Below are 72,089 nucleotides of genomic sequence, written 5' to 3'. Positions count from 1 at the left end.
ACTCCCGGGATCACTTCATTAGCCATGCTGGACAGAGGCTCATGAATCTAGCCTAAAAGGGTGGTGAAAGCCAATACATTCTGGCTAGGCTTGTAAATGCCCTAGGGCAGATAGCCTAGTACATACCTATGAACCTATGAACCTAAAAGGAGGAGTTACATTTTATTTTGGTTCAGCAGGAGCTGTCTGTTGTTTAGCCAGGTCTCTGTGGAAGTGAAGGTGGTTTGGGTTAGATGCTGGAAATGTTTTATGTCATTGGGTGAGGAGATGATGGTAGAATTGTTGGTATATTGTATCAGGGAGCTTTGGTGGGAGGCAGAGTGAAGATTGTTAACAAAGATGTTAAAGAGTAATGGTCCGAGAATGGACCCCTGAGGGACACCAGTGTTGTTGGGTATAAACTTAGAGAGGTTTCCCTGTCATTTTTGCACATTGTTGTCTGCCTCTTACGTAACTGTTGAACCATAGTTAAGTAAAAGAGGAAAGATCAAGGGTAGAGAGTTGTAGTAGTTTTGGGTGGGAAACAGTGTCGAAGGCTGTGGATAGATCAAGAAATTTCATGGATGTTAGTAGTCCAGCTTCCCTGGCTTTGTTGACTGTATCTGTAAAGGAGTATAATGCAGTGGTTGTACTGTGTAAAGGTCTAAAGCCATGTTGGGTGGGGGTGAGTACATTTTTTGTAGGGTGTGATTAAGCAGCTGTCTATATATGCATTTTTCTAACAGTTTGGATAGGGGAGACAATATAGTGACGGATGATAATTGGAAATGTGGTAGCACTTATTGCCTTTGTGTCAGGGGTTATTATGGATATTTTCCAGAGGGAGGGGATGTATGATTCTGAAATGGATCAGTTGATGAGTATACTGAAAGGATAAGCTATAGCATTGGTAGCTATTTTAAGTAATCTGGTAGGAGGTTGTCAGCAGATGTAAAACAAGGTTTTAGCTTGTGGAGTAACCTACGTAAATCTTGCGTGGATACAGGTTGAAGAGTAAGGAGTGGAAGATCTTGGTGAGCTGTGGATGTGACCTGTGGGTGATGGGAAGATGAGGAGGTGTGCAGTGTGTTAGTTTGGGAAGGGCTGGGGATGTGCAGAGAGTGAGAGTTTGAGGTCTGGTTGGAAGGACTGAGTAGATTCAGTATGCTGTCTTTGAAATGTGGATTGAAAGCTTCTGGTTTTTAGGATGGAGTATTATCGGAGGGAGGGGATGGGTTTTCTCTGGTCCCAGGGGTGGGGAGCTGAGAAGTGGTATGCCAAAAATGTTTTGGGTTGTTTTTGTAGGAAGTTAGCAGTTGGGAGTAATAATAGAGCTTCTTATCTTTTTTTTTTTTTTTGGTTGGTTGTGTAGCTGTCTATATTTTTGAAAGTTTTGGTCATTTTTTGCCATTCTTGTCAGGCTTTATCTCTTGTTACTAGAAGATTTTTGGTGTTTTTGGGAGCATGATTAGTTTTTACTCTTTTAGAGTGGAGGGGGGCTAGGTTGTTAAGAGTATCTAGGAATATGTTGTTGAAGTGGCTGGCAGCTTCATCTAAGGGTAGGAATTTTAGAATGGACCAGTCTATAGCTTTTAGTATCGAGTTAAATTGGTGTTGGTCAGTATCTCAGACATCAATGGTTATAAAATTTCCTTTTACTCTGAAAGCCTTGATTGGAGATAGAGTATGTAAAATGTTTTTTTCCATACCTCTCAACTGTCCAGAATTTCATAGAATGTCTAGATTTCTTGCCTCATATTTTTGGTCTGTTCTTCATAAAAGTTGTAGTTTTTTGGCAAATCACTGGGATGATCTGAGGACTGAAGTCATTAAATCATGATATTCATTTCAGTTTCAGTCCTCAAATCTTTCAGAAAAATGAATGCTAAGACAAATCCTGTTATTCTAGCATCTTTCTAAGATTATAAGAGCAATAATTACAATCTGCCCTTATTTTGGGGTCTTTCTCCCTTCTTTATGTCAGTCTTTGTCCAGACTTCTTATGATAAGAGTTTGAAAGATATGCTTTCTCTGTAGCATCTGTAGAAAGGATGTCACTTACATGTTGCTATTTTAATCTGATTTTTTGTGTTGTGTCTCTAAACATATTGTGAGATGAAGTGGGTTTGGGCACCAGTTGCAAAAAAAGTGAATAGCAGTTGCTAGCTGACTCTACAGGCATCCCTATTGGCTTTGCATTATATAGTTGTGATACAAATAGCCTATGTAGGATGCTATAAATGCCATACTTTTTGTATATCCCATTTGGCATGCACAAGAAGTGCACAGCGACTGAGACAGAGAGGTAGAACAAATACAGATTTCAGGAGAACCTAACTGCATAATAACCACATGACTTTCATGTCCTGACTGCAATATTGACTAAAACGGATTTCTCACTTTCAAACTTTGTACTATGCATGTCATGGAGAGTATAGTTTAGGTTCTTCTTCAGCAACATAACTAAATCCAAAAGGATATTTTTGTGTTTTGTACTAGCAAAATGCACAGTATTCATTAAGGCTAGCTTCAGTTCTTTCAAATTTGACTTTAGCAAAGTTCTCTATTGACAATGATATTCATCTGACTAAAGTTAGTAAATCAGTGGTATAATTTGACCCATTTGACTATATCACAATTATATAGATGAATTACTATAGTTATTTGGCTTCACACCAAGGACATGATACTTTTCTTTATAAACAAGATGTTTTATTTGTTGGATGTTAAAAGCATTCTCAGATATTAGTAAGCTAGCTAAAACAAGAGTTATTACATATTTTAATTTAAATTATTGGAAGTCATTACCCCTCTGGTACATGTTCTCTCTCCTAATACTTTTATTTTTGCTTGAGGAATAATACTACCAACTCACATTCATCACACTCAGGATTTAATCCTCTCAGAGTAAAAAAAAATTGACTTGGAAGATATTGCATTTGTAGTTATTTTTTCCATCAAATACAGGAAGGGTATTTGGTGTCACATAGTGGGAGAGAAATCCAGAGGCATAGAAGAATGTACAGGCAGAATGGTTCCATTAGTTGTAATTAGTTTCGTATTCTTGCCTTGATGACCAAACAGAATTGATCTGTGGTAGAAAACACAAGCAGGAATATGGTTAATATTTAATAAAAAAAACAACTCACTGTGGTTTTAGTTGTGTGTCACAAGAAAATAATGCTTAAGACTGAAAGAAATCATCGATGATTTGCATATATGTGTGTGGCAAGGCTCATAATTCACTAGATGTACTTAGGCAGCAAAAAATTCTACATATTTAAGAATGGCTCCAAGTAAGAGTTCTACAATTAATGTAGTGAGACCTCTGCAGTCATAACTAAAAGCAATTGATGTATACAAGGCTTGAGAAGCCATTGTTTAATAACCACAACACTGTATCCACCACAGTTCTGTCATTCTTAAAGGGAGGTTGCAAACACTATGCATTATTGCTTGACACTATATAAAATACATTTCTGTTGACCATACTTCTTGCATTGATCAATTACATAACTGCTGTACTGAGTACCAGCATGGTTATTGGGGATTAGGGAATTTCTCTCATTGTGTACAGCCTTTAAGATGAAATGCATTACCCTGGGAAGTGCGATTGTTGTTATTGCCATTTGCAATTGGAAACAAGATGATGTATATTACACTAGCCAGTATTTTTTTGTAATTGTTGTGTCAAAATTTCCTGTATATCTAGTGGAATTTCTGATATAGAAGCAAGCTGCTATACCATATCTACCAACTGTATCAAATGCTCAAAAACAAAGTAAAGTTCATAGCAAACAAATTTAATAACTCAAAAGAATGCATACAAGCTTTTAAGTAAAATTTTCCAAGTATTATTGAGAATGCTGGAGGTGAGTGTTATTTCTGGAAAGTAATACTGTCAGTACTTCTTGTATTTCATCACATATTTATGTTGTTCCCATTTCAGTTATTGTAACTGGGGGGCAAAGGATTCAATTTCTTTGTATGTAATTGCTGGTAGTGCATTAAGTACTATGTACAATGATATATGACCAAGTGTTTATTTAACAATATAACCGTGCTCAATATAACCGTGCTCACAGTTCACTCGGTGTAGTATAACCCCACCCACTTCAGTTAATGTAACCATTAAGTGTCTCTCTGGTGCTCCGCTTTGTTTTCAAGTTATCAGCCACCCCCAAAGAGACCATAATGTGGCCTATGACTTCACAAAGGTAAAGTAGCAGGAACTGTACCTCCAGTGCCTAAGTTGATCAAGTTATTTCAACCTGAGCGAGGTTTAGTACTTTTAAAGCAAATTAAGAATATGTGAAATAAGAGTTCTACTTAAACATTTGTTAAGGACTTGAATCCGTTTTTTTTTTATAAATTTTAAGTCCACATAACTTTCTTTCTTTCTACAGGTTATTGTCTTCTTTATAAACAAGACATGTTATATGATTTGTTATATGTTAAAAAACATGTTTTGGTTATTTACAAACTAGCTAAAACTGAGTTACTACATGTTAATTTATATTATTAGAAGTCATTACCCATCTGGAACATGCTCTTATGCCTAAGACTTTTGTTTCCACTAAGGAATAAATACTTTTAATCTTCTCAATTATTTTATGAATTTTAATCAATTATTTTATGAAATTTAAGTTCTTCCTCTATTACTTAAATAAATGCTGCATTCATATTAAAATGGTTAGTGTTGTCTGATGAAGAATAGTTTTTAATATCTTTATTTACAGTTTAAAACATTTTATAACAACAGCCAAGCACCTTCAAAGAAAATAAGGTTAATGACAAAGAATTTCATAGCTAGAATTAATTGTATGTGATAAATTTAACTGCTCACAATATGCTAAGATTTTACACCAATAGTTAATATAATATGATTATTTCTGTTGGTTACTAATTACTATTGTGGGCTTTAGTATGTTTAACTGATAATTTTGATATATCAACTAACTTAGTAAGAAAATAGTAATTAACATATGGACATTCTGTTTTGTTAAATCAGAAAGTGACATATATAAAAGTACAAATTCCCAAGATAAAGCAGAGTTCTTGTAGCTAATTTTCTCTAGCTTGACTAATAATGAACACCATAATTTACAAGAATATTTACAGCCCCAAAGAATATGTAAGAGATCAGCTTTTTGGTATTTACAAAAAGAGTAGTTTAGTGAAGTAAGTAGACAATATTTATTGAGTGCAACTGGGGTCACATGAGCATTGTTCACAATCATTAGGTGGGTATAAAAAGTTTTTGGAGAGGTAGCAGTTTTGTAATTAGTTGGATTTAATTCTTTGATTTTGTGTGATTAGTGGATTCATTTTGGTCTAATACTTTACTTAGAGTCATATTTAAAAAAATTTAATTAGTTTATAGCTATTAGAGATCATTTTCCTTGATATGAAAGCAGGCTATTATTGGTTATAAAAATTAAGATCATATCCATTTAGTTAAATGTATCTAATTTAGATAAGCTTAGCGCTCTAATTTGTCTTAGTATAGTGGTATAACCTCATGGGAGATTAAGGGTATTTCTAAAACCATTCAATGAAAGATTTCTGTAAGTAAAAGGGGCAATAACAAGTTTATTTTGAGTAGTAGTAGTTAGGTTTAGCATTAACTTATTCAAGATGAAATTAGGGTTTAAGTGAATTGGTTAAAATAGTATAAAGGAGTTTTTCAAATTCAACATGTCAAATAATTTTTGAAAGGTTATAAGTATATGTGTTAGAGAATTGTGTATTTTAAGAGTTTAAGACCTTCTTTGTTTAAAAAAAGGGTTGAGAATTTGGGTTACACTAATATTTTACGTTTAATTCAAATAGGACTCTATCTCATTTGGTTAGGACTATAATCAAATATTCTTAAAAGTCTACCAGAATGAATTATATTGTAATGTAATTTCAAATCAGGAAGGCACAGACCACCATGGTTCTTTGGTTGGGTCAACTTCTGATAACTAATTCTAATACATTTTGTAAACCATGAAAAGTTACTTAAATTTGCAGTAACAGTTTTAAGAATGTTTTACATATTATTAAGAAGGATGAGTTAAACTGAAATAAATATCTGAGTAAAATGATCATCTTAATAACAGCAGCTTTAGAACTCAAAGAAAGAACTTTGCTAGGGCCAATTACCTCAAACTAAGTGACAGCTTATTAAACTTCCATGCCCCTCCGAAACTGGATGACACTGAGGACTACTCTGTGATGTGCACAAAAGCATTGTACAAGTACATGTATAGCTTCATAGAGGAGGCAATATCTGTCTGAGTCAAACCTATGACTACTGGTAAAAATAAATCACCTTGGTGAACCCTAGCATAAATAGGCTATTCATCAACAAAAAAAAATCCTCTCCAAAGCCAAGAAGGAACAGACAGAACAGTGCAAAAAGACACTCACCAGTCTAAACAAACAAATTAGACAGCTGGCCAAATCTGCCAAAGCAAACCACAAGGCAAAAATAGTTTCCCAGGTGAAAGATAACCATAATGCTTTTCTTTGATTATGTTTTTTACTTCAGGAGAAATGCTCAGCACTGTGCCAAGTTAATCATGAATGGCAACATTTACACCTAGTCTGAAACTATAGCAAATCTTCTGACAGATAAGTTCAGTTCAAATATCCACCCCCTATCACCTTGTACTACACCCAAAAACATACCAGCAACCATCCTCTTACTGGTCACTGCAAGGGAACAAGTCCATACTGCACTCGCTAAAGTCAAAACACAGCCTCCATGGGTCTTGACAACATTCCAGGATGCTTCTTAAATATCTTAAAAGAGAATTTATCAAGGCCAGAATATAACCATAGCCTCCAGATGGACTTTGTCCCAGAGAAATGGCGGACTGCAACAGTTGTACATCTGCACAATTTGAAACTGTGTATTTTAATGGTGTTCTATTGTATATACTTTCAGATCTGAAGAAGTGCCTGGATAGGATGTGGAAGTGCTAATCTTGTCTTATTCTTCCATTTATTGTTTTTATCTATTAAGGTGTGGTTTAGCCACTTTGACTGCTTACATATTTTTTAGTTTATCATTATGATAGTGTTCAACAAGGGGGAAAAAAATCAAAGATGTTAGAAAAAAGTCTGTTTTGCTTCTCTCAATCACCTGTTCATATATTTAACTCCTTTATATTGATAAAGTAATGATGGAGAGTTTCACGTCTGAAATATAACTTTTTTTGTAACAAGGAAAAACAAGGAAAAAACAAAACAGTGAAGGTTTTGGCTGTCTTGCTTAATTTGTAGGGGAGGATCCTAGTCAAAAATTCTAAATCAGCACTGTTCTCTTCCTGTGACAGTAAGGATTTTATAAGCATCCTGGTAGTTCAGTAGTTTAACATAAACTTGCCTCAGTTTATCTGACACAGATGATGGTCTAAGTGCTCTGTGGGCTCTCTCGATAATATTCTGATTAGCTGAAGATTAATTTTCCAAAAGACTGATGAAGATTTAATGTAAAGTTTCTAGTAGTAGTATTGTTTGGTCAGATTTTTCAGGTAAACCTACAGTAAAATATTGCATTTACTTCTGACTTCCAAGGCCAAAAGTCTTTCTGTCTATTTGCAAATCAGCTAATAGTAATAAAATACCTTTTTAGTTTCATAGCATGATACTTCACTGTTGTTGAACGCTTCACCTCTTTGATTTTAATTGGATTGAAGAATAGTGCATTTAGCATAACTGAACATGGTGTGATACTTCTACATATTGCTATGAAAGTATGCTTCAGACAAGAGAACAAGGATTGCTATATGAAACAGTAAATTGGACTAGAGATGGGTTATAGATAGGTGATAGCAAACCATGACAAATTAAGCCACTGGTACAAGAGTTGGTGACAGCTCAGGCAGATGTAAAATATCTCATTACTTACCAAAAAGAGAAATCGAGTTTTCCAGTCCTCTGCCCAACATTTTTCCTAGTCAGTATAATTACCTCAGTGGGTTTCATCTAAATATAGGTGATTAGCCTAGAAGGATTAATCAGGTCAATATATGATAGATAAATAAATACAATAAAGAAGGAAACTTCTTTTAATAATTAAAATAGATCAGGCCTTCAAAGCATTTGAAGCATTTGCTTCTGTGACCCATAAATAGTAATCCACAAGTAATATATAATTTTATTCTGATTTAGTAGACTGTCATGTGATGTGTCAAAGCATACATCTTTCTTCCATCTACTTTTTAAATATTACTTCAGCACAGTAAAGAAAAAAAACACAGATAAAGAAGGCAAAATGAGGGCAATGTTAAGCAGGAAAGGAAAAAAGTAAGCAGCACCTACTTCCTTGCCAGAACAACACAAACATGCAAATGAATTATAATATAATAACCCTCTCACAACACTTATTTTCCACATAATTTAAATCTGTGCAAGTCCTGTATTTAATGCAATTTTCGGAAAGCTTTCTTATTTTTTTTTAAGACAGTCATAATTTAGGAATCCTTTGTTTTGCTTATTATTCACCAGTAATAAGAGTTAATATCTTCAGGCATCATTTTTAAGTACATTCTTTAGCAATCTATTATATAACTTCATTTAGTGCTTCAACTTGTGCGTTTCAAAAGTATGACTATTTCCTAATGCATTCTGAATTTATAATCTGTTCTGAGTACCTCCAATAGATCATGATTAATGAAAAGACTTAGTTATCATTACATCTTACAACATCTACGGAATGTAAAGAGTTAAAAACATACCCTTAATTTATCAGCATTTTCTTTTTCATGTCCAAGTTCTCAATGTTCCTAATGTTTATGCTAGCAAAACAGAGATAAGGCATGTGGTAGAGAACTGAAAAGTGGGCACAAGGGAGAATAATTGCAATAAATTTATGAAGCAATATTATCAGCACAGGAAGGCAAAATGAAAAACAAAGTAATTTCTCTAGACTCAGAAAATGAAGATACAGCAGAGTGTAAGACATTACATTTCAGAGCTCCAAAAAGAGCAATATATAAAACAAAACTGTACCTCAACAACTCCTACTAAAAGATTACTACAGAAAATATCATCACACAGGAGTCTTGTTTATTTTATATTTTACCCAAGAGCACAGCATAGAAAAAGAAAACAGTACATCTAGAAAAATGCAAACTGAGAGATTCAGAATTGCCTTGTTTTCCCCTTACAATATGAATATATTAAAGTTTCTATGTACAGTCCAGCACGCCTAAACAGAAATACATACTGTACTATATTTAACACAATACTTTCAGCTAAACAATCATCAAATAATGTACTATATGGTGTTAAACATCTTTTGACAGTACATGTAATGCTGACTGCTCTAATCAAAGGCAAATTGCTCACACCAATCAAAAGGAGCAATTTGCCTCACTTTATTTTTTGAAAGTGGCCCTATGACACACATCGTCTTTTAAATACAGTTGTCTGATTAATGTCTTCATGAACAATAATCAGCAGTTTGATGACCGTAATGTCAGTTAAAATACATTCACTAGAAAAGAGGGCCAAGGGTATAAGCTGATATTAAATGCTTTTGTGATTCGTTTGGTCTTTTTTTACCTACTAGTAAGTATGAGATTCAAGAAAAAAACTCAATAAATAATTAAAAAATATATTTATTTGAAGATATGTTTAAAAAGGCCTAGCAAAAACAAATAGATTTATTATCCAGTCACTTACAAGTTTTTGGAGTCATGCTCTCTTATATGCTAAGCAGTCTAAAGTGTTACATCAATAAAAAGAGAGTTGATTAATAGACTGGTCAGAAGAAGTTCATTAATATTGTGAAAAAGGTTTGTGCTCCTCAAAGATCAAATAATCTAAACACAGGAATCACAGAACTTACAAACTTAACCATGCAGTGCTTTATGTTTTTTATATATATATATATATATATATATATATATATATATATATATATATATATATATATAAATATGTATACAACTACACATCCTGGAAGGAGGTAATGGGTAAAGAGGAGTGCACTATCTATGCTCTGCAGTGTTATATAGCCTTGGAGAAATCCTCTATTCATGCTCTCAGATAATACAGGAAAAAAAACATTCAACAGTACAGTAGTGAGGCAAAATAGGCATTCTGATTCTCTGCCTGGGTTCTGAGATCTACTAGAGAAAAAATGATTATTTTAAAGTGCATCTCTAGAAGTCTAAAGCATTAGTTTGGTGAGACATTCTTAAGAGTGAAAGCACAGGAGGATATTAATAGGAGTTTTGGCTCTCTGCTGCTGTGTCAGAAAGACTGTAGGCTATCTATGGTGATAAGATCGATTTTTCTAACACAAAGTATAGAATACTAGGTATGATAGCAAACTCTCTTTAACCAAGGTGATGACTAACATAGCATTGTGTACATTTCTATAAAAGGTAGTGTATTCGTCCTGTATCAGAACACAAACATAAATATCATTGTATCATTAGACACTTCAGCTTGGAATCCTCATTATAGGTGCACAGAACTAAACCATAATGACTTATAAGACAAAATAGCCCTAAAATGTCTCAGAGGCTGTTGTGTGAGGGACACAATTATTTTTATTTCTAAAGGCATTTTACAAGGAAATAAAAAAAAAAAATCACCGTACACCATACCATACTGCTTTGATCTTGGAGTTATTTATTCTTGGTTGAAGGAGGTTCAGCAGGGGCACTTTCCCTAGTGGAGATTTTTGAACCAACTACTTTAGAGAGCTTTAAGTAATAAAAGGATTCAATGAAGAGCATTCTCTAAATCCTGTCTTAACTGATTTTATGTTGAAGAGTAATAATGGTCTGTTTAGGTATAATACCCCAGATATAACATTTCCCTCATAATAAAAATGTTCAAGAGAAACTGTTTAATTCAACAGGTTCTGGCATTTTCCCTTTGATGGAGCCTTATGGTTTCCATTTCTTTTTATAGTTCCTGAGTACTTCTCCTGAAAGGAGCAGTTCTGGAGATATCTTGACTTGTGACAGCCGCTTTGACAGCCACTGTATTTCAGTAGTCATGCAGACACAGCATACATTTTCCTGTATGCTAGTCTTGTTAGATGTGAAGCATATTGCGTACACATTAATTAAATGCTGGGCAGTGTGCTTGCTACCTTTACATTGTTGTCTACAGTCTATCATGTATGTTATGATATTTAATAATGGATTATCTTCTAATAAATAGTTAAGTCTATTTGGATTATCCACGAGCCTCACTTGCTTCAGAGACTGTAGCAAGAAGTGTGCCATAAGCATAGCATTTTTCATCCTTTTTAATGGAAATCAGGTTAACTTTAATCTAGGTATGGTATGCATTGCTCTGTAGTTTATTTTGCATGTGTTCTTTTTATCCCATTGATTGTTGACATTCAACTCACTCAAAAAAATGATTGACCAATTAAATACCCTTTAGGATAAGAGCAAATCATATGAAGCAATCATCCAGACAGCCATATCTTTTATTTTTTCCACTTTGGTCTACATCTCTGACTTCTGGCAGAGGATTTGTTTTATATATATATATATATATATATATATATATATATATATATATATATATATATATAAAAAATATATATATATATATATATATATATATATATATATATATATATCTTCTTCTTCTTCTTTCGGCTGCTCCCGTCAGGGGTTGCCACAGCAGATCAACTGTTTCCATTTCTTCCTGTCCTCTGTATCTTGCTCTGTCACACCAACCACCTGCATGTCCTCTCTCACCACATCCATAAACCTTATCTTAGGCCTTCCTCTTTTCCTGTTATCTGGCAGCTTCATCCTTAGCATCTTTTTCCCAATATACTCTGCATCCCTCCTCAGCACATTTCCAAACCAACGTAATTTTGCATCTCTGGCTTTGTCTCCAAAGCTTCCAACCTGGGCTGACCCTCTAATATACTTATTCCTAATCCTGTCCATCCTCGTCACACCCAGTGCAAATCTTAACATCTTCAACTCTGCCACGTCAAGCTCTGACTCCTGCCTTTTTGTCAATGCCACTGTCTCCAACCCGTATAACATAGCTGGTCTCATTACCCTCTTGTAGACCTTCCCTTTCACTCTTACTGGTACTCGTCTGTCACAAATCACTCCTGACACTCTTCTCCACCCACACCATCCTGCCTGTACTCTCTTCTTCACCTCTCTTCCACACTCACCATTACTCTGAACTGTTGATCCCAAGTACTTAAACTCATTCACCTTCGCCACCTCTACTCCCTGCATTCTCACCATTCCTCTGTCCTCCCTCTCATTCACACACATATATTCTGTCTTAGTCCTGCTGACCTTCATTCCTCTTCTCTCTAGAGCATATCTCCACCTATCCAGGGTCTCCTCCACCTGTTACCTACTCTCACTACAGATCACAATGCCCTCTGCAAACATCTTAGTCCACGGGGACTCCTGTCTCATCTCGTCTGTCAAACTGTTCATCACCATGCAAAAAACTATATATATATATATATATATATATATATATATATATATATATATATATATATATTTATTATTATACAGCACAGCAGAGTTATTACATATATCCATCCATTAACTGCCTGTTGTGCTATAGCTTACTCCTGGAATCAGATTTACAACTGACAAAAGGCATTTCTTCCCATAGTGGGTGGTCAAGTCTCAGCTGTTCACTACCAGACTCCCAGATCAGTTCCTTTCGCTTTCAGATTACTACCTGCACATTGGCCATTGGGGCTATATAAGTCAACTTTGTAAATTATGAAAACAATATGATTGATCTACAATTTGATTGTTAGTGAGCCTTTTGAATTTTATATCTGAATGATGTACTGACATTGGCATACTGACTTGAGAATATTTGAAGTTCCATTTCATATTTTTTTCCCATTTGCCTCTTTGGCTTATATGAATATTGAACTGGTCATTCCGTCTGGACTATACTGCAAGATTGCCAGTGGAAAAGATCCACTAGATAAGGCCACTTACAATGTCGATAAACGCATGAATGAATATGGGAATAGATATGTGTATATATATATATATATATATATATATATATATATATATATATATATATATATACACAGAGAGAGAGAGAGAGAGAGAAAGATGGATGAAATGAAAAATAATTGCAAGAAGATCTAAGTTTTCAGTCTTCTGAGCAACCCTGGTCCCCTCACTGCCAACTTCTCCAGAATAAATGATTCTTGATTCATGACAGATATGTATGATGGGGTGTGTTAATTCAAAAATTAGGTAAAGCAGGCTGATATGAAATACAGTAATGAATGATCATAGAGAGGTCATGAAATGCCCATACTTAAAATTCTAAATACAGGCAAAAGAAAGGCATGAAAGTATAGTCAAAACCCCTCTTCCTAACACAAAGGCTAAATGTATTGATAATTTACAAGCATAAATCATAAAATGCCAAGAATGTTGGTCAGTAGATCCCCCAGGAACTACCAAGACTATATTCTAATAGTCATCAAGGCATGAAATCAATACTCAAATACTTTTTTCATCACCCTGATATGGAAATATTTAGGAAAAGATTTATAAGCTATCTTCCATTAAATACAAATGTAAGTGATTCACAAATACAAGCTAATTACATTGTTAAACCTTTAGCATCTATGTAGTCCCTTTTACCAGCTCCAGATTTATTTAATTATTTACTGTTTGATGACTGGGTAGGTGCAATTGTCTACTGACCCTTTTCAGCCATAACCCAAGCTCCAATAATAGAAATATAATAGTTTTTCCTTGTGTACATCAACAAACATTGATTATATAAGAACAGAAATATAATACTATGTCCCTATGTACAACACTAGCAAATATCTAATAAACAATGTGTCATTTATACGTGAACATATTTATGTAAAAGTTCTGAAAATCTAAATGCACATATAAGGCTGGTAAGCATATAGTTTCTTTGGATCATCAAGTAGCATGGTATGTGAGGTTAGTGATAGTCATGATAGCAATTTCATAGAGATTCTGCCTGCAGATGCTCTTTAAGAGTCACTTTGAAGTCTACAATTGTTTATTGATTTCTTTTTTAACTTCACTAGGCTAGTGGTTCAAGATAGCAGGTACAAGTTGAGAGAAGTTACTTTCCATTCTTTCATAATTTACATGATGTCCATATGAAGAAAAAATATATTAAGAGCTTCTAAGTCCGTGTATGGTTTCTAGTACTGGGAGGTTTACTTTTAAAGGGGGACAATAGACTTGATTTAATATCTTGAAGATTAATGTGCTAAGAAGTGTTGCCTTTTCAGTTACAGATAGCTTGTTAGTATTCTTGAGTAGTTTAAAAAATCGACAACAAACACATTGACACATCATTGTACATGCATCAAGGTATAACCTCAGAGCATGAAATGATAACACAGTGCTACCTCCACACCCACTGCTAATTATGTATACTAACTTTGAAATTGCACAATTTCTGGCAAAGGATATGTTTCCCAACTCCAGGGATAATTATGCAGTGTTAGCAAAATTATAGAAGTAGATGAGTAAGTAGAATTTAGCATGCAGTTTTGGTATTCAGTGATTATAACTATATTGTAAATGACCCTGCTCAACCTTTCTGTAACACTACTTCTACACAGAACTACACAAGACAGGCTCAGACACACATATACACACATATACACACACACACACACACACACACACACACACACACACACACACACACACACACACACATGCACCAATCCATATGCACAACACTACATCCATCCCTTCGTTAACCTTTATGGTAACCCTAATCTGAACCAGTTGTATCCCCTTATATAATGTCTACTATAACCCTAACCTATAAACACACACACACACACACACACACACACACACACACACACACACACACACACACACACACACACACACACAGATTTGCAAATGATGCAAATTAGGAGCAGTCATAGAATCACCAACCAACTCTTATGTTCTTCAAGAAGGGCTGACACAGACAAATAAATGATGTCAGAGGTATGAAGTAAAACCGAACATCAAGAAATGCATAATAGTACTCTTCAAGCAATCAGCCACTCCTGGTAACTAACATAGGTTCATAGGTTCATAGGTGTGTACTAGGCTAATGGCCCTGGAGTTTTTACAAGCCTAGCCCAGAGAAGTGCCCTGGCATCATGCCGCCCAACGTTAGTTCCCAGTGCCTCTATCAAGTAGAGTCACTGGAGTGATCCACAGGGTGAATTTTCCATTACCCATCCACTCATCAAGATTTCTGTTGAAGAGGGACAGTGAGGTGCTCTGCTTGACATGCATGGGAAGTCTATTCCAGACCATGGCCAGTCTCTAGGTGAGGAACCTGTCCCTCCAGCATGTTCTGTTGATTGTGGTAATGAGGTTGAGGTCTCTGGAGAGTGTGGTGTACAGGGATTGGGATTTCTTTAGATGTAGTATTTCTAACAGAGCTGTGTCAGACATGGCTTTGTAAGTCAAGCAGAGATCGTCTCTAAGTAGGCGACATGAGAGAGAGAATAGCTGTAGTCTTTTGAGTCTCTGTATGTAGGACATCTGTTTAATGCCTAGGATCATCTTCGTGAGGTACTTATGTGGCCTCTCCAGCTGCTTCAGGTGTCTAGTGAAGTACATGCTAAATGGGGTATTATACTCGATGATAATGAGGGAAGAGTAGAGAGAGACGGTGACGATGACTTGTTTCTTCCTGGATACAAAATCCTTGGTAATGAGATGTGCCACATAGAAGGACTTTCTGACCACAGTGGTAATGTGGTGATCAAAGGACAGGTTGGTGTCAACCTGTATCCCCAGATCTCTTATAACGCCTTCAGTGTTCAGTGGGCTCCCATCGATGTGGTAATTAATGGGAACTGAGATTTTACCAAAGGGGATAACGATGCATTTTTTGGTGTTAAGCTTAAGGCCATGGTTTTGACACCAGTCATTGGTCTCAGTGAGGCCTTCTGTGGGATGTCTGCATCACTTGGGGAGATAACAATGGCTCCCAGTTTGCAGTCATCTGTGAACTTAGTCAGCCAGAGTCCCTTTGTGCTGACCTAGACTAGTGAGAAATAGATGACAAACAGGAGAGGACCCAGGACCAATCTCTGTGGGACTCCACTCATGACTGGTTGGCAGTCTGACTTGGAGTCCTCTACTTTCACACTTTGTGTTCTATCTGTGAGCCAGTTTGCAACCCACCTAGTGATATAGGGGTTGATGCCTAGTTTGATGAGTTTATCAATAATTCTTGAGTGAGGAATGGTATCAAAGGCCTTGACCAGACTGAGGTAGGTTGTATGCACTGCCTTATCTTCATCCACAGCCATGGTGACTGACTCAAAAAAGTCAACCAGGTTGAGCAGGCATGATCTCCCTTTCACAAAGCCAAATTGCATGGGGTCTAGAGTTTGGAGATTTCCTATATCTTTGTTAATCAGGTCTATGATGATGCGCTCCATAGCTTTACATATCAGACTTGTCAGGCTAATGGGGCAATAATTCCTAGGGTCTGTAGTCACTCCCCTTTTATGGAGAGGGATGACTGTAGGAGTAAGCCATTTGGTAGGGACAAAGCCTGAGGTGAGTCTGTGACTGAACAGGGCACACAGATGTGGTGCCAGTTCACTTTGTAGTTCATATAGAACACAGCCAGGGATATTATTGGGTCCCATGGAAGCTGTATTTTTGGCCTTGGACAATGAGGCTTTAACCTGTGCTGCAGTAATGCTGGGTAACTAGCATTCTTCCGGTATTGTAATTGGTCCTTTGGGGTGGGGGTGGGGGTAAAGTTGGTACTGAATCTGTTGGCCAGTATATTGGCAATATCTGTTGGCTCAGTATAGGTGGTACCATTGTGCAGTAACTCAGAGCAAATCTGGGTATTGCCGTGGAGGTTTTGATATAGCTATAGAAGACTTTGTGATTGTTTTTAGTGTCTGCCACAATTCTGCCTTCATAGCTGGCTTTAGAGGATATTATGAGGGATCTCAACTTTTTGTTGAGGCTAATAAGGGAGTTTTTCCAGTCTTGGGACTTCACCTTTTTCTGCAACAGTTTTCTCCTTCTGTTCTAGAGTTTATTAAAGGCAGGGGACCACCAGATTAGCTTCCTTTTTTGGAGGAGAGCATCTTGGTTCTGTTGGGTATGGCTAGTTCCATGCATTTATGTACATGTTCATACACTGCATTGGTGTATGATTCGGCAGTCATGCAACTATTTTCCATTGACATGGGTGTCGTGAAGTTAGCCACCTCTGATTTTAGGAGTCCAAAGTCAGTTCTGGAGAAGTTTTTCAAGGTGGTTACCTTTGTGGGGGGTGTGGGTGAGATGTGGATTTCCATAGTGATTAGTTTATGGTCAGTTCTGACCAGGAAGGGATTGACTATTAGTGTAGAGCAATGGCCACCCATGATAATAATAACCAGGTCAAGGATGTTGCTTCCTCTAGTGGGGGTCAGAATGAGCTGGTCCTGGACATTGGAATTGATGAATTCCAGGAAGTGTTGGGCCAGCATATTGGTGCTTGAGTTGTTTTCCCAGTTGATGAAGTGGTAGTTGAAGTCTCCTTGTAAAAGAGTGTTGGGTTGGACCTTGATAGATCCAGGGTACTTAGGAACGTGGAGTGAAAGTCTGGGGACATGGTTTGGGACCTATAGCAGGCTATGACCTGGATCGCCATATTAATAACACTCCTGTAAGAATCGACCCAGTAGTCAGGAACTTGGGAACACACACAGGCAGTAAGTTAGCTTTTGATCATGTTCCTGGGATAGTCAGGAAATCATTCTATGCTGTGCAGCTTATAAACAAAGCTATGGCATCTATGTCTAAGAAGGTAATTGTTCCACTGTATTTGGCACTCATCAGATTTATCAATGAGTGCATTGCCCTATTTGGTATGTAGCTATGCAGGCACATGCAACAACTGGAACATCCACAAAGTTTCCTCTCTTAAAGAATACAGGGTGTATATAATATGTCCTATGCAGACTGTCTTCGAGATCCATCCTGCATTCTGTCTCCTTCAGGCTGTTGAGGTAAGATCTATCCCTGACATGCATGTCATCTTTGAACCTTACCCTGATGGTCCTTCTTCATATCCACAAAACAAACATCACCAAAATTACACATTCTTAAGACTTAAACCTTCCCTATAATATAAATAGGACATGCTGGAGAGATGGGTATGTATCCCAAAGACTGCCATTCTCTGGAACATGCTCCACATTCATGTGAAGCAGAGTTCTTCATTAACCCAATCCAAGTATAACTTGGACAACTGGATGGGGATCTGGAAATTCACCCCTGGTTTGGCACCTATGTGCCAGCGAAAGCTGGACATAAAACCAATCAACCTGCTAACAAGAACTGAGAATTGCTACACTTAATGTAGGTTCACTGACAGGATGGAGCTTGGAAGTGGATGGCATGATGATACAGAGGAGGCTGGACATCCTATGTATCCAAGAGACAAGATGGAAGGGCACTGCAGCAAAGCCACTTGGCTTTGTATCCAGATTCTACTACTCAGGAGGGGGACAGGCTAGAAATGGTGTGGGAATTGTGGTGAGAGAGAGTCTTCAGCAGGCAATGAGGGATATCATCAGAATTAGTGACAGACTCATGACAATCAGACTCCAGTGTGATGACAGGGCAGTATTCATAATCTCGGCCTATGCCCTACAGCAGGGTTGTGATAGTGAAGAAGAGTGCTTTCAGACAGCAGTTGCAGGACCTATTAGATAAAGCAGGACAACATGAATTGGTGTTGATAATGGGTGACTTGAATGCACATATTGGAACAGACAGAACAGGATACAAGGACTGCCTGGGTCCACTTGGGTGGGGTAACAGGAATAAAGAAGGAGACGCCATTCTAGACTTTTGTTTGGCAAATGGCTTGATAGTAGTCAACACATGTTCCAGAAAGAGACAGTCACAAGATCTAATGCAAAATTGATCAACATGCAACTCAGGTAGACATTCTCCTAGTAAGGAATAGGCACTGGGGGTAGAATCAGTGATTGCAAAGTCATCCCCAGTGAAACAGTCAGCCCTCAGCATAAACCACTGGTTGCCACAATCAGTTGCAAGCAGTGATCAGAGAAGACTCTAAGGTCAACAGAGACCAGGCTGAAGACCTGGAAGTTGACTGGAGAGAAAATACAACAGTTCAAAAAATTACTCAGGGCTCTAGCACCCCAAAACTAGGAGGAAATATGTGGAGTTGAAGAAGAATGGCAGTGCCTCAAAACAGCATGTGTGAGGACTACAGAACAGATATGTGGTCAAGCCAGGTATGGTAATAAGGTACATAAGGAAAGCTGGTGGTGGAATACAGAAGTCTAGAAAATCATCAAAAGGAAGGAGTGCAGGAAAAATGAGAGATAGAAAACATCAACCAGGCCAGGAAGAAATACTGGTTGGGTAACAAAAAAAGCTAAGAAAGGAGTTGCAATAGCAAAGAATAGGACATCAGAGGCACTCTACTAACTTCTAGAAAGTGACTCAGTAGGTGGCACAAAGAAACTATATCAGGTGGCAAGGCAAAGTCTGAAAGGTAAGATAGTCAGATACCATTCATAAGGGATGCCAGCAGCAACCTGCTCACCAGTCCACAGGACATCAAAGGCAGATGAAAGGAGTACTTTGAGCAGCTTCTAAATGAAGAAAACCCCACAGAAGCTGCACTGCCCCAGACACAGCCTACAATGAGCGAGGAAGAAGAGCCCACCCTAGAAGATGTAAGAATAGCACTAAGGAAAATGAAGTCAGGGAAAGCAGTAGGTTCAGATGCAGTCACAGCAGATATGATTAAGATGCTGGGTGAGACAGGGGAGAAATGGCTCCTGCGGGTGCTCATAGCAGTGTGAAGAGAAAGGTGTATCCCAGATGACTGGAGAATAAGCATACTTGTGCCAGTGTACAAGACCAAAGGGGAAATCCACAACTGTGGGAAGTATAGAGGCATCAAACACCTATCACATTGAATAAAAATTCTGGAGAGGGTGATTGATAAACGGATACACAGTGTAGTAGAATGTAAGATGGGAGATGAGCAGTTCGGATTCAGATCAGGATGCAGCACAACTAACTCGATATCTAAAATGAGTCAAATAGTTGAGAAGAAGCTAGAGATGAGGAGGAGTCCAACTGGACATTCCTAGACTTGGGGAAAGCATATGACAGGGTCCCAAGAAAGCTGGTCTGAGCAGTAATGTGGTGGTTCAAAGTTCCAGAAACATTGGTAGAATTAGTGCAGACTATGTACAAGAACCAATGACTCAAGTATGAACAGTGGTTAGCCTCACAGAGGGATTTCCAGTGGGAGTGGGTGTACACCAGGGTTCAGCTCTGAGCCCACTGCTATTCATACTGGTGATCGACTACATTAGCAAACAGGTTGGAGGAGAGAGATCAACAAAGTTGCTCTATGCAGATGATGTGGCATTACAGGCAGACTTTGAGCAAGAACATCAGCAAAGAATAGGGTAATGGAATGCAAAACTGAAGTCACATGGGATGGAACTAAGGAAAGAAAAGACAGCGGTAATGTCAGCAAACTTGGGAAATCAGAAGAAGCTGAGAATTGAGATAGAAGGGAAAATAGTGGAACAGGTAAACAGCTTCAAGTATCTAGGAGGGGTGGTTGAAGAGAAGAGAAGTCTGAATAAAGAGGTCAAGGCTAGAATCAGAGGGGCTGCAGCCAACTGGCATAGAGTGTCAGGTGTAGTCTATGACAGAAGAATGCCACAGAAGCTGAAAATTAAAGTGTACAAAAGAGTGGTGTGACCAGACCTACTGTATGGTACAGAAACCTGGGCAGTAAGGGCAGAGCAGATGAAGAAGCTAGATGTGATGGAAATAAAGTGCCTGAGAAGGGTGGTAGGATGCAATCTGTGGGACAGACAAAGAAATAAGACATAATAGCAGAAGCCAAACTAGTTCCAATTGCAGAAAAGATCAAAGAAAACAGATTATGGTGATTTGGACACATGCTTAAAATCAGAAGACAATCTGGTGAAGAAGATTTGGGACATACAGGAAGAAGATAAGAGGGAATGAGGATGTCTAGCAAAGAGGTGGATGGATTGTGTGAAAGAAGATGCATGACAGTTAGGCATGAATGTCGAAAAGGACAGTAGTGTGGCATTGAATTAAGAGATGGCGACAGTTAACATGATTCCTGACCCCATGTAGAAAATGGAAAAAAGAGGGCTGTCGCTGCTGCTGCTGCTGCTGATGATGATGACGATGTTTGGCACACATGTCTCTAATGACACAGGCAGCCTGTAAATGGCTCATCTCTCAGGCCTTCTTACAAATGTTTCATCTCCCAGGTCCATGCTTATACTTATCAATGGCACCAGAACTTATCAGAGATTTGGGATGCATGGCTACTCTTAAAAAGGTCCGACTGGTCCTTTGCCTGGTACACACCTATGAACCCATGAATCTATGAATTATCAGACAAAATGTTTATGCAATTGTAAGGTACACCATATCAATATCAAACATTCCCATATAAACCACACATAAACCTAGTCTACACACACACACACACACACACACACACACACACACACACACACACACACACACACACACACACACACACACACACACACACACACACACACACACACACACACACACACACACACACACACACACACAGACACACACACACACACACATGCACACACACACACACACACACACACACACACACACACACACACACACACACACACACACACACACACACACACACACACACACACACACACAATTGTAAGGTACACCATATCAATATCAAACATTCCCATATAAACCACACATAAACCTAGTCTACACACACACACACACACACACACACACACACACACACACACACACACACACACACACACACACACACACACACACGGATGCATCCACACATACATAAACAATATTGTTACCTAACTTACTTATAGCCGCCCATTTCAATCTACCTATGCGAACATATTTTAGAAATGTTTCCAATATTCTATTAATTCTCTCTAATGGCTGTCTAGACCTGACTGCCTCTAATAACTTCCTAACAATTGCCATGTTTTTCTTTAAAACATCAGCGTTATTCATTTGCCTCTCTGGTTCAAGTTCTAACAATTTGCATTACCTTGAAAAAGGACAAATCATGAAATACCCCAAATCCATCAGTCAGGCATTCCAAATCAATGTCGTCTGTCCATATGCATAGCTCTCATGAAGCTATCAGCTTACACCCTGACACACCACTTCATTCTTTTCCCGTTGAATTGCAGAATGTTTTTAACTTCTACATTTTCCCTGACATATATATATGTATTAGCTGCATCTTCTTCTATGAATTTCTAACAAGTATCATCCTCCAATAGTTCTTTTTTTTTTGCTTTCCATTAGACCAGCTCAGTAGCCACTCTACCTGTTCTCAGATGATTCATTTCATAGTGAGTTAGAGCTGAACATCCCTCGTCTAGGTGAGAGTCCTATGGCCCATGCGTTCCTTCCCAGGTAGCTCATTTAGCACATTTGTTTCTACCAACTGATGAGAGTTAGGTAATACAGAATGGACCACCTTGCTGATCCTGTGTTGTAGCCTATGTTTCCTCTATCAGAGCACTCTCACCCCTGTTCACAATTGGTCTTGGAGCTCTGTTGCAGGCTGCTGATCACATAGAGCATGACTTCAGAAGCTTATTCATCTATGTACCGTTTAGTGCCAAAGCATGCACACAAGCTTGTGCCTCATGGGTGCAACAGATAGTGCTCCTGCTAGGGTATCATTTTAGTGGTTAACCAGAGCTCCCACCCTCTTCCCGAAGTGAATAGGCTAGCAGTGGTTACTCATTGTCATCCCCCTCTATCACCACTGTCAAGTGCATTAGACTGTATTCAAACTCAGATTACTACAGCAGTAATCTGGGCTTTATCCCTCTAAGCCATCTGAGTGGGCTATTCATCCTTCCCTTCACAGCTCGACTGCATATTCTGCTATCTGCATAATATTCTCATTTTCATTATCCCATACTGATACCACCTGTTATGTCTCTAACATGTGTCTGACACATCTCTCCAAATATCATCCTTTAATAATCTCCTGCCCTCAGTAATCCATCTGGCCTGCAAGCATATCTAGTTTGCCTTGGTATATCCTACACAATCATCCTTTGCATTTTTGTGTCCAGTTGAACCAATAATCCCATCAGATAAAATTGTATTGTGAAAAAAGTGACTTCTGTGTAGTCCTATCTACAGAAGGCTGGACATGACTTTAGATTATCTGCTTATACCTAAAAGTATCAGCTAATTTCAGTGTACTTTACTTTGTTATACATCACTAATTCAGTCTGTCCATCCACTACCTTCTTCATTTGGCCAGAGTTTGCATTTATTTTCTCCCTACATTAGACAAAACTCATTCTGTTTTATCTCAAAATCCTTCACTCTACATTCACTCCACCAATAGTAATATCTCATCAGATGCCCTCTGAATGCCAGCTATTCTCCAACCTTCCCCACTGCAGCACAATTCCTTTCAGTGTATTGCTTTCAAAGGTTCATAGGTTCATAGGTTTATACTAGGCTAACTGCCCTAGGGCATTTATAAGCCTAGCCCAAAGTTATGTGGCTTATGTTAGAAATACTGTGCCCATTAGTTTGTTGTGCCTCTGTCCAGTAGTGACACAGAGATGATTCCCATGGTAAACCTATGATCTCCCATCCACCGGTCAAGATTTCTCTTGAACAGAGCCAGCGAGGTGCTCTGCCTCACATGGACCGGGATTTTATTCCACAGCATGGGGAGTCTCTGGGTGATAAATCTATCCCTCCAGCACATCCTATTTATATCCGTGCTAAGGTTTAAGTCTCTTGCTCTAGTGGTTTTGGTGGATTTGGATTTTTTGAGGTGGAGCATGTCCATTAATTCCGGGTTGGTCATGGCCTTGTATGTCAGGCACAGGTCACCTCTGAGCAGACAATATGCAACTGAACAGAGTTGGAGTTTCTTCAGTCTGGCAGCATATGACAGGTTTTGGAGTCCCTTTATCCTTTTGGTGAGGAACTTTTGGAGTCTCTACAATTGCTGCAGGTGTCGGGTGAGATACATCCCGAATGGGGCATTGTACTCGATCATTGGTCTGATAAGTGAAGAGTACAGGGGAGCAATGACCTCACTTGATCTGGATGTGAATCCCTTCATGATCAGGTGGGCAATGTAGAAGGTCTTTTGAACCACTTTAGCAACGTGAGCGTCAAACGAGAGGCCACTGTCAACCTGGGTCCCCAGGTCCCTGATAACCTCTTCTGTGCTTAGTGGGTTGCCACCTATATGGTAGCTTGGGGTTACCTTGTTTTTCCCGAAGGGTATGACTATACACTTTTGCGTTTAACTTCAGGCCATGGCTCTGGCACCAGCTATCAGTTTCCGTGAGACCCCTCTGAAGGATGTCTGTGTCCGATGTACTATCCACTATGGCACCCAGTTTGCAGTCATCCGCAAACTTTGTCAGCCATAGTCCTCCTATGTTTGCCTGTACTTCTGAGAAGTAGATGCTGAACAATAGGGGGCCAAGGACTGAGCCCTGTGGGACTCCACTTGTAACCGGCTTGTAGTCTGACATGGCTCCAGCAACTCTAACCCTGTGGGGTCTGTTCTTTAGCCAGTTTGCAACCCATCTTGTGACATATGGGTTTACATTTAAGCTGGTAAGTTTCTCTATAATACCTGAGTGGGGTATTGTGTCGAAAGCTTTTGCAAGGTCAAGGTAGGCTGTATGGACTGCCTTTCCCTCATCAATGGCCTTGGTGACTGTTTCGAAGAAGTCGACCAAGTTCAAAAGGCAAGATCTGCCCTTGACAAAGCCAAACTGGGTTGGGTCTAAGGTCTGCAAGTCCCCTATGTCCTTGTTTATGAGTTCCATTATGATCCTCTCCATAGCTTTGCAGACCAGGCTTGTTAAGCTTATGTGGCAGTAATTACCAGGGTCCGTAGAAGCACCGCATTTGTGGAGTGGGACCACAGTTGCCGTACGCCACTCCTTGGGCACATATCCTGTGGTGAGGCTAAGATTAAACAGCTGCCTTATGTGCGGGTTTAGTTCTTCATTGAGTTCATGTAGCACACAGCTGGGGACCCCATCCGGTCCCATTGATGCTGTGTTTTTTTTTTAGAGAGAGCAGCTTTCACCTGCATTTGAGATGTCTGGGAGGCTACTCTCAGTTGGGATAGTTATCTCTCCTTTTGGGGGGGAGAGGGGGGGTGAAGTTTGTGCTGAACCTGTCTGCCAGTATGTTGGCAATGTCTGTGGGTTCAGGGTTTTTGGAACCTTTTTGGACTAATTCTGTGCAAACCTGGGGGTTTCCACCCAGGTTTCTGACATAGCTGAAGAAGGCCTTATGATTGTCTTTTGAATCTATGGCAATTTTTCTCTCAAAGTTGGCCTTGGATGATTTTATGAGGGATCATAGTTTCTTGCTACTGCTGATCAAAGATACCTTCCCTTTTTGTGATTTTGCTCTATCATGTAATAGCTTTCTCCTCTTATTGTAAAGTTTGTTTATGGCTGGGGTCCACCAGACTGGACATTTGCCCTTGGTGGAAAGAGTCTTGGTTTTATTTGGGATTGCCTGATCCATGCAGTCCTGAAGGTGTTCATAGAAGGCATTTGTAAGGGCTTCCACAGCTTGGGTTGTGGTTTCCATTGGCTCGGGGGCCTTGAAGGATACCACACCTGTCTTGAGTAGTGTGAAGTTTGCTTTAGAGAAGTTCTTCACTGTGGTCTTTTTTGTTTGGGGTGGGGGCGGGATGTGGATTTCTAGTGAGATTAGTTTATGATCTGATCTCACCAATGAGGGATATACTTCTGGTGTGGAGCATTTTGTCCCCATGTTCGTGATGATGAGATCTAGTATATTTTCTCCTCTTGTGGGGACGGTGACTAGTTGTTCCATGGCATTTGAATTTATGAACTCCAGGAACCTTTGGGCTAGAAAGTTTGGGCTTGAGTAATGTTCCCAGTCTATATTCGGGTAGTTGAAGTCACCCAATATGATGGTGTTTGGTGATACATTTATACCCTCCAGTGTCTTCAGGAAGGCTGTGTGGGTTTCCTGAGTTTGAGAGGGTGGCCTGTAGCATATATAAATTGTAGAGCAGTTTTGCCTATGGTTAATTGCACCTGGATGGTTTCCGATGCTTCGTGCGTAGCCACCAACCTGAAGGTGTGGGTATCCTTGATGAATATGGATACACCCCCTCCTTTTGTAGTGTGGTCCGGGTTTTGGGGCCGGAACGCATAATATGAGATGAAACCTGATAGTGCCAGGGTGCTCTCAGGAGCCTTGAACCAGGTTTCAGTCACAGCACAGACATCGATGTTCTCCATACTGAGAAGGGCCTCGAGTGCATGCATTTTGAGATTTAGACTTCTGGCATTGAGCAGCATTACCCTTAGTTTCTTCACATTTTTGTTTTCTAGGGTGGTAGGTTTAGAATTTGAGCCTTGCCTAAAAAAGGCACTATGGGGGTGGCAAGAGCCTTAACCAATATCCGGAATCCCAGGGGTGACAGGTGCAAGCCATCCCTTGCGAAGCAGCGTGGCTTGTCGAGCATGTCATCCCTGGCAGACAGGCACTGGATCCCCTTTGAATGACACCAGAAATTAAGCCAATTGTTAAAGCTGATCATCTTGTCACTATATTGTGGCATCATTCTTGGTGAAGGAAGGATACTGCTCAGGGTCAGGGTCATACCTGCCTGGGCTACATAATCAGAGAGCTCCTCTATGTCTCTTTTCATGTAGTCCAGGGAGGTACGTTTCAGGTCGTTCACACCAGCATGGACAATGACTGTGTCATACTTGTACTTGCCGTGGAGTGACCTGAGTGCTTGTGTTATGTGGCGGATTCTAGCGCCCGATAGGCAGCTTACCATGACCTTCTCCTTGTTCAGCCTGGTGAGTGGGACATCAGTGTGTCTGACTATGGAGTCACCTATGACAAGTATGTTTGGTGTTGTATTTGGCCTTAAGGGCAGTGACTGCTTTGCACACTGATTTTGTTGTTTATGTGTTGTTTGTGTGGTGTATTGAGTTTGCAGTTGCTTGGGTGTCTGCTTTGGAGGCCTCTGCTGTTTAGGTAAATTTTTACTCAGTCTCCGAGTATGTCTTGGTGTGTTTATGTGTTTGATTCAGTGGTGTGGTTGAGTTATGTGAGACTGGTATTGTGGCGTGTGTAGTTGCCTTCTCCTCCTGCCTGGTCTTGCCAGTCCTGAGTTGAGAGAGCTCAGCCTCCAGTTTGGCTAAATAGCTGCATCTCTCGCAAGTGTTAGTGTTACGTGGGAGGAGGAGAGGGTTGTCCGTGTACATGATGCAGTTGTAACATTGTCTCAGAATTCCCAGATTCACCAACTGGGCAGGAGAGGACGCCAGCATCTGACCCTTTGACATGCTAGAAAGATTTATGAGTTGGTATGAGACAGAAAAGTAGTGGGCTTAGCAGGGAAGTGGGCACTCCTGGGGGGTTTTGCTAGTGAGAGATTTGTATAATATAGGAGTGCTTGACCTGCAAAGAGAATGCTTATAAGACAAGGGATATGCTTATTAGACAAGTGCTGAGCTTTTTGAGAAGAAAAAGCAATTTGGAACAAGTGCTGCACTTTTTAGTGAAGGTGTAAACTGTTTAGGTTCCTAACAGAGCAGTTCTAAGGGAAAAATTTAAGAACAGACTTTCTGGAGCTAGAAAGAGTTTAACCTTGTTTAACCGGTGCTGCCCGATGCTGCTCTAGTGGCAACTCCTTCATCAACGCTGCGTTAAAAGCGTGCTTGATAGCAGGGGCTGGAAAGAAGCAGGAATAGACCCAAAACGGACAATAAAACTACAGTTTCAAGTCAGTAACCACCTCTCACGGGGGCAGGGAAGCTGCTCAATGTTATTCACTGCCACTGATCAACAGAGAGACTTTCCTTTAGCCCAAGCAAAATGGCCTCACAGAAACTTTCAAATAGTTCAGGAACAGCAAGCCTGTAACTGAACTTTTAACTCTCAGAAAAGTGGGAAAAAGCAAGATTTTTTTTTTTTTTGTGTGTTTTTTTCAGAGATAGCAGAGGTTCACAAGTAATATCAAGTTATAACAGTGCAGTAAATGACCCCACACAAGAGTGCTAGGTCAAGGACAGAAAATATGCACGTTTTAAGAAAAAAACGATTTAAAATTAAGTGCAAACAGGAAATTCAGCAAACAGCTTTTGGTTGTGCTCTAAATACAGCTACTAATACAGAAATCAAGTTTAACAAGCCAGCAAATGCTCAAGCTAGGCAGCTATGCGGAAAAACCTAGCAAATAAACAGAGAAAAATACTTAAAATCTCAAAAGTGGCTCCCTTCTTCTCTCAGCGTTTTTTCCTCTTGGAGGGTGCTTCACCAACAGCCAACAAGCCTGAAAAGATGCCCAAACCATGAGGCAACTAGGTTTTAAGAGAGGAAGATGAAGGAGTTTTGGAAATGACCCCTAGTGGCCAATAAAACACTAGTTTCAAGTCAGTAACCACCTCTACGGGGGGCAGGGAAGCTGCTCAATGTTATTCACTGCCACTGATCAACAGAGAGACTTTCCTTTAGCCCAAGCAAAAATGGCCTCACAGAAACTTTCAAATAGTTCAGGAACAGCAAGCCTGTAACTGAACTTTTTTAACTCTCAGAAAAGTGGGAAAAAAGATTTCCTATAAAGTCTCTCATTCAGCTGTCTTCCTTTTCCTGCCATATAACTTACACCCATGCTTCAAAGTTTCCTCCATCTGCTTCTAATACCAGGTTTTCTTTTCCCAGAGTCCTCTCTGCCCATACTGTGATTATGTATACATTACTCCCATTTAGTAGCCAAAATGCAAAGCTGAATACTTGATTGATCCAAGCATCTAACATTTCTATCCCTACCTACAGCATTCTGCTCATCCTAATCCATGGCTATTTATCTTCCATGTAATCAAGTGACATGCTTCTTGTACATTCACACCCTTTAAATGTTGAAGTTGTATGAAAAGCTGCTTTATATGATACAAAAATGTTGGTCAAATTATCACCATAACCTCCTTTGTATGCCTCAGCAAAGTAAAACCCTTAACCATCCAACAGTTCAACAATTTTATTCTACTAACTCCTTCTGATCAACCACTAGTATCTTTGGAATATCTTGTAATATATTCGGTCCTAAATATTTAACCCTATTTCTTTATCAGTAAGAGCTTCCATTCCCAACAGGTACAATAACTTCCTGTTTTGGTGGATATATTTTAAGCCCAGGCTCTACCCCAAACCTCTTTCTAGATTTCCAGCAATTTTGGCAAGAGCAACCCCACCATTCCTAGACAACATCACATATTTGTCTCAAGAAAAAAAAAATCTACTCCCTGCTATCTGCCAAACATATATCCACACACATATCTCTCTCTCTCTCTCTCTCTCTCTATATATACATATATATATAAATATATATATATATATATTCATAAGTACTAGGCTAACTGCCCTTGTAGGCCATTTTAAGCCTAGCCAATAACCCCATGTAAGACTCAAACCCTGCACCTTGTGTCTGTAAGGTAAATACCCTAACCATTATACTAACCTATAGTAAGAACTTGCACAGGTAATAATACAAGGGTATGGGTATAACGAATATCCTCGCATTTTCATTATTCCTATGTCCACCTCCTTTGATGTTGTACCACTGATTGCCATTCTCACTCTAACTTCTTTTGAATAATACCTTAATCCCACTTATGAAGTAGCTATTCAGAATTCCTGCGCTCAACACTTCTCCCATAAAATCCTAATCAGTTGTATCAAATGCTTCTAGAATAGCAAATAGCACCACTCTGTACCCTTCTTCTTTCTCTCTTTCTACTTAGTTCATAAAATTTAGCAATTGCTTCCAATTAGCTGTGGACAACCTACTTCTCATAAAGCCAACCTGCCCATCCTATACAAACGTCTAGAATACCTCTTTTAATTTGTCTGGCAAAACCATATAAATATCTGTGCATCATCACAGATCAAAGAAGTCATTGTACAATTTATGGGGCATCCAGCTCATGTTAAACCTCAGGCATCAGAATTACGACTTTTTCCTCCAGTACCCAATTTCCTGCTTAAACTTTATTCAAAGCTTTACATTCTTCTTCCTCCCTCATCAGTTTATAGTAATTTCCTTGATAACCTTCTGCACTTCTACATACCTTACACTACTGATATTCTGGCTATAGTCCTACCTCCACAACCCCCTTATCCTATCCCATTCCTACTCAGCCTGTTACTGTACCAGATATTTCCCCAGTTTGTGTCTCATTCTCTCCATGCCACTTTGGTAAATCTTCTCTAGTACTCTTGTTCCTTCATCTTCCATGCTAGTAAATTTCTTGTCTTAACCCCGCCCCCTCCCAGTACCATACTGCTTTCCTACTGTTAGCTTTGCCTCAGTCTGAACTCTGAATCATCATTGACTCCTTAATTTTCCATTTCTAGACTTGCACTCTCAGCATCCTCTTATTTTGGTCAGTAAAAATCTGTGTTCAATTTGCCTCTAAAATTTATGTTCAACTTGCCTCTTCAGTTCAAAATTCCTTACCTAAATTCCTTACTTGTACATCTTTTTCCTTCATCCACAACCCTTCTTTTAAATAATTTGTCCCTTAGAGGGCATGTTTAATGTATCCCATGTAATTCTGCTTCCAACTTGGCCATCACCTACTTTCTGTCTAATTATATTATCTTGTAGTCAATGAAGCCTCTCTCCCTAGTTGCTTTTTTTTCAGTCCCAAACATCAAACTCTTTGTATATATTATCCTGCTGAATACACCAGTTTACTACAGCTCTAACCATGACATGAAGTGAAAAATGTCTGTCCTCCATCCTCATATCTCAATAAGTATCTAATCTGCAGATCTTTTCTAATAGATGTAACACAGCATTCCCTCCTCATCAGTACCTCCATAAATTGATAAGCCCTCCTTTCTCCATTCCTCTCCTTTCATATTCTTGACATTGCATGTGTTGTTCTACCTTTCAATAAAGTTGTCCTACAGATCTACAACTATGCAGATTTTCTCAAATCAGACATTTTCTGTCCTCTCTCCTACAACTACTTTCCTTCCCAATCCCTTACCTCATAACTTGCTATCACACTGATTTAGGGTATAAAGTGCACACAGAAAAATACTCCCTTCCCCTACCTTCACCTCATTACTCATTTCAGTTTTGCATTTCCTCACATGCCAAAGACTCTCTCTTTACCTGCTCCACTTGTAGAAAAATAGCTATCCCTTGTTCCTTCCCTCCTCCAGCATAGCTCATCTTCTTCACCCTTTTATACCACTTTCTTCACAAATGATCAGTTTCTTCATTCTTAAACTTTATCTGACACAGTTCAGTTTGTATCCTTCCTTGCTTTAGCCTTGTCAAAACTTCCTCTCTCACTCTTGGTTAGAGTTGTTTACACCCCCCCCCCACACACACACATATATTCCAAAAAAAAACAACATTTTTCTCCCTCGACCCATAGCCCACAGCTGCTCCAGTATAGCTAGACCCAAAGACCATTGTATTTCCAAGACCCCACCATTCTGCAGACTACTTTGGTGTGCATATTTTTGCCAGGACCATACTGATATACTTCTAAAAACTTGTTCACACCAAAACTTGTTCACACCAAAACTTGTCAACTGGTCCAGCATATATAAACAGTACAGTTCCCCAGCTTATCCTTTTCATGTGCTTGCACAATCTGAAACAAGATCATATATGTAAGCAATATGATATAATACAGATAAATAAAAAGCACTGTGTTATACATACATTTATGACAACATTCAGCTAAGCATTTTAAGAGTATACGTTAATACAAAACAGTGAGACTGACTGTAATGCATTAGTCTGACAGCCTCTGGTTGCACTGTTGGCATGCATTCCGCTATTTATTTTTCTTGAACATGGAAAACAGCAGCAAAGGAAAATAAACAAACTAGAAATAGCTAGAAAAGATTCCCAACATCCCTTCTTGCCTCTATGTCTAGTTAACTAATTCCTAAACATTCCACATATTGGATCAAGTAGTTCTGTCTCCCCTGACCCTGATGTTTACTTTCTCTCATCTGTATTACCGAAACCAATAATGTCAAAAAAGGCACACACAAAAGATTCCAGCTGTTTGAGAATCAGGCATCATGAAGCAGTTTTTATCTTATTAGAAATCCAGCTAAAGAGCTTAGTCAGTCTACAACAGAGGGAAGTTTAAATTGGGATTTTATCTGATGAAGATCCATTACATTGATTAAAGGAACAGAAACGCTCATTTTCAATACTGTGTTGTTACTGTGATTCTCCCAGCAGATGGAGTCTTTTGTGTGCGTCACCTATATTACCTAAAATGCAACTTGTGACAACTCCTTGATTTCTCTATTTACATACATATACTCACAGCAAAATGTGCAGCCATTCTGTTTCTGACGCCACAGCAAGCAAAAATAGAACTGTTTATAAATGATTCATTCTGTCACTAATCAGGAGATAGTGTTAGCTTGCACATTGCTATGAATAAGCAGAAATAGTGAAGTACATAAAAACATGGACAATCTAATTGAATCCTTTACAATATTTTCTAAATAACACTTTTATTAAGGTAATAGTGAATCACAGGAAAATAAAATAGACTGCAGAACATTCAGTAAAATATTTAACATGTAAAGCATTATCAGTGTCACTAAACATCAGTGTTATTATCAAAATTGTTTGTATATTTCATCTCTCACAAAGAAAGATGGAATACAACTGTTAATTTACTCTGCTAAAAAAAATCTGCAAAGTTTAAAATGATGTACCGATATTCTTTCTGTGTATTCCATACCTTTCAACTATCCAGATTTTTGCCTCATATTTGTGGTCTGTTCCTCAAAAACTTTGTGATTTTCTGGATTTTTGTGGCAAAATCAGTGAAGATTAAATTCACTAAAAATGACAGGCATTTGAGTTTCAGACTTCATATCCTTCAGAAAATACATGGTAACACAAGACTTTTTAGTCTATCAACTTTCTAAGTTTATAAGAGCAATATTTAAAATGCGTCCCTATTTGTGGGGCTTTGTACACCCATTATTTTTGGTTTTGGCCAGATGTTTTGTGCTAAGAGGTTGAGAACTATATATACTCATATCGGTCAGAATGGAACACCTGTCTTTTAATTTGTGAGCTAATATGTGAATTTGTATTGACCCTTCATCAGCTGTATGTTTTGTTTTCAGTGCTAAAAAAGTGCTAGAACTGCAACAATAACAACTCAGAGCCCAAACTATTGAGTTCTAGTTACAGGACTCATATGGGGAAAAATAATCACCAAAATATAGATGTGTCATCACTCATTAGGTCACATCTAATAGCTGTACAGATCTCTAATTAAGTTATGTAGGGGTCAGTTGCCAGCCATGAATTAGCTTGGCACGTGTAGGACTTGTAAATACTGAATCTATTCAGATAGAACATTTTTTATTTGGAGCCAATCTTCCCATTTTCTTTTTAATTCCTTTACACTGTGTCAGAGGGTTCAGGCTGCATGTTATATAATGTATTTAATTTTAAGTTGTGTGTTTATCGTTGAAATTACTGGCTTCCTGTTAAGTCACTAATTTGTCACAGAAGTGTGCCAACTTACAATTCTGAGATGAAAATCACTACCATGTTAGGTTGGCTAGGAGAAATCCACTTTTTAGCTGTATAAAAGCCAGCAACTGAGAGCTTCTTAAGTCCTGTAAATTGTTGATATATGTAATGCCGGCAGTAATCAGCTCACCAACCAAAATGGATTATCTTTAATTTTCTTCAGTCTGTTATTACTTGCAATAGAATCAAGTATAATACCTTAATGTTCACAATGTTTATTCCATTTATTTGCCTCATACCAACTGCCCATATTCCCAAGTTATCAAATTTTCAACAAAGATGCTTTGACTAGAGCTGATCTGGAAACAGAATGTAATGAAGTTCAGGTAACACCAAAATGGAGTACAGGCTGCTATAGCTCTCTAGAAGGGCCTACTGCTGAAGCTGCACAGTGAGGAGAATCCAAATCCCCTATAACATTTTGGTATATAATGCTTACACCTATTTATTCTAGGATGATTGCCATCCACAAGATGTTATCCACGAAGTTCTGACATTCTTAGTAAATTTTGAAAAGGTAGCATGTGGAGAGTATCTTAACAAATGTAGCATTTGGGGGAGGATAAATATTTTACTTGCTAACAGTTTATGAATGAGGAGAAGATTCTCTTTTAGGAAATGTAAGTGTTCGTCCTGTCTGAATTGTATAAAATGTTTAGCATTATTTTCTAATCTTTTTTCCATTTCCAACATCATAGTATTTCCTAGGTAAGATTATGTTGTCACTACAGAGAAGGGGATATGTTTTGGGCTAATAGCTGGTTTTAAGTAAATTTGAAGTTGTAATAAGACTGAGTTATTATAGTTTTTCTGTAGGCGTGTGTGTGTGTGTGTGTGTGTGTGTGTGTGTATTTTTTTATCAGATTTTAGGAACAATAACAATATCCTTATTAGTTTTGGGTATTATAAAGAATTGTGTATATTTTTAGATCAGATTTTAGATAGGAAACAGGTTTATAAAATAGGTTTCTAACAATATAAATTACACTATCCTTATTAGGTTTAGGTATTATGATGACTTTCAGCCTAGTAGACTCTGATGGAAATCATTTTCAGTCAATACATGATTGAAAAAATGAAGAGGAGTGCCTATTACAGATTTAAACTTTAAAAAGTGTTTGGAAAAGTAATCCGTAAGTTGGTCTAGGCTAGGAATTTCTGCCATTGCAGTCATCTATGGCTTTATTTAATTATGTAAAACTTAATGGTTTTTATAGGAAACCCAGATATCTGTGGTTGCATAAACTGTGAGAGGAATTGCACTATTTCATTTCTGTGATTATGTTGCCACTGCAAGATGACTGGAAATTCTCTTTTACAATATTATTCATTTCTCTTGGATCTTTATTTAAGTTTCCAGATGAGTTTCTTAATGCATGTATTGTCAGTTCTTTGTTTCTTTTGTCACATTTTCTTGCTAAATGTTAATAGTTTTTGAGAGTTAAAGCCTTTTGCCCAAGATAAGATATTCCCATCTATCTGTTATTTCTTTATATCTAATGCTACTACATTCCCTTTAAGCTCTTCAGTTTCAAGAGCGATGTTCTTTTAATACAGATGATTTTAGTAATGATTCCTTCTTGGTGATTTCATGTTCTAGATTCATCAACTTGCCCTTATCTTCAGTTCTCATAGTACTGAATGAAGTGACATTTTCTCAATGAGTGATTTTCTAATATCGACATTTGGAGTGCATTCTTAGCTCCCTTAGTCTGGAGTCTTGCCAAAATTCATCTCTCCATTGACTAGAAACATCATTTCCTAGTAACAAAAGATCAAATTTACATAGGTTCATAGGTAGGTACTAGGCTATTAGCCCTAGGGCCTATACAAGCCCAGCCAAAAAGGTACCCTGGCTTTTGCCACCCAAGAAAATGATTTTTCTGTGCCACTGTCGAGCAGAGCCACAGAGGTGATCCCTGGGTTGAATTTCCTATTTCCCATCCAGTCATCAAGATTTTTCTTGAAGAGGGCTAATGAGGAGCTTTGTTTGATATAGATAGGTAGTTTATTCCAGAGTATGGGAAGTCTCTGGGACAGGAATCTATCCTTCCGGCATGTTCTGTTTATTGTGGTGACAAGGTTTAGGTCCCTAGAGCGTGTAGCTTGGAGGGAGTTGGATTTCTTTAAGTGGAGCATGTCCAAAAGCTCTGGGTTTGACATAGCTTTGTATGTTAGGCAGAGATTACCTCTGAGTAGGTGATATGCGACGGAGTAAAGCTGGAGTTTTTTGAGATGGTCTGCCTAGGGCATCTGTTTGACGCCAGTAATCCTCTTTGTGTGGTATTTCTGTGGCCTTTCCAGTTGTAGATGTCTTGTGAGGTACATACCAAAAGGGGTGTTGCACTCTATAATGAGTCTAATGAGTGATGAGTAGAGGGGAACAATAACCTATTTTTTTTCTGGATGAGAAACCTTTTGTGATGAGGTGTGCCATGTAGAAGGATTTCCTGACTACTGTGGTGATGTGATCATCAAAGGAGAGACTACTGTCCACCTGTGTCATTGTACATTGCCAATATGCTGGCAGTTTTGAATTTTGAAATATGTTAAGGCTTAAAATGGCATGATATAATAAGGGCACAGTAGACATACCAATTACTTTTATTGGATAAGATGCAGTAAAATTAATACACCACATATTAAGATTAGTTGATAACCAACCTACTGGACCAAAGAAAGTAAAATCTTTTGAGAGAGAGAGTATGTGTGTGTGTAGGGGGGTCTTGGATCTGTCAGCTGTATGCAAGGTTGATGTCTAGTAACCAGTGGTGGCTGGTGACTTCAAATCAAAGGAGGGCTGCAGGAGACAGCTGAATGGGTGGGGTCAATGGAAAGGGGTGTGGCCAGCTAGAAAGGGGAGGGGCTATGTTCAAAGCCACAAAAACTAACTAAATACACTGCCCTGGGTGCCAAACCGTCATTATGAGAGTCCAATCAAGACAAAATGAAATGTAGAAGAATAAAAATATTTCAATGCATTGGCTGCATGACAGTTTACTTAATATCTCGATAGAAACAAAAAGGTTGTGAGGCATGAAAAAATAAATTACTTTTTAAATACATTAATGGAATGCCAGTCAAAATCAAGTATAAGAAAAACAAGCAGCACTCAACTCAAACCACTTCTTGCACTGCAGTTCTAATTATAATTTATATTCAACTTTATTAAAGTACCAAGTAACATGCTGAAAGTAGAAATCTCTGATGCCCCCACTTGTAAAAATGTTTCTTATCCAAAAAAAGACCTGCTGCCTGACAACTATCTACTTGTTTCATGGGGAAAACATGATAAAAGTAAAAAATGAAAAGCAAACAAGAAATAAGCTCAAGATACATTGTTTAAAAGGATTATTGTACAGGTTATGGACCACATGACTGGCATTCTGTTTAGTTTACGGGTAAAGACTGCAGAGATGACTGGAAGTCTCCAAGTGTAATGAGCTTCTTAAAATAATGTAATCCTGTCCTTTATTACAAATACTGTCATATGCATTTCAATACCCAAGGCTTATACATTATCTAGTTAAGTATTCTCTACATGGCAACAACAGAAAGGCTTTCAATGTTGGCAATTCTTTAACAGTATGCTTATTAAAGCTTACTTGCTTCTTACGATCTCAGCCAAGCTTACCTGATGATCATTAAAGTATTGCTACTTAAACACAGAGCAACAGGCACTTTGAGTAATAAGCATAAATCAACAGTACAAAAATATGACAGAAACCTGACCATTCTGCAAAATCAAGGACAGATGAAAAGCCACTCTAGTACTTGTGTCTACCTTGGATGGGGGGGGGGGATACTCTGCACATTTACACTGCATAACTACTCCTTGCCTTGCTTCGACACATCCAGAGTCACTACATGGGGGAGTGGGGTACAACAAGTATGTCACAATTTGAAATGTCTCTGGATGACTGTGATGGCCCTGACACATTTGTCATACCTCTCAACCTCAGAGCAAGAAATCTGGACAAAGCCATACAAAGAAGTGGGACAAAGCCCAAAAATAAGGACAATTTTTAAATATTGCTCTTATAAACTTAGAAAGATAATAGAATAGGTCTTGCATTAGTATGAATTTTCTGAATGGTATGAAATCTGAAACTCAAATGTCTGTCATTATTTTTCTAACTTCAGTCTTTAATGATTTGTCACTACTTTGCCAAAAAAAACCCCCACAATTTTATGAAAAATGGACCAAAAATGTGATGTAAAAATATAAAATAGCCACACAATACAGCTGGGAACCTGTCAAAGAAGGGACACTTTAATATTAGTACTACTAACTTGAGCAGCTGACAAAATAAAATAATCTACATGCATTTCTGAAATAAAAGTAATCCATAACTCTGATTATTACAGTTATTTCTTAATTGTAAACCCTCCATGTTTTCTTCCAAAACTGCTATTTTGCAGAGTGATTATTAGGGGGAAGAGCAACATTTTCAGCCAAAATCAGGGACAGTTGAGAGGTTTGGCTTTGCCTAATTCTATAAAGCAATTTATTTGCAAGTACCTCTCAACCTGTTAATGCAATAAATATGGACAAGGCCAAATATATTGGGGGAACATATAAACAGTACTAAAAATTGCTCTTGTATAAACTGAGACAGTTGATAGAACAACAGGTCTTACTTTAGCATGCATTTTTCTGAAGGTTATGAAGTCTGAAACTCAGTGTGTCATTATTTAGTGACTTAATTCCTAAATGATTTGCCAGAAAACCACACATTTTATGAGGAACAAACCAAAAATAAGAAGCAAAAATCTATTCATTCTTTGAAAATCTGGACAGTTGGGAGGTATAGTTCAGCTGGGGCCATCTTTAAGTTTGCCACCCTTCCCCCTCAAAAAATCATGGTCGAATGGAGCCTCCCCCTGCAGCCATTCCAATGATCCATTACTTGGCTATTTCACTCCATTTACCATAAACACTAATGTGCATACTGATTTACTTCTATGATGATTTGGACTTCATTTGAAAGTTTTATTTTGCATTTTACAGCACAAACACTAAGACATCTGCTAAACAAACTTAGCATTAAAACTTCTCTGCCCTTGAAACTCACATTCATTGAAACAGCATTGAAACCCACATTCAAAGAAAATATATTTTACCAGTGACAGATAAAGATTAATTCTGGGCTGTTTTCAAATCATAGGCCCCTTGCATATGAAACATACATGTGCTCTTTGATACACCTTCCTATTGTTTTGAACATTTTTCCAGTAAACTATGAAACAAAACGCATGCACCAATAATGACAAAACTGCCCAACTCAGAACATTTTTCCAGTAAACAATGAAACAAAATGCACGCACCTATAATGACAATATTGCCCAGTTCAGAACATTTCCATCATAAAAGTCTACTCAGATTTCTACAGTCCACCATTATCAGTAAATATGCACAATTCTACAGTCCACCATTATCAGTAAATATGCACAATTCTACAGTCCACCATTATCAGTAAATATGCACAATCTCTGAAGAAGTAAAAAAGTCATCTAAATAATTCCACATTAAATAAATCTGTTACTAATGAAGAGGTTGCTGCTAGCAAACACCTTTATATTTCATGGTTTCATCGAAAAATAAAGTGTCTGATGCCCTGAGGAAAAAATTGCCTGTATTACATTAAAAATGATAAGCTAGTAATATTGCAATAGGAAATGGATGGCAAACTGATACCAGGCTCATAGTTAGTATCTGAACTTTTTCAGTATGGCAGCATTCATCCCTTGTGGGAGTAGAACCAACAACCTTCTGCATCAAAAGCAAGTACACAACCTGTTGTGCTATTAACAATGCAAGCTAACTTACCATAAGCAGCACTAAACTTCTCTTCCCCTGCAGCTCTCAGCTCCTTGTAAAATCTACTCAATACTCAACTGCATCTCAACTTCGCAGCACAAGAAATCTGGAAAAAGGCAAATTTATTGGGGGGTGGTCAAAAGCCCAAAAACCAGGAACACATTAAGCATTGCTTGTATAATCTTGGAAAGTTGATAGAATAAAATGTTGTGTTACCACCATACATTTTACTGCCAAGGTCCCTGTGCAAGAGAGTCAGAGCAACATACCATTATGCCAAATCAGCTGCTTTGTGAAAGAAAAATGCTGTGTTACCACCATACATTTTACTACCAATGTCCCTGTGCAAAACAGTCAGAGCAACATACCACTATGCCAAATCAACCGCTTTGTGAAAGAAAAATGCTGTGTTACCACCATACATTTTACTGCCAAGGTCCCTGTGCAAAACAGTCAGAGCAACATACCACTATGCCAAATCAGCTGCTTTGTGAAAGAGCGGAAGACTGAAACTTAAATGGCTATCATTTAATGAATTCAGTTCTCACCATAGCTGTCAACCTCTTAGCAAAAAATACCTGGACAAACCCAGTAATGAGGGAATACAGCCCTCAAACATATTCAGTGAATTCAGTTCTTGCCATAGCTGTCAACCTTAGCGCAAAATACCTGGACAAAGCCAATAATGGGGTAATGCAGTCCCAAAATTAAGGACAAATTTCAAATATTCATCTTATAAACTTAGGTTGTCTTACTATGTATTTTCTGAAGAATATGAAGTCTGAAATTCAAAATGCCTGTCAATTTTATTTCTGATGGAACAAAAACAATTTTCAGCAGAGGCCCAGGGAGAAATAATGCAGACATGTCTTTGTAGCATGGGAGGACACAAAAGCAAACCCACACAAACACAGGGAGAAGATGCAGACCCCACAAAGAAGGCACCCCAGCCAAGAATCAAACCTGAGAACCTTCAGCTGTGAGGCAACAATGCTACCACTGCACCATCAAATATCAAGCATTGCAACATTTAGAAACCACAGATATTATGAGGAACAGATCAGATCAAATATGAGGCAAAAATCTGCACTTTTTTTACAAATGGTGGTGGGTAGAGAATTCAGGTCTTTAACACCTGTATACAAGGTACAGGGTTCAAGCCTGAAGTATTCCCTACCACACCACCATGAGTCTAGCTACCAGTATATAGCAACTGGGGCACACACACACACACACACACACACACACACACGCACACACACACACACACACACTTACCTGCTCCAAATCCCCGTCCATAAACTCCATAGCTGCAAACCACACACTTACCTGCTCCAAATCCCTGTCCATAAACCAAACCATGCCTGTCCATAAACTCCATAGCTGCAAACCATGTCCGCCCAGCAAGTTTCCAGGACAGTCTATTCTTCTTCCATGTTTCCCAGTCTGGACTGCTGCTGAAACAGTCTGTGCATGCTCCAGACTGTCTCAGCAGCTGTCCGGACTAGTGTGCAAAAGTCTGCGAATTTTGAATTTTTTTTAACATTTATTTTTTTTTATTTTCTTTTAATTTCTTCATTTTTTACAGCTGGGGGGGCTGCAGTATTTCTTCATTTTTTACAGCTGGGGGGGGGCTGCAGTCTGGCAGTCCAATAGCATGGGCTGCCCCTGCTAGTAACATGGAATTTACTTCTTCAGTATTGTAATCTACTTGTGCTTGCTGGGATTCTACCCATCTCTGGATTTAATTCAGTAATAAAGTCACATCCTACCAAAACATTAGATGTGTTTGCAGACAATTGCTTCAAAGCTTGAATAAAACTTTTTTATCATCTGGTGTCACTTGTATTAGGGCCATAGATGCTTGCAAGGTGAATAGTCTTAGTGAAAAGCCTACTTGAAGAATAATCCATCTGCCAAGCAAGCAATGAGTGTTTCTTTAATAGATTACACTAATTAATTGCACAAAAATATTACAACTGCACATTTTGAAGATGAGGCACAATTGGCAAAATGTGTTCATGCCCACCTTTTCACAAAGAGTCCAGATCCAGACTTTTTAATCTTTATCTCCTATAGTAGGCCTATTCTGGGTGATGAAACATTGTATATTTAAGACAGGCAGTTGATTTTACTGACATGGAAACCCTTTCACATTTTTGCTCAGACATGTGAATGCTTTGATACTTGTATACAGTCTACAATATCAGTTTGCTTCTTGAGAGTGGATTGCTGACTGGCAACTGTATTACCTTTATAATGAAAACTACTAAGACTCACTTTTAAGCTAAATTGCATATTGTAGCTGATATTCTAACTACATATGTGGCCATGTACATGCATTGCTGCTGTAACAAAATGAGTTAGTGTTAGTAAACCCAGAAAATTAAAATGAAGTGTTTAATATGAAGCTAGCATGTTAAGCTCAGACACATCTATTGTAACTAACAAAAAAAAAAAAAAAAAAATCTAAGCTTGTTTCCTGCATTTCCTGTAAGTCGACTAGTCCAGATACAGATTTGCTGTATTCAGGACTGTTTGTAAGCTTCTGAGCCCCCAAGCCTTTTTGTGTTGGAGGGACGCCTTCTAGCTTAATTTTGTTTCTTAGAACTAGCCAGTTTTTTAGTTTCAGCACTCGGATCTGTTTCTTTGAGCTCAGCACTTGTTCAGAACTCATTGAAAGCACTAAATAAGCTACAAATTACTATAGCACTCAACCTTCCTCACTTTTCTAGAGGAAAACAGTTTTTAGTACTTAATAAGTAAGCACCTATCCAAGCATGTCTAACGGTCAGCTCCCGGTGTTTTCTCCTATCTACCTGATGAATCTGGGCATCTTGGGGTAAGGCAGCAATTGCCTCATGTACACAGACAACCCTCTCCTCCTACTACCCAATACTACAACCTGTGAGAGATGCACTTATATAGCCAAACTGGAAGCAAAGCTCTCTTCACCCAAGACTGGACTAGACAGTCAAGAGGAGAAGGTAAACACTTGCACCACATCACACTTATCACATAGTCCCTCAAAACCTACACCACCAAAACACACACATAGAAAAACAAAACACACACCTACATTCATGGAGGCTCTCAATAAAAATCTACCCAAGCAACAGGGACCTCCAAAGCAGAAACGCAAGCAACCACCCCCCAATACAACCAAAATTACACATAGCCCACAAACTCAGTGTGCCACTCAACCACAGCCCATAAGGCATAACAACGTACTCAACATTATAGTCATAGGTGGCTCTATAGTCAGGCACACTGATGTTCCACTCACCAGATTAAACAAGGAGAAAGTTACTGTCAGCTGCCTGTCATGGCCAGGATCTTCAACATAATGCATGCACTCAGGTCACTCCACAACAAGTACAAATATGACTCTGTCATTGTCCACGTTGGTGTGAATGACCTGAGACATTCCTCCCTGGACTACATGAAAAGAGACATGAAGGTGTTGTCTGATCTTGTAGCCCAAGCAGGTATGACCCTAGCCCTGAGTAGCATCCTGCCATCACCCAAAATGATACCACAGTACAAGTACAAAATGATTGACTTCAACAATTGGCTAAGCTTCTGGTGTCATTCTCAGGAGATCCAGTATCTATATGCCTGAGATGACATGATCGACAAACCATGATGTTTTGCCAGAGATGGCCTGCACCTGTCACCCTTGGGATTCTGGATACTGGCTAAGGCTCTTGCCACCCCTATAGTGCCTTTTTTAGGCAAGGGTCAAATGACAAATTCACCACCGTAACAGGTACAAGCAAGGAAAATCTGAGGGTAATGCTACTCAATGCTAGAAGCCTAAACCTTAAAATGCACTCACTCGAGGCACTCCTTAAAATGGAGAACATCGACATCTGTGCAGTGACAGAGAACTGTTTCAAGGCTCCAGAGAGCACCCCTGCATTACCAGGCTATAATTCATATCACACCTTTCAGCCACCTAACCTGGACCGAAACACTAAAGGTGGAGGCATGTCCATATTCATTAAGGATATCCGCACCTCCAGGCTAGTTGCTTAGAATAATGCATCCAAGATTATCCAAGTGCAACTAACTCTGGGCAAGACAGCAATCCAAATTGTAGCTTGCTACAGATCCCCCACCATGCCCCAGGATTCCCACTCCTCATTTCTTGATAAACTGGAAAGTATTTGGGTACAACCTAACACCCTAATAGTGGGCGATTTCAACTACCCCACCATTAAGTAGGAAAACTACTCATATACCAACTCTGTGCTCAAAGTTTTCTGGAACTCATAAATTCCAATGCCTTGGATCAACGTGTACACACCCCCACCAGGGCAGCAATATCCTAGAACTGGTCATTACCAACATGGGCAACCAGTGTACCACACCAGAGGCCAATTCCTTTTTGGTCAGATCTGACCACAAGCTAATCACCCTAGACTTCCACATCCCACCCCCACCCCCATTAGGGAAACTACCATAAAAACTTTCTCCAAAGCCAACTTCACTCTTCTTAAGACAGAAGTGGCAAACTTCACGACACCCATGCTGAAGGACAATAGAGGTATGACTGCTGCATCCTATACAAATGCACTTTATAAGCACTTACACGAGTGCATGGATTGTTCAATCCCTAACAGAACCAAGATGCTATCCTCCAAAAAAAGGAAGCCAATCTAGTGTTCCCCTGCCATAAACAAACTCTACAACAGAAGAAAGAAACTGTTGCAAAAAAGAGTAAAATCCCATGATTGGAGGAACTCCCTGGCCAGCCTCAGTAAGAAGCTGAGATCCCTCATAAAATCCTCCAATTCTAGTTACGAAAACAAAATCGCCACTGATTCTAAAGACAACCACAAAGCATTCTATATCTATGTCAAGAATCTCAATGGCAACATTGAGATCTGCTCTGAGTTACAACACAATGGCACTAAATATACAGAACCAACTGATATTGCCAACATCCTGGCAGATAGGTTCAGTGCTAACTTTTCCCCTCTCTCAGCCCTTAAAAGGCCCATCTCTATACCGGATGAATGCAACGTTCCTGTAATTACAGCTGTACAGGTAAAAAGCACACTCTCCAAAGCCAAGAACACAGCATCCATGGGACCTAACAACATCCCTGGATGAACTACAGAATTAACCTGCACCCCACCTAAGTACCATGTTCATTCATAAGCCTCACCTCAGGCTTTGTGCCCACTGTATGGTGCACAGCAACGGTTATCCCACTCCACAAAGGGGGAGCCACCATGTACCCTGGGAACTACCACCCCATTAGCTTGATGAGCCTGGTCTGCAAGGCTATGGAACATATCATCATGGAACTTATAAACAATGACATTGGTAATCTCCAAACTCTGGACCCTACCCAGTTCTGGTTTGTAAAAGGCAGATCATGTCTCCTAAACCTGATAGACATCTTTGAAGTGGTCACCAAAGCCGTAGATATGGGTAAGGTGGTTCACACAGCCTATCTAGATCTCACCAAGGCTTTCAACACCATCCACCACTCTGGAATTATAGATAAACTCACTAAACTAGGTATAAAACCCTATGTCACAAGATGGGTTGCCAAATGGCTCACTGACAGAACCCACACTGTGAAAGTAGCAGACTCTAAATCCAACTTCAGACCAGTGACAAGTGGAGTACCACAGGGTTCAGTCCTGTGTCCTCTCCTGTTTTGTATCTACTTCTCTGAAGTGCAGGCTAACACAGAAGGTCTTTGGATAACAAAGTCTGCAGATGACTGCAAACTAGGAGCCATAATCAAAACTCCTAACAATGTGGAAATCCTACAAAAGGGCCTCAGTGAGACAGATGATTGGTGTCAAAGCCATGGCCGCAAGCTCAATGCCAAAAAGTGCATTGTCATCTCTTTTGGTAAAAACTGTGTACCCATGAACTACCACATAGGTGGTAGTCTACTTAACACTGAAAGTGTGATAAGAGACCTTGGGACACAGGTGGATAGTAGTCTATCCTTTGATAATCACATCGCCACAGTAGTCAGGAAATCCTTCTGCATGGCACACCTAGTCACAAAAGGTTTTTCATCCAGGAAAAAAGAGGTCATTGTTCCCCTCTACTCATCACTCATTAGATCCATTATAGAGTACAACGCCCCTTTTGGTATGTACCTTACAAGACATCTACAACAACTGGAAAGGTCGCAGAAGTACCTCTCAAACAGATGCCCTATGCAGACTGTCTCAAAAAAACTCCAGCTTTACTCCGTCGCATATCACCTACTCAGAGGCAATCTCTGCCTAACATACAAAGCTATGTCACACCCAGAGCAGTTGGACATGCTCCACTTAAAGAAATCCCAATCCCTCCAAGCTACATGATCTAGGGAACTAAACCTTGTCACCACAATAAACAGAACATGCTGGCGGGATAGATTCCTGTCGGAGAGACTTCCCATACTCTAGAACAAACTGCCTATCTATATCAAACAAAGCTCCTCATTACCACTCTTTAAGAAAAATCTTGATGATTGGATGGGAGATAGGAAATTCACCCCAGGGATCACTTCTGTGGCTCTGCTCGACAGGGCCACAGGAAAATTTTTTTGGGTGGCGAAAGCCAGGATACCGTTTGACTAGGCTTATATAGGCCCTAGGGCCAATAGCCTAGTACCTACCTATGAACCTATATATGTATGTGTGTGTGTGTGTGTGTGTGTGTGTGTGTGTGTGTGTGTGTGTGTGTGTGTGTGTGTGTGTGTGTGTGTGTATGCATCACATAAGATTCATATGTGTAAGTCGAATAGTCAGCATTATTGATATTACTATGTGACATATGAGAATTTTGTTTTATTTATTTGACTTGACTGTGTGAAATGGGGATATAGTAATTGGGTTGGCACAAGGACTGTACTGCTCAGTTGATAGGTCTGACTTCATGGGGCTTGTAAGCATGATTTCATTAAAACTGTAAATCACAGATGGCCTTGTTAATAGGATGCTACTCAAGTAGGCCCATTTACTTAAGAGGTATGTCTTAAAACAATTTTAAATTTTAGAAAAATTAGATATTATTTAGATATCTGCTGGGACTGAGTTCAAAAGTTTAGTAATGTATGCAGGTTATACTCAGTCACAATTGTGAGTTTTACATTTCTGAGTGAGTACTAGGTGTTAGCTCAGTGATCAGAGTTCTTGGGGGGGGTACTACTTTAATAACTGTCTAGTGGCAGGGTGTCTGTCTGGGTTATAAAAAAATGTTATGGGCAATCTTAAAATGAGAAAGGAAATGTAGAGTAGATATGTCCAGGCAGTGAGATGTTTTTTCTATATAGTGACATTTATTTTGAATATAGACATGTTATTATTGTATAGTTCAGCAGTCTGTAGCCTGCTTCTTCCCTGCAAAGGAAGTGACCGGAATGCAGAGCTGCTCCCCCATGCACATAGTGGTATTCCCCTCCTTGTTCATACATTTCCTATTTTACACCATATAATAATAATAATAATAATAATAATAATAATAATAATAATAATAATAATAATAATAATAATTTGTAGCACATAAACATTTCATGCAAACAGTATTTAATGCAATATGTAGGAATATTTTGGTGAAAAAACAGCTTTTGCTCACCCTTAAGGCATATGTCCATATATAAAAGAAATGATGTTTAAAAATGGTGTCCGTTATTTCCATGACAGAAGCTGACTGCCAATTTGTTCCTTTTAGGTCATATACACTTTCCAGAGTCAGTGTCACAGCAGTGCATAGAACCTCTCATCCTATTTCCAAAGCAGTTTTCTCTCCATCTTCTGCTCATCCCATCACAAGGCAGATGCAAATAAAGAAGTGGAAAATTCTGTTGTAAATGTACTCTTTGATCGTGCACCCATCACTCCACTCAATCCAGTCTTGCTGACATAGTGCTTCTACCTTACTCATTCTCTCTGTCTCTCCCTGTCCAGCATTTCCAGGCCATACACCTCTCTGTTTCTTCTCCTCATCAAACATGGATATATCAGGATAACTAAACTGCTATTCCTGGACCTTGGGTAGCCCTTATTATTTTTCCATCTTTTTGATTCATTACTTGTAGAGCCATTAAGCCCTTTATTTACTTTATTTAAGCAGTAAGTACTTATATTTCCCAGCTCTACACTGTCCCTCCAATTTGCAAATGTATGCCAGTAAATTCCATCATGATTTTTTTTGCTGAAACAATGCCACCTTTTACACTGAAAGCAACAGCTCCTTGACAAAATTATAACTTAACTCATACCAAGGATATCACATCGTACTTGAAATTGTGGTTAGAGGGTTCTTTCCTGCCACCATTCAGTATCCCTCTTTGAAACTTCAGATTTAGCTTAAGAATACATCTGTCTAGTCCCTATGTTTTCCACCCATGTACTTCTAACAATTTTATTTCACTACACTTATTAGAGAAATTTTCAAAAATATTTGCATTTCTAATCTGTAGGGGCAGGTCTATTCTGCCTTGAAATACTGTTTCCAAAATAGTAAAGTAATGCACTCCTGCAAGTTTTCCAGCTTTCTTAAGGATTGCTTGCTTAAGGCGCAAATCAGCCTAAACATGTTCCTTCCATTTTGTGTACAAGGAAAATGAAAAAAAATCCTCTACTACTTGTCGGGGCAAAATGCAACAGCCATATCTTCACTTTGTTCTCATATTTTTAATGAATTATCTGTACTCCATTCCTTCCTTCAGAACTCCAGATGGAGAGATAATGACATCAGCAGGCAAAGCAGAGTAGCATTGCTGCAAGGGAATTTATCCTCAAGCCTCGCTGAGCACCTTCATGAGGAGGACCCTGTTTTTATAAACTGTCTCCAAGATAAGACTGACAAATATATATATATATATATATATATATATATATATATATATATATATATTGTATTTTATCTGGGTGCACAAGTTCCAGGATAAAAAAGTTCCTCATCCTAGTAGGTGCCAAGACTGGAAGAAATGTGTGGAATCCTCAAGACATGTAAACATTCCTACAATGGGGTTAGACTAGGCTGGGGGGTAGCCCACTAATTTTCAAGGAAGTAGCAGTCCTCAAAAACTGACAGGTCAAAAAAATTGCCATAAAGATGACAGAGTGGATTATTCAGATTAAGAAAGAAATTATGTATTGTTACTATTATGCAAAAAGCCAAGAATTTTAGGATAGAAGATATTCAAAAAGAATAAGAAAGAAATTAGAGGGAAAAAAATTCTCACAAAAGAAAAACTGCCAAAAGTTTCAAATGCAAATGTGTGTTCATTAATACAACAAATCTATGAAAAACATTATGCAGACCAAGAAACCTTGGGCTGTTTCGGAAAAAAAGATACGACTGAGGAAATGTAAAAGTATGAAGAATGAAACAACGTATAAAAAAAAAACATGGACATGGGGAAGAAAGAGAGCTGTAACGTGGCATAATATTTATGCAAAGGAGAAAGCCAAATTAATCAATACAAAAAAAGCAGATTCAAAGATATTTGAAGAGAAATAAAGGCAAAGGCACCCAGACATGGAAAATTTTACAAAACAAAAATTCAGATTACAAAGGGGTATGTAAAATAAAAGATTAGTAAAGTAGAAGTTAAACAAATAGAAGCTGAAGTTATGGAACACATGCAAAGTCCAACATGGGTTATGTCACAGTATGATGGGACACTGACCCCCAAAATAAGGAAAAACAGGTGGAGCAGGAGACATCTGAAGAGGACATATGGAGATGGGGAAAAAAGATATTTAATATGGAGAAATATTTATGCAAAGGAGAAAGCAAAACTAATTAATATGAAAAGGTTGCACCAAAGAAATATGGAGAGAAATACAGGGAAAAGAATCCTGATATGGAAAAGTTTACAATTAAATAAAAAAGAAGACAAAAGCAAAGGGGGAAAGTAGAAAAGAAGATTAGCAATAGAGAAGTTAAAAAAATAAAAAACAAAATTATGGATCACCTGCAAAGTGAAGGATTTAGTGCAGAAAACCCAAATTTGGTAATTTCACAGCATGATGAAACAGTGAGTTGCCAAATTAAAGACAAACAGGTGGAATGGGAAGCACCTGATCAGCTACCACATGAAGATACTTCAGAGCCTTCAGTAGAAACCAGTAAAAAAGTTCAGTTGCAGTTGCACAACAACAGGAAAACGAAAGCAAGTTCCCGTATGAAAAAGCAACAGATGACAAAGGTTGTAACTGAAGAGAATATGTTATAGAAGATGTTCTGGAATTTCTGTAGAATGGCCTCAGAAACAGAGACCAAAGAATGTATCCTCTGTTTAGATGAAAAATAACTAAGGGAAGAGTTGCTTGATTTAATAGATGCGGACAGACATATTAAGTTTAATGAAAAAATAAGATACCTGAAAGTGAATAAGACCCAAAATGTTTGAAGTCTGTTAAAACAAATGAACACAGTATTAACTATTAACAGAAATTTGTGTGATATAACAGAAGTAAATAGGATATACTACTGTATATCAAAATTAGTAACAGGTAAAGTCATATCGCAAAAATACAGGGCACTAAGGGAAAGGAAGCAAAGAAATCAAATGCCATTGTGGAAGTATTAAATAAAGAAAATGCAAGAAAATGCAATGTAAGGCGAAACAATGAAGCCATGGAGGGAGATTCAAACCAACAAGTTTATTCTGCTATAAGATTAATGTTGACACAATTCGTTGTCACAATACATTTTCGTTTAAAGTTACTTCGTCAGATGTGGGCGTGCAATACCTGTTCTACACAATTTTATACAGCTCTTCAAGCAACATTCACTGTTCCTTGAAAAGCTGTATAAAATCCCATAGAACAGGTACTGCACACCCACATCTGATGAAGTAACTTTAAACGAAAACGTATTGTGACAACGAATTGTGTCAACATTAATGTTATAGCAAAATAAACTTGTTGGTTTGAATCTCCCTCTGTGGCTTCATTGTTTCGCCTTACATCGCATTTTCTTGCATTTTCTGGTGTTGTTGTGCTTTGGTGATCACTTTTGGTTATTAAATAGAGAAAACTATAAAATAACTAAGACAAGAAGTGTCACTGTTAGAAGAGTATAGAAGAAGGAATACATCAGCAAAAGTACTCACAAGGATAGATGTGATAAAAGCAATGTCCAGTATTTGAACAGACCTAGATCTATCATATGATATTGCAAATAATAAACTAAAGATGTCAGCATAAGCAGAAAAACTTAAAAGATATGTAGATAAATATAAAGGAAAAGTACAAAATAAAAGCAATTTATTGATGATCCAAATGATTTATAGAGAATTAGGAAACAAAGCAAAAAGGAATAGAAACAACACCAAGAAAAGAAGAAATAGGTACATTTTGGATAAATATTTATGAAGACCCTGAAGAACATAGCAATGATGATGAATAAACAGAAGAATTGAAAGGAACACTAAGAAGTTCAAATATACAAGATGTGAAATAGGATGAAGTAGTGGCCAGAGAAATAGAGAAAAATTAAGAAAAGCTCCTAACTAGAAAACCCCAGGCCTGGATGCAATAGTTAACTTCTGGCTAAATGTATTAACATTGTTACATACTTACATGTACACCCTGAACAGACACCAACCTGGTTAACAACAAGAAAAACAATACTCCTTCTTAAGAGTGAACCTGCAAGTTATCCTAAAAACTATAGACTGGTAACTTGCCTTCCAACAATGTATAAACTATATACTGGAATTGATGTCAACAGAGTTCATAATAATTTAAAAGAAAACTTAGTCATGACAATAGAACAAAAGGGTAAAAAAAAAAAGTCATATCGAACAACGGATAATCTGCTGTTAAATAAAGTCATAATGGAAAATTGTAAAAAGCAGAAGAATCTAGGTATGGCATGGACAGAATACATAAAAGCATTTGACAGCATCCCAGATTCATGGATAAAGGAGTGCTTACAGATGTATAAGATTCATCCTACATTTATGAATTACATTGCAGTGACCACGAAGCAGTGGCAAACTACTGTGCAGCTGACCCATGATAAAGGACAAATTATTATATCAGGGATAAAAATTCAAAGGGAGATATTCCAAGGCAATTCTTTATCACTTTTGTATTGCCCTTAACCTATTAAGCAGTCTACTTAACAGATTAGAGGTCATTGGCACAATTTGGCTCACAAACAACAACAAAGTGTAAAGGCTCAATTTCTTTTTTTGGATGATTTAAAACTGTATAGTTCATCTGATGAGGAGCTGAAAGCACAACTGCAAGTGGTCAAAATTTTCTCAGATGATATAAGAATGTTGTTTGGTCTTGAAAAATGTGCAAAAGCAAAATTTAAAGCGGGAAAGCTGCAGCAACAAAAAATATCAGTCTGGGAGAGGAATGTAATGTAAAGGAACTTGAGAAAGAGGGATTGTATAAATATTTGGGAATTGATGATGGATCAAAAATAAAACATGAACAAATGCAAACAAAACTCAGTGAAGAATATCATAGATGACTAAAATTAATAATTAAAAGTGTCCTGACATCTAGGAACAAACTTCAAGTTATAAACCAAATTGCTCTTCCTGTTCTAACTTACAGTTTTGGGATGACTGACTGGCCACAAAAGGTACTGGATAATTTGGACAGGAAAACAAGAAAAATACTTCATGGTCATTAGATGACATATAAAAATCAGTGTAAATCAAGCTTATATATCCCTAGTTCAGAAGGAGGTATGGGCCATACATCCTTGCACTTGATTACATGTATAGATATGTAACCGTAGGACTGCATACATATCTGCTGACCTCATCTGATCCAAACACAGTGAAAGTTTTGAAACATGAAGACAACAAATCTAAGATGACTTCCCTGCTGGGTTTAACAAAATCATATAGATATCAAGTAAGAATGGAAACCAAACCAGAACTAGACAAAAATCAGGCAGCAACCAAATATGCAAAAAAAAAAAAAAAACAAAACAAACAAAAAAAACAAAAAACAAAAGAAACACCATAAGGAAAAGGATCAGATGAGAAGGCACAAAATGTGGAAAAGGTATAAATATAGCTGCAAGTAATGAAAACTCCTAGAATAACTTTGTGTTAATCAGGATCTGATACAGGAATGGTTAAGGAGAGTCTAATTTAAACCAAAAGATGATAGGTTAATATTAGTGGCCCAAGATATTGGACTACATATACGTTGGTTTGCAAAGTCCATTAAACATGTGGAAGAAACAGACAAAGGCAGGTTCTGTAAAACAGAATTGGAAACAGTTACACATCTTGTTGCTGGGTCTGATACACTAATGGCAGAGGGCCTATATAGTGAAAGGCATAATAATAATGCAAGAATGTTGCATTAGGGATTGTGCAAACACTACAGTATTGAAGTAGCAGACAAGCATTGGAAACATGAGGCACAAATCATTATAGAGATTGACGAAGTTTATATCACATGAGATCTCCCATAACCAACAGCTCAAAAAGTAGATGAAAATAAGAACAGATATATTATACAATGACTGCTGATTAGTATTCCAAAACATGCACGCTGATTGGCCAGCCCAACCAGCATGCCCCTTGTAAATCCGACATATAGCAAATGGAAAAAGGTCCGGCCACCTGGATGTTTCCCATTTGTATAAGTCTTGATTTTTTTTTTTGTTTCTGTTAGGTAGCTGGAGAATGGAAGATCTCCGTTGCTGTAATCTCCCTATGTTATACATTTAACATAGCGAGATAGTTAAAAAAAAAAAGCAACAGAGATCTTCCTTTCTTTGTTGCTTTTTTTAAAGCTATCTTGCTATGTAAAAGCCATTTAACATAGCAAGACAGCTTTAAAAATGCAACAGAGATCTTCCTTTCTCCGTTGCTTCCTCTACACAGCTGTGATGTACTGCATAAGCATACGCATGCGCAGTACATCAGAAAAAGCCCCAGGATAGCGGAAAACCATAGAAGGGCACCATGCAGGTATTATACAAAGGCATTATTTAAGAAAAGTAAGTATTCTTTCTTAAATAATGTCATTGTATAATAGCAATAACCCATGTCTGGGTGTGGGTAATGCTAGATTTACCCTCAGTTGTCTTTGTTTGGTCACTCAGGCTTCGCCCTCATGACCAAACCACATCAACCATGGGTAAACCTAGCATTGCCCACACCCAGACGTGGGTTATTGCTTAAGTAGTCCATGAAAAGAAGACAAAAGTAGTACTGATCACTGAAATTGCTATGCTAGGTGCTTATAGTGTCTTACGTACAGAGATACAAAAAGCATAAACTACCAGGATTAGCAGGCAGAAATGAGGACAATGTGGAAGAAGGATAGCCAGGCATTTACAATAATAGCATGAGCAATGAGCCTCATAGAAAAGAATTTACAGTTTTATTTAGATAGGCTACCAATACATGTAACTCTGTAGGAATTGCAGATGGAGTCAATTCTGGACACATTGCAAATGCTGCCAAAAACACTTTTGGCTAACATCAAAGATTGAAACAATAATAATTTTATGAACTTTAATTATACTTTGACTTAGGAATGGGGTCAATTCCTGTCATTATATTAGAAACTAAAAAGACTTGGAGAAATTAAAAAACTAGGGGCAGGTCTATATTCTGCCTTCAAAGGTTGTTTCCATAACAGTAAGGTAATGCAACCATGCAATTGTTCCAGCTTTCTTAAGGCTTGTTTGTTTAAGGCACACATCAGTATGAACATGTTCCTTTCTTTTTATTTACAGGGAAAAGGAAAATGCTCTACTACTTAGCTGGGCAAAATGTAACAGCCATATCTTTGCTTTGTTCTCAGAGAATTATTAATTAATTAATAAAAAAACACACAGCCAGCCAGTACTTCACCAGTAAGTTGCTTTTCTTTTATTGAACGATCTGGTACCTTGGCAGTTCGCCTTCAATAATAGTTATTTTTTGCAAATAAACGGTACAGCGATGGGGGCAGTCTTCGCGCCCTCATATGCTGTCATATATATGGGTTTTTTTGAGAAAACATTTATTTACCCTACTGACTTCTTTAAGAATAATGTGATATTGTATCAGCATTTTATTGATGATCTCATTTTCATCTGTAGAGGAGATATAATTGATTTCCTTGAATTTTTTGAAGTACTGAATAATAATGGGTATAATCTTTCCTTTTCTTAAGAATTAAATAGAACACAGATTAATTTTTTGGATCTGTCACTATTTGTAGATGGGGAGAACATTGGATTTAGGCCCTATAGAAAATCTACTTCAGTTAATATGTTTTTGCATGTGATGAGCATGCATCCTGACCATTTACTGAAGGCTTTACCTTATGGAGAATTCAAGAGAATATTTGATCATACTTGTAACACTAGTGAAAAATCTAATGAACTGAATAAAGTTGTGTTGAGGTTGGGGGAAAGGGGTTATAATAAAACACAGTTATTAGCATGTAGGGATAAATTACTTGGAAGAAAATCATTTGGAAGAAAAGTAGAGTTTATAAATTTTGAATCCAGACATGAAGAGTTGACCATAGAACAGAATAAAGAAGAAGTTGATAAACTTTTTATGTTACGAAGTTTACTGCTTTTTCTGATAATCTAGTGTTATTGGTTAGAAAATACTGGTATTTAGTCAGTGATGATGAATCGATTGGTCATTTGTTCCCTAAACATATCACGTTTTCATATAAGAGAGGAAAAAAATCTTAAGGAATTGCTAAATAATAATTTAATTGAAAGGAAAGAGAATATCATGATTTCAAAGTTGGGTACATACCGTTGTGGTTCTTGTAATATTTGTGATAAGGTTGTGAACCTGAGTATCATTAATGATGTAAATTATACTCCTAAATATCATTTTAATTGCAAATCAACGGGGGTGGTTTATATCCTGGGATGTTCATGTAAAAATATGTGGTATATAGGACAAACTAAAAGGATGGTTAGGGTACGGATTTTGGAGCATTTAAAAGATATAAGGAACCAAAATCTGTTTAGCCCTGTTGCTAAGCATTTTCAAGAAAAACATGGTGGGTCTTCTAATAGTTTAACATTTAGTGTTTTGGGAAAACCCTTCCTTCAGAGGGAAGATGATGCTGTAGGAAAATTATTGGAGCTTGAGACTAGAATCAGACTAGAATGATTTTCAAGTTCCATACCTTAAAGCCTAATGGTATGAATCAAGAATTAGGCATTTAATGAATTATCAATGTTTAGTACACATTCACTTATTTATTTATTTATTTATTTATTTATTTATTTATTTATTCATTCATGTATTTATATATTTATATTCATATTATAGAAATTTATGGTTGGTTTAAGGTCACTTTAAATAATCTTTCATTGTTAAATTGATTAATTAGGGGATTAATTTGTTAATTGTTTAAAATGAGAAGTGTATATAAATGTATTGAGTGTATTGAATTAATTGTGATCCTTGAAGGTGAACTGCCGAGGTACCAGATTGTTCTATAAAAGAAAAGCAAGTTACTGGTGAAGTACTGGCTGGCTGTGTGTTTTTTTATTTTTTGTTTTTTTATTTTTTGAATTGTGAGGTGTTTTTGCAATTATTAATTAATTACCTGGGCTTCATTTCTTTCCGCTGACGTTTACTCTTTCTATGCTGTGTGAGCTATCAATAGTAAACCTTAGGGTTCCTATTATAACCTCTAACTTGTAAAAGTTCGAATGTCACATGGTTGACACCATATGACCGAACTTTTACAAATTTGTAGGTAAAAACAAATGGCTCCGTACGGCACAGAATGGGAATATTTCCCCTTTTCTGCACTGAAGTGCAATCTCGGAGTTGGTATATTTAAGTAGCGGGGATGTGGGGGGTGCAGGGGGGCTTGCCAACCCCCGCTTAGAGCGTTTAGGTAAGTTTTTCTTTTTTTTTTTCTTTTTTATTATATATTCGATGTTTCAAACTACGCTTATATGGTGTCGATCATATGAGGTTCGAAATTTTGAAACTTTGAGTATATAATATAGACCCTAAAACTTAGATGTTAAAATAAAAAAAAATACAGCACAGTGCACAATGCAAAGATATTGTTTAATGAACAAAATGACAAAGTAAGAAATGTATTTTCATAGAGAGCTACATCAGGTTATCATCTATTTAAAATATCACTGCCTGATATAACATACATAAGGTCACATGCCCAATGACACCAAATTCAAAAATCGATCATTTAAATAGTCATTGTACTAATCCATATAAAATGCATGGAACAGAGTATACCACAACATGAATTATATAAAAAAAACATATTTAATGTTTCAATAAATGTTATTTTAGGATAGGTTTCATTGGAACATAATCATTCAGTTGTTGATATTTATGTGCCTGCTATTCTAATATCCACCAAGCTTATATAGTCTTGGTTCAAATTCTGAAATCACAACCCCTTATATTCAGTCTCATTAATTCAAAGACCTGGAAATTAAAATTGTGCATAGTTTATATTTCAGTTGTGTGTTTTTCTCTTTCCTATTATCAATTCAAACACATCTATATAAATATGCTCCTTTAGTGTGTGTGATTCATCTTGCCAACATAAAATGTTGCTTAGTCTTCACAGCCTGCAAAATAAACCAAGCTCTTACTGGTACAATCAGCATGGTTGTTAAATAAATAGCACTTGCCTATATAGGTATATACTGGAGTGTCTTAGTTATATAGTCATAAGACAAACAGCTCCTTCAAGGGAATCTGCCAAATCTATTACTTTTAATATTTATTGTTTCTTTTCTATAGTATAATTTTCTCTTCATATTCTTTTTGTTGCTAAAGCTAAACTAAGGTATATATTATTTTATTAATACTGCTGTCAGTGAGTAGAATCTGCCAATTTCTTCTTATAATATTATATATATGTGTCACATTCATAGATTAAGTCAAAGGAAAGCATATAAAATAAGTTCCTTCAAAATGCTTTCCCTTGTATCTGTTGTAATCTAGCTTTCTCACTATGCTGCATTAAGGCAAAATCCCTAATTCTGTCTACTTGTTGGGGGTCATAACTTTTAGAAATAAAATCATTACAAAAACAGAATATTGTTGAATACATTGTTATCTGCTGATAACCTGGAAGCTCTTAGCAGCTATCTTTTGAAATATTATTAGAAATATATTTCAGATGCATAGTAGTCCAATGTTGATATCAGTCCCTTTTACAACTCTTCTGATAAACTTTAGTATGTTTGATACAGTCCAATGTATTCAGTATCTTAGTAGATAAAAATGATAAACTATGTTTAAAATATTTCATCTCAAACCTCAAAAAATCAGTAGTGTCTTTTAGAAATTCATGGAAACATTTTAAGTATTGTCAAATCAAAAAATAACACCTATGAAGCAAGCATAATATCTTACATTATTGATAAAATATCCCCAGTTTAAAACAAATTTCCTTTTCCCCTCAATCAACGTTAAATTAGCATAGGAGTTTGTGTATGGTATACGTATTACTAATCCCAACAATTGTAAATTACAAATATAATTAAAAACAAATGCATCATTCACTATTACAAGTTTCAATAAATACATATTAAATTTATTTCTGTAGTTGTGGTATTGATGTATCCGCGGTGGTGGTGCTGCAGTAGCATTGTCACCTCACAGTAAGACACTGTCCGGTTCGATTCTCAGCTAGAGCGTCTTCTGCATGGAGACATGCGTGAATGGGCGTACCTTCATTGAAGGTTGTGCATCAGGGCTGGTAACTTGGCATGTAAAAATCAATTACCAATCATTAGCGGACCGGAGTTCCGCTGTGGCGACCTCTAACCAGGAAAAGCCGAAAGACACAAACAAACAAACAAGTTGTGGTATTGATGCAACATGATAGGTATACTTACATTATGTCTATGCTATCAGTTAGAAATTACTTTAAACAGAGATCTAACATCTAATGTTACTAATAAATAGTTGGTAATATTATTACCAATAGCAAATCTATTACCAATAGCAAATCTATATAAAGTATTTAAGAAATGCCCAGTATCGATTAAGATCTTTCTTCTTTAAAAACTTCTCTAAATATAAATAAATAGGTTCTGTAGTCCAACCATGGCCAGAGACTATTGGTCTCAGTGTTGGATGTTTATTGTCATTATGCATGTTCAATAGACATATATCTGGGTATAAATGGCTCAGCTACATAGAAGAAAGGAGGTTGAATGGAGAGATGATAAGTCAAGAAGCAAAGTAGAGTAGTATTGCTGGAACTGAATTCATCCTCAGGTCCCAGTGAGTACCTCCACAAGGTGGACCCTGTTTTTCACAAAATCTCACCAAGGTGACATTTATTTATTTTTATTTATTTATTTATTTAACATTTGTTGACTGGGAATGTCCGACTAGGTTCCACAGAGCCTTTTTCAGCGGAGCCGGGGAGAAAAACCTCCAGATGCATGTCTTTGGACATTGATACATAGATTGTATTTTATATAGCATATATCCTGGACAGAAGGTTGAAAAATAAAAAAGACACCTGTATACACAAGACCCAGGATAAAAACAAAAACAAATAATAATTGCACAATCCTGGTAGATACACTGGTGCCAGGACTGGAAAAAAATGACAGCTTAGAATCCCAGAGCCACAGAAACATTCCTACAATGGGGCAAGATCAGGCCCTGGGGAGGATGGTCCCTGTGTTGTAGAAGGAAGTAGCAGTCCACAAAAAAAAAAAAAAGAGCCATAAAGATAATAGGATGGACTGTTGAGGATAAGAAAGAAATTATATATTGTTGCTATTATGCAAGAAACCCAGAATTTCTAGATAGAAGATTTGCAAAATGATTAAGAGAGAAATTAGAGGAAATGAAAATACTTCAAATAAAAATTTGTGTTAATTTAATACAACAGATTTATGAAAAAACACTATACAGACCAAGAAACCATCATCATTTTGGAAAAAAAAGCATCTGCGGAAGTAAAAAAATATAAAGAACAAAATCTAGAGAGTTTAGAAGGGTATAAAAAAGAAATATGGACATTGAAAATAAACTGAGATCTAATATGGAGCAATATTTATAGGTTCATAGGTTGGTACTGGGCTATCTGCCCGAAGGCATATATTAGCCCAGCCACGTTGTGCGGTATTCACCTCCCCTAGACCCTTGTACTAGCAGCTAGTACCCTTGGCCCCTATCTAGTAGTGCTGTTGGTGTGATCCCCGGTGTGAACTTTCTGTTACCCATCCACTCATCAAGGTTCCTCTTGAAGAGTGATAGTGAGAGGCTCTGTCTTATGTAGATTGGGACCCTGTTCCATAGTAAGGGAAGTCTCTGCGAAGGCAATCTATCCCTCCAGCATGTTCTATTCATTGTTGTGTTGAGGTTTATATCCCTAGAGCGTGTAGCTCGAGTAGATTTGGTTTTGCTAAGATGGAACATGTTCGACAATTCTGGGTTGGACATGGCTCTGTACATTAGACAGAGATCGCCTCTGAGAAGGCAGTATGCAACAGAGAACAGTTTTAGCTTTTTCAATTGTGCTGCATAGGGCAACTGTTAGAGGCCAGTAATCCTCCTGGTTAGGTACCTCTGTGGTCTCTCCAGCTGCTGGAGATGTCTAGCCAGGTACATTACAATTGGTGCATTGTACTCAATAATGGGTCTGATGAGGGAAGAGTAGAGGGGCACCATTACATACTTAGATCTTGATGCAAACCCTTTCATGATCAGATGGGTCACATAGAAGGATTTTCTAACCACTTTGGCAACATGGTTATCAAAAGAAAGCTGACTATCTACTTGGGTCCCTAGATCCCTTATTTCTTCTTCATATTTCAGGGGATTACCTCCTATTTTGTAGTTTGCGGGTACTCTGTTTTTTCAAAGGGGATTACTACACATTTTTTTGCATTTAGCTTGAGACCATGGTTTTGACACCATGCATCAGTCTCATTTAGGCCCTTCTGGAGGATCTCCATGTCGGCCGGAGACTCTATTATAGCACCCAGCTTGCAGTCGTCCACAAACTTAGTCAGCCACAGCCCTTCCGTGTTTGCCTGTACTTCTGAGAAGTATATGCCAAACAGGAGGGGCCCAGGACAGAGCCCTGAGGCACACCACTCATTACTGGTCTGGATTCGGATATAGATCCCGCTACTCTTACTTTATGGGATCTGTCTGAAAGCCAGTTTGCGATCCATCTTGTGACGTAAGGGTTTATGCCCAGGCTGGTGAGCTTATCAATAATACCTGAATGGGGAATGGTGTCAAATGCTTTAGCAAGGTCAAGGTAAGCATTGTGTACCTCCTTTCCCTTATCTATAGCCTGAGTAACTGTCTCAAAGAAATCCACCAGGTTCAGGAGGCATGATCTGCCCTTGACGAAGCCGAACTGTGTGGGATCCAGCGACTGGAGGTTCCCAATCTCTTCATTTATGAGTTCCATAATGATTCGCTCCAAATGAGAATTATTAAATTAGCAAATGCAAATGAGATAGCCAAATTAATCAATACAAAAAAGGGACCCCCAAAAATATTCAAAGAGAAATATGGGCAAAGGTATCCAGATATGGAAAATGTCACAATAAATAAATAAGATCACAAAGAGAGAATCTAGAACAAAATATTAGTAAAGTAAAAGTTAAAACAATAGATGTTCAGGTTATGGAATACTGGTGAAGAGAAGGATTTAGTGTAGAAAGTTTAACACTGGTTACATTACAGCATGATGGAACAATTCCCCTAAGTATGGAGAAACAGGAGGATCAGGAGACATCCGAAGATGAAAAATAAATATGGGACAGAAAAAGAGATTTAATATGCCCCGGGATTCAGTAAGCTTCCATGCAGGAATACCTTATTCCTGCATGGAAACAACAATTTAAGAGCAGCACAGCAGAGTGCCATGCATAGTTATGAAGGCACGCTGCCTCTGCTCCTAAATGAAGATGGAGTATGGATGAGTGCAGGGGGTATGTCTGAGAGCAGAGCTGTCACAATATACATGACCCTGTACTCAAGAATTGCCATTTGGCAATTACAATGAGCGAGAACATTCATAGGGGTTTGCCACCTCTTCAAATGTCCAAAGTGAGACTGATAGTGTACAAACATGACATGTTGCAGGACAAAACACACCCACAGCAATTGCAAAGGTGAAAGCCCCACTTTCCAGGAAAACCCTATGCTCATAGCAATTGAAACACACCAGGATTTCTGTCAATGCATGCAGAAATCCACAGCAATAAGGGGAACCTGTCCATTCCTAGAGAAAATAACACTAGAAAGTTTTTTTTTATCAAACTGATTAAATTTAACCATAGCTGCATGGGTTTGCCCATGGCTTAGTTACGCATACTCTAGCTTAAATTGTACAAGAAGGTAAATAGCAAGATACATTCAGCAGAAGCAGTACTGCTATAGTGTAGTGGTTAGAGCATTTGCTTTGTGAGTAGTCATTCCCGGTTCGATACTCACTGTACTAATTTCCATGTGAAAGCAGTTTATGAACATTTTTTTTGCTGTATAACCTACTAAACATATATTTGTGAACTGGACTACTGTATTAAGTGCAGATGTGAGGTGTCATTGTAATGTGGTAAAATCCACAGATAAACACAAGTGCCCCATACAGTATACATACACATGAATCAGGAATACTAAACAAAGTTATAATATGTAATGAATAATAAGTCAATGTCATACAGCAAATAGTGTAATAAATGTATAACGTGTCCAAATCTACCACTTTCCTAAGACTCAAGTTTCATTTTTTTCTAAATTAGTGTGGGGTTAAGAGGGAGTAAGCACTTTTAAGCAATAGTAAGGTTTAGGCTTGTTCGCATGGGGGTAAGCAATGCCTACACAGGATAAGCAATTTAAAGGCGGAGTGTAAGAAAATTTAACCGGAAGTTAGCATTGCTTAACGTTGCGCAAACCAGCACAAACCTGCTTACAACTACTTAAAAGTGCCTTACTCACTCTGTATCCAACAGCCCCTGTTCTGCCCTGCAACAAAATAAACATCCTTGCAGGTCTTGAACCGAGGACCCTGTACACTATATTCATAGCAGTTAACCAGTACGCCATCACATATATACATAAAATTGAGGTATACCCAAACAGATCCTCACTATAGCAAAATCACAATTTCCATGTGAAAGGATTCTATAAACAAGCTTTTGTTATACAACCTACTAAATACCATATATATGCGAACTGCAGTACTGCATTAAGTCCAGATGTGAGGTGTCATTGCAATAAAGTGATGAAATCCCCTGATAAGCACAAGTATCCCATAGAGTGTATGTACACATGAATCACGGGTACTAAACAAATGTATAACATGTAATGAATGATAAATCAATGCCAAACAGCCAATAGTGTGCAAATTTAAAAATAAGCAACACTAAGCATTGCACACCTCTGCTTACCAGGTGTAAGCATTGCATAGCCCAGCTAAATAGATTTGGCCATTGCTATGCCCCTTTAAGCAATGTCAACCTTAGGTAAGCAGGTTTGCCCATAGCTTAGCATTTTCAAAACCATCCAATTATGGCAAAGTGCAGGAAATCAGCCATATTTAAACCCCACAGGTGGAACTATATCTCATAACTTGTTGCAGCTTCCTCCTGTAGGCACAATGGCTTTTGTCGGGGAAGGATTGCGCTTCTGAGCTCAGCACTGTGGCATCCAGGAGTCTAAGGTTATGGCAGGACTCCTGGTAAAAGACCACGAAGAGAGACTGCTGCAGGGCCAGTATCAGGGTTTCCAATATAAAGCAGAAGCCTAGGACCCTCTTGCCCATGACCTCACCAGTGCCACTGGCATCCCTCAATCTGGTGAGCAGGGCAGGCATCTCTATGCTGATCTGAAACAAAGTAAGAGGGAGCTCTTGGATCAGTTGATCCAAGAAGCTAGGCAGGGTGATGTTCCAGCAGTGTGTAAGTACTCATTCTATTAACTGTTTAATAATTGCCTAGCTCATGTATATTATGGATAGGTATGGCTTAATATTCCTCTTATGTCTCTGACAGCAGCAGTGGAGTGGGCTGTGAATCAGGAAGCCTATGTGAGTAGGCTGCAAAGGTGTTTTAGGCAAGTTAGTAATAATCTTACATGTGCTGTCATAAGAAATAAACATAAAAGTAGTAGAAAGTTAATTGCCAGTATAAAGCCTGTATTGTGTATGGGATATACTGAATAAACCAGACAATATGTCAGGAAGAGTTTCATATAGGTTGTATGTAAATAAAAGGTTAACAGCCTGGCAATAAAGATATAACTCCTGGACTGCTTGTGTTTACTCTGGTATCATATGGTAATGTAGTGCTGCATTTTCCTAACAGTACTGTTGTATTAAGCACTGTTGCCCACACTGTGCTACATAAATAAAATGTGTAGGAATGTCTGTATATGACTGTTGCAATCACAAGGTCATAATGTACAACTGAGGGAGACTTAGACAGAACACAGTGAAAAGACACACAACAAAATCCAAATAGCACATTCAACTGTGATGTAATCTGTTGTATTGTTAGCACACACAGCCATGGTTCAAATCCTGGGAGTGGTGGTAAGCTGTATTCATACCCCTCAACTGTACAGAAAGTTCAAATAATTGGCTTATTTTTTCTGCCTTTCACCCTGTCCCCCTGGCAAATCAGTGGGATGATCCCAGAAGTTTAGGCAGCAAATAATGACATACAACTGATTGTCAGACATCATAAGCATCAGAAATATATCTATAAGAACAAACCCGCCAGTCTAGCAACTCACCAAAATGTTCTGAGAGTAATATATGTACATTATGTCCTATCTCTATCCCCATGTTGTGAAGCTATGACCAGAGTGTGTGCAGTAACAGAGTTAGACGTATGTGCATAATAATAACATGGAATCTGGTAATATGTGTGGCAACATTCAGGTAGTGTTAACAAACATTCCCTCCACAGGTCTGTCAGATATGAAAACTGTGCCTGGAACTAAAAGATTGAAATCCTGGACTGGTACTGTTTAGTCTGGTATTGTATGGTATTGTTAGTTTTGCAGTTTCTCTGAATAATAATGTATTACTCATCACTGTCACCCATACTGTGCTACATAATAAAACTGTCTAGGAATCCCTGAATAAGACTGTTATAATTACAAAGTCAGATTGTAAAACCACGGGAGACTTATAGAGAGAAAACAGTGAAGAGATACACAGCAATGTCTAAATAGCACACTCAACTGTTATGTACACTGTTTTATTTTTAGCAGACACAGCCATTGTTTGAATCTTGGGAGTGATAGTAAGCTGTATGCATAATTACACACCTCAACTGTACAGATTTGTTCCCAATGTCCAGATATGTGCCCCATATCTGCTGCCTGTTACCCTGTCCCCCTGGCAAATTAGTGCGATGATCTCTGAAATGCAGGCAGCTTTTAATGACATATAACTGATTGTCAGACCTGTAAATATTCAGTAAATGTATATGAAAACAAACCTGTCATTATAGCAACTCACCAAAGGTTTATGAGGGCAATTGTCAAAATATGTCCCAGTTCCACCTGCATGTTGTCAAGCCTTGACCAGAGTGTGTGCAATAAGAAATTGAGAGGTATGTGCATAACATCAACCTGGAATCTGGGAATATGTGTAGAAATAGTCAGGCAGTGTTAACAAACAATACCTCTACAGGTATACCAGGTAGCTTAAACACAGTTCACGTATATAGTTGTCTACAAACATATCACTGTCCAAACTAAGGCCATAGGATAGTGTAATAATACCTGTAAGGTACAGATTACAGCAGTGACTAAGAAAGTAGTGAGAACTACAGTGATATACAAGTTGTTAATTGACATCTCTCTCTCACCCCCCCCACCATATCTGCAACAATAATCTAAATACACAACTCAGTGGGTATGTGTATAATTAAATCTATTGTCGGGACATATGTTGTATTGTTTGATAAATATTGAAATGTGTTTCTATGCAAGGGCCATGTTGAAATACTCCTACATTGGTGGCATGCTGGCAGTGTGGGAGCATTTTAACATGGCATCAATGTTGCCTGCATGCTGTTGTAATGGCCACTGTGGTTCCATATATATATATATATATATATATATATATATATATATATATATATATATATATATATATACATGTGTTATGTTTGCTATGCAACTGTTCCCTATCTGGTGCTTTGGGTTAATGGGAATATCTATGCATGCTGTTATACCTAATCCTGGAATGTGTTGACTATTACTAACCCACATATGTTTTAAAATTGCAACACCATAGCACGTTGGGGAAGGCCAGTCCCAGCGGACCCACCTCTCCTACCTCATCTGATCATGGCAACTGGCACCAGCACATCTGAGCCCACCCTGGGACCTCCTCATTCACTGGTCCTGGACCACCTTCAGGTGGAACTCCCTCAGGGTATGGAGCTTGCCAGGAAACTGTCACCCATCGTCAGGTCTGGGGTCTGGTGCATAGCGAGCTCTGCAGGGAGTTTGGAGATCAGCTACACCAGCTTGAGGGACACAAGGCAGATTTAGAGGGTCAGCCTGCCCCTCCTACCCAGCCCTCAGCACAGACACCATCAGGGCCATGAAGGTGCAGTGGTGACTGCCCATGGGTGGGGACCACAGTCCCACTGTTTCCATTTAGGGGCACATAGGCTTCTGACATCCAAACACCCCACTCTGTCCAAGGTCTTTACCCCCACATGTGTCATATACCAGCCATGTATGCTGTCTTGTCTATCTTGTCTGTTATCCTATCCAAACTTCCTCCCCAAATATACATACTATCCTTCCTCAACATCCCACTCTCACCTTAAAAAAAAGACAAAAAAGGAAAATCTGTTCCCAAACAAAAATCCTGCCCCATACATAGTTGTCCATTTCACACACGTGTCAACTGGACACATGTAATCTGGTCTAATTGGTTTCACAACATACTATTGTTGTCCTCACCCCTCTCTCAGGGGTATGAGTGTTAAAATCTACCTCCAAATCAGTGTATATGCACAGCAGTTGCTGTAGAAGAAATGAGCAGCTATGGACCTTCCCTACACCTGTCCTGTACATCCCTAGCAATTTTCCCAACTGTCATTCCCTCTTTGTGCCCCTTTTTCACCACTTTACTATCACCCCTTTTTCTGTTCTTTTAAAGAAATTAGCAGCAGCAAGTGGGTTTAAACCTGTTTTCACAGGGGTAAGCAATGCCTACACAGGATAAGCAATTTATAGGCTAACTGAGTGTAAGAAAATTTAAGCGGAAGTTAGCATTGTTTACCTTCGCGCAAACCCGCACAAACTCACTTACAACTGCTTAAAAGTGTCTTAATCACTCTGCATCCAACAGCCATTGTTCTGCCCAGCAACAAAATAATCAGCCCTTGCAAGTGTCAACCCCATAACCCAGCACACCATAACCAAGGTGATTTACCACTAAGTCACTTCAGATATAAATAAAGCTGATGTTTTCTCAAATATATCATCCAGGACAGTCATACAACAGTAGAGGAAATGTATTTATATATATATGTATATATATCTATCTATATATATATATATATATATATATATATATATATATGTATATATCTATATATATATATATATATCTATATATGGATCTAGGACTTTTGCACGAAAGTGCAAAAGCCCGAATCCATTATCACCGAACACACTTTAACGAAAGCTCTTTTCACTGAAAAAGTGCTTTCGTTAAAGTGTGTTAAAAAAAAAAAAATCAAATCTACGATTATGCAGGGGGACAAGCCCCACTGCACCCCACACCCCCCTACTTTAATATTCTCACTCTGAGATTGCACTACAGTGGGGAAAATGGAATTTTCCCTTAGCCACACCGTAGTATGATCTCCGGAACAGGCATACTTACGCGAAAGTGCTTTTTCGGTAAAAAGCACTTTCGGTAAATATGCCCAACTGATAATCATTCAATAATAAATGTTTTCGTGGATCTGTACGTATCTATCCCATATATATATATATATATATATATATATATATATATCTACATATATATGCCTATGTATATATATATATATATATATATATATATATATATATATATATATATATATATATATATATATATATATATATATATATATATATATATATATATATATATATATATATATATATATATATATATATATATATATATATATATATATATATATATATATATATATACATATACAGAAAGCTAGATAAAAGAACACAATAAATACATATATGACCAAAGGCACTATTAATGGGGGGGGGGTGAGGGGGCTCATGTTACTTACCTCTTGTATTTATTGATATCATCCCCTTCTCCACAGCCAAACAGATCTGCCTTGCTACACAATACCAGCACTTGCAAGTCTCATACCCAGGAACCTACACAACATAGCCACAAGAAGTTAACAGTGATCTATCTCATCTGTACAATGCCAGGATGCTGTCAATAAGATATCATGCAGAACAGTCTGTCTACCAAAGGGAATGTACAATGTGGAAGCAGTAAACATTCCAATGATACATCTACATATGCACATATATGCAGATACACATATTTATATATATATATATATATATATATATATATATATATATATATATATATATAAAATATATATTGATATATACGTATATACACATACAGACACATATACATATATTACTATGTATAGATATGTATAGGAAGATACATATTTAGAGGGTGTATAGCATATTGAACAGTATTCCTACAGTTGCCACCTTTTAAAATGTACAGTGTTTTATTATCTCATACAAAAGACAATTATTGCATGAAACATATACCCACTGAGAAATCAAAGGATATGACACCACACACAGGTTTGCATACATAAGAAATAGGTTCATAGGTTCATAGGTTCATACTAGGCTATCTGCCCGAGGGCATTTACAAGCCTAGCCCATAGTTTTGTGGCTTACGCCACCCCTTTAGTATGGGGAACTATACCCATTATTTTGCTGTGCCTCTGTTGAGCAGTGACACTGAGGTAATCCCTGGGGTATATCTGCGATCTCCCATCCATTGGTCAAGATTTCTCTTGAACAAGGCCAGCGAGGTGCTCTGCCTCACATATACCGGGATTTTATTCTGATGAATCTATCGCCCTATTAATAGCCGTGTCGAGGTTTACGTCTCCCGCCCTTGTGGCTCTGACGGATCTAGATTTTTTGCACATTTGTGTACTATTTCAGATTTTTATGCCATTTCATATAGCTGTTAGGTGTTTGAAATACATGCTGAGTAATGCAACTCTCAAGCAAAACATTTTATACAGTAATCTGAAAGCATAACATATGTTGCTGTCCAGGCCAAGGTCTTCAAGTAGTACAACAGTAAAGAAACACTGACCTGGAAGATAGGAATCAATCAACAGTAAGTAATGCAGATGTAGTTCAGCAGCCTCCAGTTACACTCTGTACTCAACCCCTAGGGGGAAAATAATTAAGTTGTCACAATGAAGATTTATCTGTTACATAACAATGCTTAACTTAAAACATCACTATCACACTGACAAACAGAACTGCCTGTAAGACAGTAAGCACTAGCCCAGCAATGTTCCCAAGGTGAGATGTATGAAAATGTACAGTCATATACCTTAACATGTCTTACTACTGATATCCCTCACATGTTGTAACAGCCTAGGTTATATATGGTGCATACTCCTCCCTCATAGAATGACTTACAAGGGCATATAACAGTGACCTCGAGACTGTACCAGGACACACACGTTTTGTCCAAATGTAGCCCACACATATATATGGACCCTACCCCACAATATGTGTTTGGGTCCACAACATCACTGGAATGATGGCAGGAATGCCAGCACAACAAAATGATAGGCCACTACTTAACAACCTCTTACTGCATGCCATATGGACAAAGCCTGGTATATAGGTGGAGGACACAGGCTGGAACACAGGGACTTATTTGCAATATTGTTGTTATACACTGAGAAAGTTGCTGGTGTTGCATGATTGGTTGCAACATACCCTTATTCAGGAATATGAAGTTAGAAACACAAATGGATATAGCCATGTACTGATAGCACTCAACAGACAGAATGCCAGTGATATATCTGAGACAAGGCCTGTGTGGTGCACAGACAAATCATAACAGCCAATCCACTGGCCATCATGTGGATAGGCCCACAGTTGAGAGCTATGCAGACAGACTGCATTCCATGCCAAACTAGTATGTACATGCAAGCCCTGTAAAACTAGCAGTATACAATGCATATAACAACACTACTCACACTGTCTGTAGGTCTGGAACCTTATAGAAATATGTAGTTGGCCTATGTCTGCAGGTCCTTTAGTAAGAGTTATTGCTAACGACTGTCTGTAACACTGTTACCCACACACAGGAAGGATGTCCTCCATACAGGAAAGGTAAAGGGACAATGCCCACATGATTTAATATTTTATAGTAGTGGTTGCCATGACAGTGGTAATTGGAAGTACTAAACAGCTGGCTGCATGCAGGTAGCAAGTGGTGGGCACTGATTGGTGCAGAGGCTTTCACCTGATCATGTGCATCAACTACAAAATCCATGCTGCAGTCTATTCATAGCAGCTCAATCCATGTATTGTAGAGAGACAGAGAGAGAGAGAGAGAGAGAGAGAGAGAGAGAAAGAAAAAAACAAAACTAAACAAACATACAAACAACCAGTAAATAAAAAGTTGTTCACCAACTAAACCTACAAACATCCCGACATAACTAAAGGGACACATCAAACTGTATCCGGAAGAGACAACAATCCTACAACAGGTATGTGAAACATATATGCATGTAATTGAATGCTGTACTTGATCTATAATAATGAGACAGATGATGTGGAATGATTTATATGTGCCATCAGGAGTTGTAATGAAGTCCTGCTGAACAACTGCTATGGATAGTAGTGTCTGTCCCTGTGGGCAGTGGGCCTTACCTGCCAACTGTGCAGATCAGCACTGAATGACAAGATGTAAGCAATCATAGTGTGTGTTCTGTACCTCAAGACATGTATATTAGTGTGGCAAACAGCTGTTGGCAGAAGTAATGCCGTTATGGCAGACACATGAGTTTCAGAGCCCACCACTTGCAGGACAGCCATGTTAACATGTAATGTATCATGCACAAATGCCATAGGTGTGTAATAGGTTTACCTGCAATCTGTCCTAATATATAGCCCCCTAATGTTAGGCTGTGTCCACATGTGACACCTGTCTGTATTGTAGCAAGACAGAACAGTACAGCCGTGAAGGAAGGATAGTTAGATAGTGTGGACCTGATGTTTGAATGCATTTTATATATCTATATATATATATATATATATATATATATATATATATATATATATATATATATATATGTGTGTGTGTGTGTGTGCATTTATATCTACAAATATACAGACACACACACACACACACACACACACACACACACACATATTTATACACACACATATATATATATATATATATATATATATATATATATATATATATATATATATATATATATATAAAATACATATCCCCTACTGTTGAATGACAGTGCTGCACGATATGTGTGAGAGAACATCACACATATCAATATACCCATATAAATACAGCAGTAAGTGGGTGCAAAATGGACAGTTATGTCTGGTGTGAAATCCATGTTGGAAACACATTGCCTTGTTTGTGAAGGTGGGATTGGTATTTTGGGGAAGGATAGTAGGCACATTTGGGGAGGTAGGTTGGGTTGGAAGACAGACAAGACAGAATACAGGTGTGGTATATGACACGTGGTGGGTAAACTCCTTGGATGAGGAGTGTTGTTTGGAATGTGGAAGCCCATGAGCCCCCATAGTGAAACAGTGGGTCCAAGGTCCCCACCCATGGGCAGTCACAACAGCATCTTCATGGCCCTGAAGGTGCCTGGGCTGGGGGATGAGCAGGAGGAGCATGCAGACCCTGGGAATTGTGTACTGAGGACCTCAATGTGGTGTAGCACATCCCCCAAATCTCTGTGGAACTCCCTGTGCACCAGACCCTGGACCTGACTTCCGTTGACAGGACCCTGTCTTTGTGTGCTCATGGGGGGGTGAACACCATCCCCTGAGGTGGTTCCACCTGAAGGTAGTGCAGGACCAGTAGATGATGAGGTCCTAGGGTGGGTCCCAGATGTGATGTGGTCTGGTAATATGGCCAGATGAGGTGGGAGAGGTGGTTCTACTGGCAACTGTCTTCCCAAACATGCTATTGTGTCACTGTTATAGAGCATATCTGGGTAGTAATAGTCCACACATTCCAGGATTATGTCTAACAGCATGCATAGATATCCCCATTAACAGAAAACAACAGGTGTGCAGCAGTCACATAGGAAACAGAACACATGCATATATGGAACTATAGTGGCCCTTACAATGGCATGCAGGTGACATTGTTCATAACAGGCCACCAATGAGAGTGTTTCAACATGGAACATGACTACAAACACATTGCAAAAATTGTTGTATAATCCGATATATGTCCCAACAATAGGTCTGCTGTATACATACCCAGTGAGTTGTGTGATCAGATTGTTATTGCAGATATGGTGGGGAGGAGACAGAGATGTGTATTAA

The sequence above is a fragment of the Protopterus annectens genome, chromosome 4.part0, assembly GCF_019279795.1.
Source record: "Protopterus annectens isolate FY-2018-M chromosome 4.part0, PAN1.0, whole genome shotgun sequence".
Classification (NCBI taxonomy): Eukaryota; Metazoa; Chordata; order Ceratodontiformes; family Protopteridae; genus Protopterus; species Protopterus annectens.
The sequence above is the reverse complement of the archived record's forward strand: the minus strand, read 5'-3'. Positions refer to the sequence as shown.